The sequence below is a fragment of the Zea mays genome, chromosome 1 (genome assembly GCF_902167145.1).
Source record: "Zea mays cultivar B73 chromosome 1, Zm-B73-REFERENCE-NAM-5.0, whole genome shotgun sequence".
Classification (NCBI taxonomy): Eukaryota; Viridiplantae; Streptophyta; class Magnoliopsida; order Poales; family Poaceae; genus Zea; species Zea mays.
In genome coordinates this window covers 252,143,149-252,204,096 of record NC_050096.1, presented here as the reverse complement: position 1 = coordinate 252,204,096, position 60,948 = coordinate 252,143,149, and the positions used below count along the sequence as shown (strand labels likewise).

At 44.4% G+C, this 60,948-nt stretch overlaps 3 protein-coding genes and 1 long non-coding RNA gene across 6 annotated transcripts; 1 reads left to right on the top strand and 3 right to left on the bottom strand.

The window, feature by feature from the left end:
- Positions 1–235: 235 nt before the first annotated feature.
- On the top strand, positions 236–7,313 carry LOC100283558 (uncharacterized). Of its 3 annotated transcripts, none has more exons than XM_035967513.1 (7): positions 236–497; positions 1,731–3,586; positions 4,331–4,364; positions 4,465–4,634; positions 4,709–4,760; positions 6,571–6,638; positions 6,726–7,313. In XM_035967513.1, exons 2-7 carry the CDS (start codon positions 3,552–3,554, stop codon positions 6,793–6,795), a joined length of 429 nt encoding a protein of 142 aa, XP_035823406.1. In that variant the 5' UTR covers positions 236–497; positions 1,731–3,551; the 3' UTR covers positions 6,796–7,313. The 3 variants fall into 3 exon arrangements, with proteins under 3 accessions (XP_035823406.1, XP_035823408.1, NP_001149930.2); XM_035967515.1 differs by having other exon boundaries at positions 244–497; positions 1,728–3,586; NM_001156458.2 differs by lacking the exon at positions 236–497 and having other exon boundaries at positions 3,414–3,586.
- LOC100272863 (uncharacterized) lies at positions 7,276–8,842 on the bottom strand. The gene is made up of 6 exons (NM_001147316.1): positions 8,577–8,842; positions 8,368–8,452; positions 8,056–8,248; positions 7,859–7,971; positions 7,666–7,773; positions 7,276–7,573 (listed from the first exon to the last, which is right to left on the bottom strand). The coding sequence occupies exons 1-6, from the start codon at positions 8,759–8,761 to the stop codon at positions 7,454–7,456; spliced, it is 804 nt and encodes a 267-aa protein (NP_001140788.1). The 5' UTR covers positions 8,762–8,842; the 3' UTR covers positions 7,276–7,453.
- A 5,408-nt stretch (positions 8,843–14,250) lies between these two features.
- Positions 14,251–16,272, bottom strand: LOC103643632 (coatomer subunit beta-2). Its single transcript, XM_008666795.4, has one exon. The coding sequence runs from the start codon at positions 16,045–16,047 to the stop codon at positions 14,497–14,499; it is 1,551 nt and encodes a 516-aa protein (XP_008665017.1). The 5' UTR covers positions 16,048–16,272; the 3' UTR covers positions 14,251–14,496.
- A 15,512-nt stretch (positions 16,273–31,784) lies between these two features.
- On the bottom strand, positions 31,785–32,632 carry LOC103643631 (uncharacterized). Its single transcript, XR_002266452.2, has 2 exons — positions 32,519–32,632; positions 31,785–32,142 (listed from the first exon to the last, which is right to left on the bottom strand). It is a non-coding gene; the product is annotated as an uncharacterized lncRNA (long non-coding RNA).
- Between the last annotated feature and the right edge of the window lie 28,316 nt (positions 32,633–60,948).

The window sequence follows — 60,948 nt, the reverse complement described above, 5'->3', positions numbered from 1 at the left end:
TCCACTTTCCCATGCATGTATAACTCAAGCTGGTAGACTTCCCTGGTTAGCCGCGTTCTTAGCTTAGGTTAGTTGGAAGCTGCCGAGCGAATCACCGTAACCGCACCACGAGCTAAACGCGCGGCTACCATAACCATCCGCCCAATCTGCGGTCTATAGATTTAATGACGGCTGGTTGCATGCGCCCCTAGGTTGTTAGCCATCGCTAATAAATACTGGGCTGCTGTGATTCCTTCGTCACCTCGAATAGCCAGAAACTATCGCCAGCAAAGGGAGAACGCCGAGGTGAGAGAGATAATGCGGTGGTGGTGCTCATGGTCGGATGAATGGGGGTGTCGAGCTATGCGCGGTTGACGTCCTCATCGGAGCAAACCCCTTCACCGTTGGTTGCCTTGTACCGTGGCCTGGGAAGTCGGTGACTGCTCATCATGGTAGGAGGCCCCGACCGACCGTGCAACCGTGTGCCGACGCTGTGGCTGTGCGCCAATGAAATCACGGTATGAATCCTCGTAGCTGTTTTGCCTCAGTCCATAGGTTGCTTAGCGTGGGTAGGACTGCTGTCTGGATGTGAGGTTGCGTGTCGGTCTGCGCCGACCATGGCGCCGCCGCGAAGCCTGCTGCGCGCCACCGCATTGGATCGACGGGGGAGGAAGAATCGTAGGAGCCGTCCGATCGGTTTTGGGCGATCTGGATTAGATGTGGTGTACCCATTCGATAGGTTAAATCCGAGCCGTTGATTAGATATCAGATCAACTAGATCTGATCGCACCCTAATAAATCTAGATCATAGATCTTTGATCCAACGGCTTGAGTTGCGTACCGGTTCACAGTTATGAATATCTAATCTGATCCGTAGGTAGTCGATCCAACGGCCTAGATATCGCGATACCCCTTCGGCCGCCTATTTTGCATAAGAGCCCCCGGATTTTCCTAAAAACAACCCGCGGTCCAGTACTGGATTCACTGAGTCTGCGTAAACTTTATGCTTTAGCCCCTGAACTCTCTGCAATTCTTGCATGTAGTCCAGAATCATAGGAAATTCAGAAATTCAATTAGAAAATGATTTCTAGTGTTAAAATAATTCCAGAATCTTATTTAATTCATAGAAAATCCATCTCAAGTCCGAATTGACCCATTCCAATTTCTATAATTTTATTATATTATTGTTTATCATCTAATGTCTCTGTTTTGACATGAAAACAATAATAAAATTGATCTCCCAAATAATTTCATATCAAACACATAAAACCTTCAGAAATTCATAACTCACAATCTGTAACTCCGATTTGATCCGTTCAAGTTGCGTTAGTCTCGTATGAATATTTACTATGCAATAACAACATTTATTATACCATGTTTTATTCTTTTATATTAGATCTGTATTTAACTTATGTTGCTTAGTCTTGTTAATCTCCCTATCATTAGAATATACTAGAATATACTAGAATATAATCTATGGTCCATTTATAACTTAGATCAAAGTGAGTTAATTATTTATAAGATATTCTCTCATATGATTTATACTAATCAATTTATAATATAGTTGAATATTTTAATCACATATATCTTCTATAAAAGCATAACTTCTTAATCGTAACTCCGATCTTCGTAGTTCTCGATCCCGCGATCTCGTAGCTACGCGTAGATTATTATTATGTAGTATGTTCTTATGTTTGGTGTGATGTTAATTTTGTCTATACCATGTCTGTTTGTATTGCTACGACTAGCAGTGAGGTCGTGAGTCATCTGAGGATCATCCTGGTAACTGGAATCTCAAGTCCCAGGCAAGTTGTGCCCTTGATCACTTCTTTTACCCACTCATGTTCTGATTAATCATAATGATCTGCATAGGTTAATTTTGATGGGACCTAGTAGGTTACCCTAGTTTGTCTATCTTTATACCTTGTTTACCACTAAACTTTTTGGGTAGTACTTGCTAGTGCTTTATGTGGTTTTGGGTATGAAGATACATTATTCATGATCACACTTTTATTATCTGTTTATTATTACTATTCATGATAAGATCATTATGTTAATTGGAACATGGAGCGACCACCCGGGAAAACAGTGCTACCACAAGGGTTTATGGACGCCCTTGGCTGATTAATTAGGAAAGCTAGTGGAGGACTACCTTACCCGAAAGGGGCAAGGGCAGTAGGGGAGTGGTCAGTGTAGGGAGGTCCTTGGTTGATTTTGCTGCGATGGCGGTCAGGCAAGAACCCTGCATTGGAGCTTCCTATAAACTGTAGTGGGTTTTCTAAAGCTAGTGGAACTTTGTAAAGGCCTCGTAGTGTTACCCTGCCTCGCCTCCTCGGTAGAGGTGTATGGGAAGTCGCGATCCCTTGGCAGATGGGTAACATGACTTGTGGGTAAAGATGCGCAACCTCTGCAGAGTGTAAAACTGGTATATTAGCCGTGCTCACGGTCATGAGCAGCTCGGACCCTCACATGATTAATTTATGGAACTTAAATTCAATTTGTCATATGCATTGCATCGCAGGTGATGTTGTTACTTCTGTTCTACTATTTAATCGGGTTGGTATTTACTTATACTTAGTAATTGCTAATAAAATTTTGACCAACTTTAAAAGCAATGCTCAGCTCTAACTATCCTCTTTGGTAAGCCTTACACTTCACGTGAGCTCCCATCTTTGGCGAGTTCATGCATATTATTCCCCACAACTTGTTGAGCGATGAACGTATGTGAGCTCACTCTTGCTGTCTCACACCCTCCACAGGTCAAGAACAGGTACCGCAGGATGAGGCGCATGAAGGATGCTGTGATGTGTTCGTGAGAGATCTAGGTCGTCGTCTCCCAGTCAACTTTGGGTTGCTGGACCGTTGTCTCCTTATAATGTAATTATTTATTTATTTATTTTGTACAGAACTCCTATTATATAATAAAGATGTGACATTCGATCCTGTGCCATGATTCATCATATGTGTGAGACTTGGTCCTAGCACACCTGGTGATTATGTTCGCGCCCGGGCTTTGGACCCCTAAAACCCGGGTGTGACAACATATATTTTGTATATTATAATAATGTTTGTTGTTCTGTATCTATGTCTCATACAAGTTTTTTAATCTCGTGGCAATGGATGGATCTAGTAATACCAATAAAAACCTTTTTTGTATGGTTTATATGAAATTATACTGCGTTTGAGGCCTAGATTTTAGAATTGGAATAGGTAAAGTCGAATTCTAGCGTTTGGATGCTCACGAAATTCGGAACTAAAATGTATCCCAATTTCCCTGGTATTCAACTACACTTGCACCCCTCCCCTTCAATACCGAGCCCCCCACCTCGGTTTTGCTCAGAATTCAACTACACCCGCATCCAAACAATAACATTGGTATTGTAGATCAATTTCATTTCTCCTTAAATTTGGTATTTCTAGACCAATTCAATTTCACCACTTGTAACGGGAAAAAGGCACTTCCCCGTGACCCCGTTTCCTCCAGTTTCCTACCTTCCTCTCGTCCCAGCAGCCGCAAGCCAAAACCCTAGCAAGCAAACCACCGGAGCAGCGGCGCTCGCGCGGGCGGAGCCATGGCGGACGACGATTACAACGAAATCGACATGGGGTTCGACTCTCCCTCATCCTTCCCCCCTCTCTGGTGCCTGTGTCGCCTGGCCATGCAATGGTTATAGGAGCATCATTAGGTTTTATTTGTAGATATGTAGGCATAATCTCCGTCAACCCCCGCTCAGCCTCGACGGAGCGAACCTCTCTTGGTTTATGTGTAGCAATTGGGTCGATTGGGATTGATTTCTCGTTGCTCGTGAGAGTGGGGGGCGGGGGTGGGGAGGAGCGGGTTTAGGGTTGAAAGCTGGGCGGTCTTGTTGGAATTCATTCATATCAGTTTTCGTCAATAAAAGCTGCCTTTGTTGCTAGTTGATTGGCTGAGTTTATCCTTGAGTTACCGTAGCCGTTTCTCTCTGTGGTTTGGGTATCGCACAGCTCCCCTCCAGTGAAAGGTGATACATGTTATCTATTTCCGAAATTTAAGGGTGCCACTATTCTATATTTGTGTCACTTCGAACTGTGACAGCAATGCAAGGTAAGTTGGTTGGTTAGAACGTAGAGGTGATAAATTACTGGCTCAAATTCATTTCAGGTTGCTTTAATCACTTCGATTGGTGTTATATGTAGGTATTTAAATTAGACAAACTAAGGGATATTCATTAATATTGGTAGACATAAAAACAGTGAACACAATTTCTATGTGGTTCTTCTGATCACTCAAATGTCTATTTTTATGTATACACTAAGTTTCACATGGTTGTATCATTGGATTTATGATCTTACTGTTCCTTTTGTTATACAGCTATGAGGATGAGCCTCCAGAACCTGAGATTGAGGTGCAGACACATTACTATTGTTTTATACTTTTATTCAACTTTTATGCTTCATAGGAAGAGTTTATATGACCAATACAATCAATGTACTTCTGTTGAACAGGAAGGGGCCGAAGAAGAGCTTGAGAACAACGAAGATGCCCCTGATGATGTCATAGGTGGAGAGGGTGAAGATAAGGAACAGGAAAAGACCAAGCGTGAGCGCAAAACAACAAAATATATGACGAAGTATGAACGTGCGCGCATTCTTGGTACACGAGCCTTGCAGATAAGGTTAATAGTTAATACTAGTGTTGAGCATGTAAAAGCTATCTTGCAACCTAATACTAATCTTTAGTCTTTTGCAGCATGAATGCTCCAGTCATGGTTGAGCTTGAGGGAGAAACTGACCCTCTTGAGGTAAAGTTATATTTTTTGTTTTCTGTATATTTTAAATTGGAACTCTTCAGATTAACATTAGCGTTTTTCTTATTCTTCATTCTAACGAAAAATAGCCTTTTCAGAGTGCACCCTTGCTTTCTAAAATGAAGATTGGCTTCTGAATGTCATGTGTGATGATTAGCCATGGCAATTTCTTATTATTAATGTACATTAGAATATTAGATGTACAGGGCAACAGATATTTGTTCCTCACAAAAACATTTAATATTCAATAACATATATATGTTTGAGAATGTCCCATATTGTATAGATGAAGTTAATTATGCTGTATTAATGTACTAATGCATCATAAATCGAATCAGTCAACATAAATGAAACTAACTGAATTTTCCAGTTCTTTTTTCAACTAGAATATTGGGTAGCTTGCATTTCCTTTTATGTTGTTTGTTAGTTTGAGATGAATTGTCCTGTTTGTTATTTTTAGATGTTGTTGTGCCATTTACAAGTAATACCTTTTCTGAATAATGTGGTTATTGTTTTCACCTCTAGTTTAGACAAAAGAAAAAAATGGTTGATCAGTTTGATGGTATGATATAGCCAACCAAGCATACTTTGGATTTGCTGGATGGCTTATAAAAATGTCTACCTTCTTCTGTATCATTCCCAGCGATATCTCATACATATTGGTCCCAACGTACTTACTAATTTCTGAAAAGTTTCACTGCCTCAAGTTTAAACATAGGTAACATTTGCATATTGGGTGTGATTTGTTGCTTGTATCAGACCTTATGCAGCACAGCCCAAACCAGCATAAACATATGCAATGACTTGGTGTTTAGTTATCTTGCACTTGCACAAGCAAGCAGCGTTCGGTTGCTTATATTGTGTTGCATGTACCCATGTAGTTACCTCCATGTTCTCATGTTTCTAGTAGAGTACTAGAGGACTGAGTGATAACTACTGCACTGAAGCTTCAGTTAGCCAGATTGACAAGAAGAATATTAAGGTTGCTAGCTTAGAGAGATAGGTGTAGACTTGGATTTCAGAAGTAGAAAGGATTTGCTTAGAGATAGCAAACAGAGGGGATATATCTCTAGTTGAATAACTTAAGAACTAAAATCAGCGCGTTCTTGTTTGGAGCATTTCTTTCTATAGAAAAATAGATGGATGCCTTCTTGATATGGACTTCTGAACCTCAATACTTCTGAACACGCCTAAATAGATGGTTCTCCTAGTTTGCATGTTTTTCATGCGGGTGATCATTTGCTCAAGGTTTATAGCTTCAAGTTTTCACTTTCCTTCACATGTACAGTGAGCTGTGCTTGCTAATTTAATCCCTACAACAAGCCCTGCCCTGGACTTGATAAATAACTCAATATTTGGAATTAACCTTTATCACAGGTCCCATAAAATAAGAATCAACACTGAGGCCTAATTCATAGTGAGGATTTGGGGCTAATCTTTTCTCTGCTCTACATATAGCGACTTCAACCAATCTTTAAAGATGTGTGATTGTGAGTTTATACCTTAGTCCATCCATCTTATTTATATGCTTTCACTTTTTTAGCCTTCTGTGCCAGAGAATCATAGGTAGTACCATCTATACTGGGGTATTCTTGAAGCATGTTATTGTTGACTTTCTACCTCCATGTGGATTCAACTCATTTGAAGAAAAGGACTTTTATAGCTTTAAGTTAATCAAATAGAAGGCATGATAAACTGTAATGTGAATGAGATTCAACCTCAGTAATTACCTTTCAATGGTTACAATCACTTTAGTTTTTATACAGTGTACTCTAACAATCCATATTTACTTGCACAACTCTAGATTGCGATGAAGGAGCTTAGAGCGCGCAAGATACCCTTCACGATCAGACGGTACCTACCTGATGGAAGGTGAGTATTTTCTAATGAAAAGCCCTCACTTATTTTTATGAACAATTTTACTATATTTTCATTGTTAATTACTTCGTTGATAAACAGTTATGAAGACTGGGGAGTAGACGAGCTCATTGTGGAGGACTCCTGGAAACGCCAGGTTGGTGGAGACTGAAGATGCTGATCTACTTGGCATGGAAAGGATGTGTAGTTACAGGTCTTCGTTGCCTCTGAGTGGATGCTGAACAGTGAATGAACCAAGACGAAACGATGCTATGCTAGATGTTACCTTGACGTCTGTGGTTGCCTTGGAACTCTGGAACCGTGATGGCTGGTGGACGGTGGTTGAGTTATGCTTGTTCGTTTCAGTTTCAGACATGCTGTGCAGATGATTCGTAAACTGACTCGTCTTTCATTCATTTGGAAGGGTTTATCGTATCTTGCTATCTTTTGTAATGAGTTGTATGCTACATCCGGCATGAGACCATGTTGCTGTTGCTTGTTTCATTAAACTCCAACGGTTTCCATAGGAGAGGAGCAAATCCAGATGGGTAGTTCACAGCATAGCTGAGCGGAAAGTATGCAGACCAGAGCATGGCGTATTTGGTGTGTTCCATGCTACTGCTCTGTTTAAGACTGTTTTGTATCAGAGTTTGCAAAGATGGATACCATGTATCCAGATCATCTTGCTCATTGATGCGTTTTTACTGTGGTATTCTGGCTAAATACAGGTATGCTTCATGTATCACATGATGACAAACTTGACAGACATTTGTGTGGATCACGTTTGCTGCTGCTGCCTCCCTCCCTCGGATTGAGATGGAGCTCCTTCATCATTCCTCGGAATCAGACTCGAGGGGGCAGGAGCCGTCGTCGACGGTGGCCAGCGGGTCGAACATGTCGGAGCTGGGGTCCGTGCATCCGCTCACGATGTCCAGCTTGCACCGATCCCCCTGCAAGGGTCAGTTGTGTTGTGAAACTGAAACACGAATGGATGGCATATGAATGACGACTATAGAGCAGAGCAGCGGTGAGAAGAACCCACCCCCTCCTCGAGGTAGCCGTCCATGGCGCAGCTGGTGATGGCGATGTTCTCGTCCGGGTAGATGGCCAGGTCGCAGGCGCCCTCCCTGTTGAGTTCGTCCGCCAGGCCCTGCAACAGACCAGTACTCAGCTCGCTGCACGCCTGCACCACCGGTCAGTGGTCACCATCATCACCCAAGACGGTAGACACTCACCTCGTTGAAGAAGCTCAGCGGCTTGTTCTGCCATGGCTTGGGGACCCTGAACTTGAGCGTGTACGGCCCGTCCCACTCGGCCCCGTTGGTGAAGGAGAAGATCAAGCTTACGGCTGCACGCACGCACCGAGAGAAATCAGCGAGAGGTAACTAGTGAGATGAGATGAAAGAGATGGATGGGCTGTCTGTCTCTCCACCGTGCTGCGGCACGCGTATCCTGATGGTGTAGATGGGCGGGTCGGCTTTGCCCCGCTCCTGCAGCGTCATCTGCCTCGGCTCTCCGCCGCACATGATGGGCTGGTTGAAGCCGCCGTTGAACGCCACGCCGAACACCTCGTTCGGGGCCATCTTCGTCGCCGCCGGGTTGTAGAACAGGGTCAGCCCCTCGCCCTGCCAACCATCCCACGCACGCGCGTATCAGCCAGCGCTAGCTAGCAGAAGCAGGATCCGATCCAATCCGCATCATCCATGGACACGGACTCGACATTTCGACCGACCGACTGACTCACCGGCGAGGGCGGGAGGCCGCTGCTGGTCTTCCAGTAGACCGGCGCCCGCCCGAGCTCGAACTCCGCCCACGTCGGCAGCGACACCCTTTGCAGTTGCAAGTCGGTCGGAGGTCACGCACGCGCGTCCAGCAGCAGCAGCAGCAGCATCGATCAATTAGCTACAAGAGCAGCAGCCAGCTTATTTGTTACACCACTATATATACACTTACCCCTTGTTCTGCAGCTCTACGGCAGCCGGCGCCGCCGCCGTGGCAGCGGCTGCGGCGCGGACGGTCGCGGAGGAGCTCCGCCTGCAGGTGACGACGAGGACGGCTCCAGCACGGGCCGGCTGCCGGTGGATGGCCGCGGCGCCGGTGCCGCTACTCAGGCGGCTGCAGGAGGAGAGCGTGGCCATCGACCCGTTCGTCGTCCTTGGTCGGTTATTGCTTGCAACTTGTTGCGAAATTGGAGTAGCTGAGCTGAACGCGGACGAGCGAGATAGTTCTGGGCGGACGGGCGGTGCGAGTGGGAGCTGGCTGCTGGCGGTGTCTTAGGCCGCCGGCGTATATAAGGATCCAGTGGATGGGTATCTGGACTGGGTGCGGGGTTGGACGTGTGTGGTGGGGAGGTGGCAACGACAGGGAGGCTCTGGAGTCTGGACTGGATGATGCCATGCAACATGCTGCCACTGCCCACTGGTAGTGGTAGGTAAGGTGGGATGTTTGATTTTTTTCCCCACTTTTTGCGGCGGGAACGGGACAAAGCTATGGCTTTCACCCTCACAGGTAAAATATCATCTCCAGCCTCAAGGCTCAAGTGGTCATTGTTCAAAACTCACAACTCGAAAAAAAAAACATATCCTTGCTTTATCTCCCGCCTCTCACTGAATCTTCTCACTTGTTTTTCTACTTGGTGCATCTTTGGTAGTATCGTGGTTTAGATATACTCTCTCTCCATCCTATTAGTTGTCGTTTTGGATAAGATTTGAGGCTTATAAAATTTTAATTACAAATAACTATTTTATGATGTAGTTTTGAAACATAATGTTTATATGCACCGATGTGTCTTAACCAGTAATTTTATAAAAGTATTTTTTTTAAAAAAACATTGATCAAATTTATAATTTAAAGACCGTGTAGCTGTTTTAAACGACAACAACTAATAGTACACCGAGGGGGTAAATGACAGGGAAGTAAACAAACAGGAACGACGTCATCATCAATCCCGATATGGGGAATAAACAAGCGACGAGGCAGACCAGGAACATCAAAATGTCCAATTGATGGAATTTAGGCTCTCTCCAACGGCGCCGTCCGGACGCCATCCTGCTTCCCGGCAGCGTCCAACAACGCCCTCTCGAGGGCCCTCCGTCCTGGGAGAGAGACGCTTTTCCCTCCGTTAATGGAAGAGCTAATCTCCCCCATCTGTTAATTACTGTGTTTTAGTTGTAAAATTAATTAGATTTAAAGCTTTATAATCTAATATAATGTGTATTATAATAGTACAAATATGATAGTATTTTTTAAAATTCTAAAGCCGATGTAGAAAAGTCAAATAAGTCAGTTAAAAAGTAAAGATGAGGTGAATAGGAGGAATGTTTGGGGAGGAGATAAAATAGGGAGAAGAATAATTGAAGGGAAGGTATTTAAATATAAATAAAAGTATGAAATGAGAAATTTGGGAGGGAGAATTGTTGAAATACGAATCGAGAAAAAAAAACAAATATGAATGTTTATCTTTCTTCTACTTCGAAATTGTGCGGGCACCTTTGCGTGCGTCGGAAGGGACTGCTACTGTCCGTCCCTTTTGTGAAAATGGTGATGGGATTTTTTCTATTTTTTTTGAAAGGGGAAATTTTCTACTGTGTTGGTTGTAGGGGGAACAAGAGAAGTCTAATTTGAATTATGCAACTATTGTTCGAATTTCCTTTTACCAAAATATCTTGAAAACCAGGAACCTTTGACCATCCAGCTGTAAAAACCATTCACGTTTCTCTATCTAGCTTTTTTATGAGTGGTTTTACTGGCATGTAAGATAAGTGACAGTGGACCCAAACATCATCATTTCTTTTCTCTTTGTCCTTTATCCCTCCCTCGGTCCCTCCTGTGATCAAGTCCATGTAGTTCGCTCTATCATTCATTCATTGCACTGCGTCCATCCTTAAGTGCTAGGAATACGAAGTCGACAAGAGAAAGAATAGTCTTTTATAAATTCTAATCACCTCGATTAATCTATATGAATACAGAATTAAACTAATTAGTATGGCAAAAACTACACATTATTAGGACTAAAAAAAGCTCGGCTCGACGTGCTAGATCTGAACCAGCTCGCGAGCCCTTGTTGAGTCGAGCCGAGCCAGCTCGGTCGAGGTCGCGAACCGACCACCTAGGACACGTACACCGTACACACGGTCGAACCGCTGAATGAGCCAGGCCGGCCAGCCGCCAAGCCCAATTCGAAAGCCAGCCAGCCAGCCCAAGCCCAACCACCGAGGCCTAAAATGAATCCCGCTAAACCCTAATGGCCTAAGTGCCTAACGCCAGGTACAGAGCAGTGCGGTGGCACGCCCACCGCCGCCTTTCTTCAGTGCCACTGAGTGACCGGCGTCTCTCTCTCGTTCTTGCTTCCTGCTGCCGCCGAGCACCGACATCCGACTCCGAAGTCCGACTCCGCCGCCGCCAGCCCGCTACGGTCCTCCCTCGTCCCAGCCCTAAACCTGCTGTCGGCGGTCGCCCATCGCACCGCGCCCCCGACCCGTCTTCTGCTTCTGTCGATCGCTCTGCCACTGCCCAGGAGGGCACGAGGCCACCCCAGACGCTGCAGGGTGCAGGTGCAGCCTTGCCCTCATGTGGTGTTGGATTACTGGACGATGGATCCTTGGTGCCTAGGTGCAGTGCATACAAAATACGGGAGCTATTCTGTGCGTGGTCTTATGGATCAATGACACTATTTTGCATTTTTGCGTACTTCGTTGTTCTTTTGAATCAATGACACTGGTTGAACGATTGCATCTTGCGTACATGATACATACAGTGGTCCTATATGGCGTGGTTGTATCAACTATAGATTATCAACTATGCTTGTTTCCCTCTGATTTTGTTATGCAGTGTGGCGCCATTTGGTTCGTGACTGTGGTTGAGTGTAAAGGCTCGCGAGCCTCCGTTCCGTAATGTGGTTGAGCCGGCTCGTTATACCATCGAGCCGCACTGATCCGAGCCAGACTCGTTTCTAGCTCTACACATTATTATTTATCATAAGCACTTTACAAAGATTCTAAGCAAGTTAAGTCTAAGGTGTTGAGCTAGAGAGAGCTCATGTAACCAGTTCTATTTATCAAGGCCACATAAGCATATACAATTAGTAAGCAAGCACAAACAAACTCCTACACATAGTAGTGAGCCAAGCATAAAGCACAAGCTACACCAACACTACACACTAGTTACATTACACAAGCTAAAACTAGAGAGAAACTAATTAGATACACAAGCTAACTAGCACACAAGAGCAACAACAATGCATTAGGACGCAAGTGATTAAGAAAATAATACAAGTCAGTGTAGAAGATTGCAAACCAATGAGAAGTCAACATTCGCATGGTGATTTTTATACGGAGGTTTGGTAGTTCATCAACCACTCAATCCCCTTTGAGGCAAGTTCATGGTTTTCACCTAATCCTCTTGCTGGTGGCAAGCCAGCAAGCTTGCACTCACCCCTCATGGTGTGCTCTAATGTGATTTCTAGCACTTGATCTAGACAAACCACTTGGCGCTCTTCACACCTCATTTCTACTAAAGTTGCTGTCTGTGATCTCTCATGGGGCAAGTACAACACCCCTGCATCAAGCCCTTTTCTAGTGATTCAATGTCTCGATGGTCCATCACACTTGAGCATCTAGCTTGCCCTTCACAATTGCAACATGGTCCTTTATAGCCAAGTATCACCTCTTGATCTTCTCCACTTAACCACATGACACCATATCATGGCTCATATGAAATGAGCTCCTTCAACTCCACTAGTTGAGCACTTGCAACATGCATAGGCAACCTCTCCACCATGGCTCTATGTATTGTTCACATTAGTGTACATGTGGACTAAGCATATATGTAGCTCATATAACACATATTAGTCTAAGGTTGTTACTCAATTATCAGAACCAAACTAGGGTCTTTCAATGGGCCCATCATGGCAACAGGGAAGATGGTCACCTTTATGTGTGGCAGATAAGAACTTAAATGACTTGCCAATACCATGAACCCAAATATAATCAACAGAGGTGGAATCTTGGTAGGAATTTAGCCATGGATAGTAGGCATCATGCCCTCCTTTGATAGCCTTAATATGGACCGGCGCACGAGCAACATTGATCATGGCATGAAAGGGGCATAACAAGGCATATCATGCCATCTTGCTTAGGATAAGGTGGAGAAGGAGGCTTATCAATGGAGAACGACAAGAAGAGATTTGTTTCCTAATCGCCATGTTTTAGTTTCATAAGCATTTATGTCAGACCAATGTTATGAAGGCTTTTTATTAATTTATATTAAATTCACCCAAAGGTGTTGTGTTTTGAGTTTGTAATTAAGAAATTAATTTCTTGGCTAGTAATACCATTCTAGAATTGACATGTTATGACTGAACTAATTGAATATGAAATCCTCGTTCTTGAGTTTTTAGTAACTAGTTAGTTTCTATTTCTAGATAACCAAGTTTTACAAAAGATTGAAGAACCAATCATTATAGTTCGGTTAGACCGAATGCCCACCCCTATCACTAATCGGAAAAATGAGAGACAATAGAAAAGTTGAGTGAGTGAAGGAGGTTGGAGATGAGAGATGAGACCGTCTTCAAACATCCCCTCTATATTTCTCCCCCCATTTGTACTTTCTACTAAATTTGACTACATTTCACTAAAAGATACTCCCCCACATACATGATGTCTCCAACCATTCACCCAATTTAGCTTCCGTATACACTATATCTCAGTTATTTAACATTTTCATATATATTTGAAGTTGAAACAATTCATATACTATTTTTACTATCATAATACACATTATTATCAAGTTATAAAGCTTAAAAAGGAATTAATATCGCAAATAAAAATGAAGTAATTAAAGAATTTGAGAGATTAGAGAGCTCACCCATATATCGGGGAGTTGCCTCTTTCGCCCCATATGGGGGAATGGTGGGGGAACCGTTGGAGTGAAAACTCACCCTATAGCACCTGGAGGTGACCATTGATTGAGAGGGATTTTTTTCACTAGATAGATATAGATATAGATAGATACTCTTTAATATTAAGTATAGATGTAGATGTAGACTAGCGTATGAATACGATAAAGGTTGGGACGAGAAAGACGCACCTAGATAGATATTTTTGCTCTTTAACATTAGAATAGATAGAGAAAGAGATGCTCTTTAATTTAGAGAGATGGATAGATAGATATATAGACTAGCTAGAGGCGCATTAGCGAGCGTCACGAGGAGCTTCAATATGATTTTATCAACCTGAGAGGTATATTAGTGAGATTTGTATTATAATTTACATATAATTCTAGTTATTAGAATGTTTATCTGGTGTAACTCTTGAGAGCATGCCATATTTCATATTTTTGACGTAATACCCAATGGGCATGGAGCGAGGAAGGCATAAAAGTCTAAAATGAACTCAGCCTTACTTAAATGAATTATAACTTGATGAATATGAACCTACTACGCATAAAAGATCCTTGTTCCATTAAACATTTCATATTTTTCTAACACAAGCCGTTAAGAGTACAAAAATATTTGGATGTTCCCCCAAAACACTAAACACTATGACCAACACAAAGTGGCCTTTTGATCCCATGTATGTTGGGTCAGACCGTCAGACTATAGATGAAACCAACACAAATCAGACAAATAGATGGCAAAAAAGTTAAATAAAAAGTACTATTAATAGTAATAGAAGTAGAACATAGAACAAACATTTTTTTCCTTGCCTCTCTCTCTCTCAAAAAAGAAACATGATTCTGCATGCATATTGAGGTATGGATGTAGAACTACTACTCCGATCCATTCCTAATTTTAAGCACTACTAGCTGTAAGGAAGAAAAGTAGCCAACGAATCAGTACAGCCATTGTGCTTGAGACCTTCAAATCACCATCAGTTCAAACGGACTCACTGCAACTCTGGGCCTTCACTACAAGCTCGGACAGCATGTCCTGCACGAAATCCGCCAAGAGGGAATCTCCAGAATGCACAAGGAATGCTAGATTGTCTGTAAGCTCCAACGACGGCGGCCTATCTGCGTGACGAGCACTACTACTGCTCTGCTTGGAACTCGAGGCAATGTCGTAGCTCCCATCTGCCTGCCGTGTGAGCCCTATGCGCACAAACAGCAGTTCGTCCATCTCCACCAGCCATGGCCGCTGCTGGCGCTCTCCCTGCGCACCTCGTGCAGTAGTGACGCCATAATATTCAGTAGGGAGTACGTATTCGTCCTCCATTTCACTCCCAAGTATCTGTTTCTCGATTTTTCGCCGGTCCAGCAGGTCCTTGAAGAGGCACGAGAGTGCAGCGATGGCGTCGTCGACCTCTACCGGTGATTCAGAGAAGACGGAGATGATCCAGACAGCAGCGGCGCACACCGGCGGTGACCTGACATGGCGGAGCATCCTTAGAAGACCTTTCAGAAGCTGGACTCGCAGCAAGGGGTTGCTGTTCATGATATCCATGGTGTAGCGGATACAATCCGTGAACACGGCATACTTGGGATCTAGCGTGAATTCTAGGATACTCCCCGGATGAGCAGAATGGCACTCTCTAATCGCCTTCTCCAGCATCTGTCGGTACTCGATCTGGAGGTTGGCGGAGGCTGCCACGACCAGCTCACTGTTGAGGAGCCCTAGAACATCGCAGACGTTCCTTGGGGTGAGGAGGCTCGCCACCAGGTTCAGAGCCTTCTTCCGAACAGGAAGATTGCGATTTGCTAAAGCATCCCCTAGCACATCCATGGCCAGATCACCGAACCCTCGGTGGTCGCCCTCCACCGTGGCCATGCTAATCTGGTTCAGCCTGCCCAGAACCGCAGCCGCGCTACTTATCTCAGGCGATGACTCCGGTGGCATAGCTATGATAATATGGCAGTAGGCTCTTGCAATGGCAAATGCAAATCCTGGAATAGAGGGCAAAGAGAGCAAGGCGTCTTCACAAGCGCGCGCCACGGTGGTGTAGGGTGACAGCATCAGTGCGGCAAAGGTTGTGACACACCTTATGTTCTTGATGTTTACCGGCGAGCGACGGAAGGTGGCACATAGCGTTTTGACGGCAGCCAGTTGATCCTGGACTGTCCACATCCTCACCATACTTTCGTGCTGACGAAGACAGCGAAGGCCTTCGTCCATAAAACAGCACCAGATGGCATGGAGAGCCTCACCGCGAGCTGGGGACTCTATGTTCACGCGGTTGCTGGTGATGGCCTCCCTGATTGCCTCTAGAGTTAAGTGAACCTTCCTCTTGACGGCAGATTCATGGTCAGGCTTCTCCAGATTGGAAGCAAGACAAGAGATTAGGCGGCGCAGAAGCTGGGGTTCCGGGAGTTTACCTTCAGCAATCAACTCCGAGGCACGATTCATGGCAGCCACATTAGTAACCGGGTTCTCGGACTCCAGATCAGCCATGATCATCCCGAAGTCACTGCATGGCTTGGTGTTCTCCATGGCCGTGAGAGAAAGAGGGGAATTCTCGACCACTTAGCTAGTTCACCTTGTTTGGTATGTGTGTTGGGGACATGCTGATAGTGTGCGTCGCGCGTGTCTATATGGCAAGCATGGCGTTTGTCTTCTACCTAAAAGTAGAGTAGAGATGTAATGCGTAAATGATACGGATATTATACGTCCATCCGAGTACATGTACTCAGTATCCGATCTGTATTTGATCTTTATCCGTATCTGTATTCTCAAAGTTAGATATTTAAGATATCGATGTCCATTCAAACGTTATGCGACACAATTTGATAATATCCGATCCAAATTCGATGAGAAAAATATGAAAACAAATATGGAACTGATAATATTCGTCTATATCCGATCCGATTACACCCCTATGTAATCGAATCATATACGAATAGATATTAATCGTACCATATTTATTTTCATATTTTCTCATCGGGTTTGGATAGGATACTGATATTATCGTGTTACGTCGTATAAGATTTGAATGAATATCAGCATCTTAAATATCCAACTTTGAGTATACGGATTTAGATCGGATACGGATCAGATACTGAATACTCACATACAGATCAGATCTTAGCATGCTCAGACGAATTGAATTTGAATACGGAGAAATAATATTTGTACCATTTACATCGCTACCTAAAAGGTTATAGATAGTATTGAATTCTTTATACTTGCGGTGAGCTGAAGGAAACGGTGATGCTAAGAGAGGAGGGTGAATTAGGTCTTCTAAATTTTTTCTCTAAACTAGGCCACAATTAAATCCCTAGAGCAAAACATGTGCAATTAAACAATATAGAATGTGCAAACTAGGTTTTGTCTAAGTGTTGCTATTGAGAGCACCTAGAGGGGGGTGAATAGGTGATCCTGTAAAATTCAACACTAATAGCCACAAAACTTGATTATGAAGGTTAGAACGGCTAAGTGGCTTGAAGGTAGTTCTTGTGAACACAAATAATCAATTAGAAGGCACACAAGAGACACGTGATTTATCCCGTGGTTCGGCCAAGTAGCACTTGCCTACTTCCACGTTGTGGCGTCCTAATGGACGAGGGTTGCACTCAACCCCTTTCAAGTGATCCAATGATCAACTTGAATACCACGGTTTTTCTTCCTTATCTCTTTTTCCCGTTTGCGAGGAATATCCACAAGTTGGAGTCTCTCGCCCTTACAACAAAGATCACAATAAAAAGCATAAGAGTAAGGTTGGGGAGCAACACACACAAATCCGAAGCACACACACGCACACAAGCCAAGACTTGAGCTCAAAATGAAGCACAAAGAGTTTCACAACTAGAACGGAGCTTAAATCACTAACACAGTCGATCAAGTGCGCGGAGACGAAGTTTGTGAGACTTAGAATGCTTAGTGAATGCTTGGATTCCTTCTCCATGTGCCTAGGGGTCCCTTTTATAGCCCAAAGGCAGCTAGGAGCCGTTGGAGGCCAACAAGGAAGGCTATCCTTGCCTTCTGTCGGGTGGCGCACCGGACAGTCCGGTGCACCACTAGACAGTCACTGTTCATGTCCGGTGCGCGATCTCCTTCCTATTCTGATGCTGCCGACCGTTGCAGATTCGTGGCAGTTGGCGCGAGCCACGCGTCGCCCGCGGATTGCGCGGCTGACCATTGCGTTGGCGGTCGTTGGCTCACCGGACAGTCTGGTGCACCACCAGACAGTCCGGTGAATTATAGTCGTACGCCGCCAAACTTTCCCGAGAGTGGCCTGTTCACCGGAGTTCAGCCTGGCGCACCGGACACCGTCCGGTGCACCACCGGATAGTCCGGTGTGCCAAGCCGAGCTGGACTTTGGATGTACTAAGCCAAGTCTTTTGCATCTCTTTTCTTTTCTTCGTTTCTCTGTTTCTAGCACTTAGACAATATGTATTAGTACTCAAAACAATGTACTAAGTCTAGAAACGTACCTTGTTACATGATTTGCACCTTTTGCTTGTATGGCACAATAATATCTCACTTACTATGTGTTGGACACTTAATCACCAAAATATTGTAGAAATGGCCCAAGGGCACATTTCCCTTTCAGCTATCTCTACCGCAAAGGCAAGTTTCAATCTAAATAATCTAACCAACAAGACAAGATTGAAACTTACGATGTGATTGGTTTGGCTTTTGGCTTTGGCTTTTGCCCCCTAAAAACCAAAAGCCAAACCAAAGGGCTGGATCCAGAAAACATCTTTTTTCTAAAAGCCGACTTTCTCGCACTGCAAAACTGAAAGTACCCCTAGACCTGCTTTTAGTGGCTTTCGAATGGAACTGTGAAAACTTATATATCGAAAAACTTTTAACGGTTTTTAGTAGTTTTGACCAAAGGGTTTTTAGCTTTTTAACAACCCACAACAACTTTTTTCACAGCTCACAGGCTACAACAGCTTTTTTCACAGCCACGACCCAACCAAACATACCTTTAAATACTTAATGTAAATGCGGAAGGTAAAGAGCGACGTAGAGATGCAAACTCTCATAGATGACGCTGATATTTTTACCAAGGTATTCGGAACCACGCAAGGTCCAGACTAATTCTCGTTGGTGCCCCTATGCAAAGGGAAGCCCACGCGAGGGCCAAGCACCTCGGTTGAGTAACTCCGTAGAGAACCACATGCCTTCTCCACACGCAAGCGGTGCTCCGCTTCCGGCTCCTCTCGAACGCTCCCCACCGTCTCCACTATCGAGCTTCTCGCCGAAAACATTGCGAGCCTCGTTCCCTCTGGTACACGGTGGCGGCCGTGACACAAACGCGATTGTCACGGTCTCGTAAAACTCTCGCCGCACTCGGTACAGTTACAACGTAAGAGCCGAGGGGTTGTGTGGTTTGTCTAAACTCACCAAACTAACTAGGATTCCCCTAGAGCAAGCGCAAATACGGTCTAACTAACCTAAGCACTTCACAAAGCACCTACACTAATCACCGAGTGATTATATTAAGCACTTACGTGTTTGAACACTTGGAAATGTCTACAATATGTCTTGGTATGTTTCTTGGGCTCCCACTCCTCCAAATGATCGGTTGGGGGTATTTATAGCCTCCCCCACAATTATAGTCGTTGGACAGAAGCAACAACTTTCTGTTGACGGGCGCACCGGACAGTCCAGTGCACACCGGACATTCACTGTTCACTGTCCGGTGCCCTACCACGTGAGTCAACCGTTGGGTTCTGAAAGTCGCCTAGAGGGGGGGTGAATAGGGCGAAACTGAAATTTACAAAGTTAATCACAACTACAAGTCGGGTTAGCGTTAGAAATATAATCGAGTCCGCGAGAGAGGGTGAAAAACAAATCGCAAGCAAATAAGAAGTGTGACACGCGGATTTGTTTTACCGAGGTTCGGTTCTCGCAAACCTACTCCCCGTTGAGGAGGCCACAAAGGCCGGGTCTTTTTCAACCCCTTCCCTCTCTCAAACGGTCCCTCGGACCGAGTGAGCTTTCTCTTCTCAAATCAACCGGGAACAAAACTTCCCCGCAAGGACCACCATACAGTTGGTGTCTCTTGCCTCGGTTACAAGTGAGTATTGATCTCAAGAAAGAATGAGAAGGAAGAAAGCAATCCAAGCGCAAGAGCTCAAAAGAACACAACAAATCACTCTCACTAGTCACTAAAGCTTTTGTGGAATTGGGAGAGGATTTGATCACTTGGGTGTGTCTTGTATTGAATGTCTAGCTCTTGTAAGTGGTTGGAAGTGTGTAAACTTGGATGACTTGAATGTGGGGTGATTGGGGATATTTATAGCCCCAACCACCAAACTAGCCGTTTGGTGGAGGCTGCTGTAGTATGGTGCACCGGACAGTCCGGTGTACACCGGACAGTGTCCGGTGTGCCAGCCACGTCACCAAACCGTTGGGTTCCGACCGTTGGAGCTCTGACTGCTGGGCCCGCCTGGATGTCCGGTGGCACACCGGACATGTACTGTAGAGTGTCTGGTGTGCCAGCGCGCGCGTGCCTGACTTCTGCGCGCTCTGGCGCGCATTTAATGTTGCTGCAGGTGACCGTTGGCGCGAACTAGCCGTTGCTCTGCTGGTTCACCGGACAGTCCGGTGTACACCGGACAGTCCGGTGAATTATAGCGGAGCGAATTCCCGAGGCTGGCGAGTTCCAGAGCCGCTCTTCCCTGGAGCATCGGACAGTCCGGTGAATTATAGCGGAGCGCCTCTGGATTTTCCCGAAGGTGAGGAGTTCAACGTGAAGTCCCCTGGTGCACCGGACATTGTCCGGTGGTGCACCGGACATTGTCCGGTGGTGCACCGGACACTGTCCGGTGCGCCAAACCAGGGCACACTTCGGTTATCCCTTGCTCTCTTTGTTGAACCCATTTCTTGGTCTTTTTATTGGCTAAGTGTGAACCTTTGGCACCTGTATAACTTATAGACTAGAGCAAACTAGTCAGTCCAATTTATTTGTGTTGGGCAATTCAAGCACCAAAAACATTTAGGAAATAGGTGTAAGCCTAATTCCCTTTCAATCTCCCCCTTTTTGGTGATTGGTGCCAACACAAACCAAAGCAAATATGGAAGTGCATAATTTGAACTAGTTTGCATAATGTAAGTGCAAAGGTTGCTTGGAATTGAGCCAATATGAATACTTATAAGATATGCATGGATTGTTTCTTCATTTTAACATTTTGGACCACGCTTGCACCACATGTTTTGTTTTTGCAAATTCTTTTGTAAATCTTTTCAAAGTTCTTTTGCAAATAGTCAAAGGCAAATGAATAAGGTTTTGCGAAGCATTGTCAAGATTTGAAATTTTCTCCCTTGTTTCAAATGCTTTTCCTTTGACTACACAAAACTCCCCCTAAATGAAATCCTCCTCTTAGTGTTCAAGAGGGTTTTGATATATCAATTTTGAAATACTACTTTTCTCCCCCTTTTGAACACAATAAGATACCAATTTGAAATTTATCAATTGAGAGTCATACCAATTGAAAAACTCTTTTTAAAATTAGGTGGTGGTGCGGTCCTTTTGCTTTGGGCTATTACTCTCTCCCCCTTTGGCATGAATCGCCAAAAACGGAGTCATTAGAGCCCTTAGAAATACTCTCTCCCCCTTTGGTCATAAATAAATGAGTGAAGATTATACCAAAGACGAAGTCCTTTTCTCCCCCAAAGATGGAGAGTTGCTCGGAGTGACGGCGAAGGATGAGTTACGGAGTGGAAGCCTTTGTCTTCGCCGAAGACTCTAATTCCCTTTCAATACACTTATGACTTGATTTGAAATAGACTTGAAAATACATTAGTCATAGTATATAAAAGAGACATGATCAAAGGTATATGAATGAGCTATGTGTGCAAATTAACAAAAGAAGTTCCTAGAATCAAGAATATTTAGCTCATGCCTAAGTTTGTTAAAGGTTTGTTCATCAAGAGGCTTGGTAAAGATATCGGCTAATTGATCTTTAGTATATGTATGAAATCTCGATATCTCCCTTTTGTTGGTGATCCCTTAGAAAATGATACCGAATGGCTATGTGTTTAGTGCGGCTATGCTCAACGGGATTATCCGCCATGCGGATTGCACTCTCATTATCACATAGAAGAGGAACTTTGGTTAATTTGTAACCGTAGTCCCTAAGGGTTTGCCTCATCCAAAGTAGTTGCGCGCAACAATGGCCTGTGGCAATATACTCGGCTTCGGAGGTAGAAAGAGCTACGGAATTTTGCTTCTTTGAAGCCCAAGACACCAAGGATCTTCCCAAGAACTAGCAAGTCCACGATGTGCTCTTTCTATTAATCTTACACCCCGCCCAATCGGCATCGGAATAACCAATTAAATCAAATGTGGATCCCCTAGGATAGCAAAGCCCAAACTTAGGAGTATAAACTAAATATCTCAAGATTCGTTTTACGGCCGTAAGGTGAGCTTCCTTAGGGTCAGCTTGGAATCTTGCACACATGCATACAGAAAGCATAATATCCGGTCGAGATGCACATAAATATAGCAAAGATCCTATCATCGACCGGTATACCTTTTGATCGACGGATTTACCTTCTTCGTCGAGGTCGAGATGCCCATTGGTTCCCATGGGTGTCTTGGTGGGTTTGGCATCCTTCATCCCAAACTTGCTTAGAATATCTTGAGTATACTTCGTTTGGCTTAGGAAGGTGCCCTCTTGGAGTTGCTTCACTTGAAATCCTAAGAAGTACTTCAACTCCCCCATCATAGACATCTCGAATTTTTGTGTCATGATCCTACTAAATTCTTCACATGTAGACTCGTTAGTAGACCCAAATATAATATCATCAACATAAATTTGGCATACAAACAAGTCATTTTCAAGAGTTTTTTAGTGAAGAGTGTAGGATCGGCCTTTCCGACTTTGAATCCATTAGTGATAAGGAAATCTCTTAGTCATTCATACCATGCTCTTGGGGCTTGCTTGAGCCCATAAAGCGCCTTAGAGAGTTTATAAACATGGTTAGGGTAGTCACTATCTTCAAAGCCGGGAGGTTGCTCAACATAGACCTCTTCCTTGATTGGTCCATTTAGGAAGGCACTTTTCACATCCATTTGGTAAAGCTTAAAACCATGGTAAGTAGCATAGGCTAATAATATTCGAATTGACTCAAGCCTAGCTACGGGTGCATAGGTTTCACCGAAATCCAAACCTTCGACTTGGGAGTATCCTTTGGCCACAAGTCGAGCTTTGTTCCTTGTCACCACACCATGCTCATCTTGCTTGTTGCGGAAGACCCATTTGGTTCCTACAACATTTTGATTAGGACGTGGAACTAAATGCCATACCTCATTCCTAGTGAAGTTGTTGAGCTCCTCTTGCATCGCCACTACCCAATCCGAATCTTGAAGTGCTTCCTCTATCCTGTGTGGTTCAATAGAGGAAACAAACGAGTAATGTTCACAAAAATGTGCAACACGAGATCTAGTGGTTACCCCCTTATGAATGTCGCCAAGGATGGTGTCGACGGGGTGATCTCGTTGGATTGCTTGGTGGACTCTTGGGTGTGGCGGTCTTTGCTCTTCATCCTCCTTGTCTTTCTCATTTGCATCTCCCCCTTGATCATTGCCGTCATCTTGAGGTGGCTCATTTGCTTGATCTTCTCCTTCATCAACTTGAGCCTCATCCTCATTTTGAGTCGGTGGAGATGCTTGCGTGGAGGAGGATGGTTGATCTTGTGCATTTGGAGGCTCTTCGGATTCCTTAGGACACACATCCCCAATGGACATGTTCCTTAGCGCGATGCACAGAGCCTCTTCATCACCTATCTCATCAAGATCAACTTGCTCTACTTGAGAGCTGTTAGTCTCATCAAACACAACGTCACAAGAAACTTCAACTTGTCCAGAGGATTTGTTAAATACTCTATATGCCATTGTGTTTGAATCATATCCTAGTAAAAAGCCTTCTACAGTCTTAGGAGCAAATTTAGATTTTCTACCTCTTTTAACAAGAATAAAACATTTGCTACCAAAGACTCTAAAATATGAAATATTGGGCTTTTTACCGGTTAGGAGTTCGTATGATGTCTTCTTGAGGATTCGGTGTAGATATAACCGGTTGATGGCGTAGCAAGCGGTGTTGACCGCCTCGGCCCAAAACCGATCCGAAGTCTTGTACTCATCAAGCATGGTTCTTGCCATGTCCAATAGAGTTCTATTCTTCCTCTCCACTACACCATTTTGTTGTGGAGTGTAGGGAGAAGAGAACTCATGCTTGATGCCCTCCTCCTCAATGAAGCCTTCAATTTGAGAGTTTTTGAACTCTGTCCCGTTGTCGCTTCTAATTTTCTTGATCCTTAAGTCGAACTCATTTTGAGCCCGTCTCAAGAATCCCTTTAAGGTCTCTTGGGTATGAGATTTTTCCTGCAAGAAGAACACCCAAGTGAAGCGAGAATAATCATCCACAATAACTAGACAGTACTTACTCCCGCTGATGCTTATGTAAGCGATCGGGCCGAATAGGTCCACGTGTAGGAGCTCCAGTGGCCTGTCAGTCGTCATGATGTTCTTGTGTGGATGATGAACACCAACTTGCTTCCCTGCCTGGCATGCGCTACAAATCCTGTCTTTCTCAAAATGAACATTTGTTAATCCTAAAATGTGCTCTCCCTTTAGAAGCTTGTGAAGATTCTTCATCCCAACATGGGCTAGTCGGCGGTGCCAGAGCCAACCCATGTTAGTCTTAGCAATTAAGCAAGTGTCGAGTTCAGCTCTATCAAAATCTACCAAGTATAGCTGACCCTCTAACACTCCCTTAAATGCTACTAAATCATCACTTCTTCTAAAGACAGTGACACCTACATCAGTAAATAGACAGTTGTAGCCCATTTGACATAATTGCGAAACGGAAAGCAAATTGTAATCTAATGAATCAACAAGAAAAACATTGGAAATGGAATGGTCAGGAGATATAGCTATTTTACCCAAACCTTTGACCAAACCTTGGTTTCCATCCTCGAATGTGATAGCTCGTTGGGGATCTTGGTTTTTCTCATATGAGGAGAACATTTTCTTCTCCCCTATCATGTGGTTTGTGCATCCGCTGTCGATGATCCAACTTGAGCCCCCGGATGCATAAACCTACAAAACAAGTTTAGTTCTTGACTTTAGGTACCCAAACGGTTTTGGGTCCTTTGGCATTAGAAACAAGAACTTTGGGTACCCAAACACAAGTCTTGGAGCTCTTGTGTTTGCCCCCAACATACTTGGCAACTACCTTGCCGGATTTGTTAGTCAAAACATAAGATGCATCAAAAGTTTTAAATGAAATGTCATGATCATTTGATGCACTAGGAGTTTTCCTTTTAGGCAACTTAGCACGGGTTGGTTGCCTAGAACTAGATGTCTCACTCTTGTACATAAATGCATGGTTAGGGCCAGAGTGAGACTTCCTATAATGAATTCTCCTAATTTTGTCCTCGGGATAACCGGCAGGGTACAAAATGTAACCCTCGTTATCCTGAGGCATGGGAGCATTGCCCTTAACAAAGTTGGACAATTTCTTAGGAGGGGCATTAAGTTTGACATTGCCTCCCTGTTGGAAGCCAATGCCATCCTTAATGCCAGGGCGTCTCCCACTATAAAGCATACTACGAGCAAATTTAAATTTTTCATTTTCAATTTCATGCTCCGCAATTTTAGCATCTAGTTTTGCTATATGATCATTTTGTTGTTTAATTAAAGCCATGTGATCATGTATAGCCTTAACATCAACATCTCTACATCTAGTACAAATAGAAGTATGCTCAATAGTAGATGTAGAGAGTTTGCAAGATTTTAATTCTACAACCTTAGCATTCAATATATCATTTTTAGTTCTAAGGTCAGAAATTGTAACATTGCAAACATCTAATTCTTTAGCCTTAGCAAGCAATTTTTCATTTTAAAACCTAAGGCTAGCAAGAGTAATGTTTAATTCTTCAATCTTAGCAAGCAAATTATCATTATCATTTCTAAGATTGGGAATTGAAACATCACAAACATTTGAATCAACCTTAGCTAATAAATTAGTATTTTCATTTCTAAGGTTGTCGATTGTCTCATGGCAAGTGCTTAGCTCACTAGATAATTTTTCACATTTTTCAACTTCTAGAGCATAAGCATTTTTAACTTTAACATGCTTTTTGTTTTCCTTGATTAGGAAGTCCTCTTGGGAGTCCAAGAGATCATCCTTCTCATGGATGGCACTAATTAATTCATTTAGTTTCTCCTTTTGTTGCATGTTTAAGTTGGCAAAAAGAGTGTGCAAGTTATCTTCCTCATCACTAGCATTTTCATCACTAGAGGATTCATATCTAGTGGAGGATTTAGATTTAACCTTCTTCTTTTTGCCGTCCTTTGCCATGAGGCACTTGTGGCCGACGTTGGGGAAGAGAAGTCCCTTGGTGACGGCGATGTTGGCGGCGTCCTCGTCGTCAGAGGAGTCGCTAGAGCTTTCGTCGGAGTCCCACTCACGACAAACATGGGCATCGCCGCCCTTCTTCTTGTAGTACCTCTTCTTCTCCTTTCTTCTCCCCTTCTTGTCGTCACCCCTGTCACTGTCACTAGAAACAGGACATTTAGCTATAAAGTGACCGGGCTTACCACATTTGTAGCAAACCTTCTTGGAGCGGGGCTTGTAGTCTTTCCCCCTCCTTTGCTTGAGGATTTGGCGAAAGCTTTTGATGACAAGCGCCATTTCCTCGTTGTCGAGCTTGGAGGCGTCGATGGGTGTTCTACTTGGTGTGGACTCCTCCTTCTTTTCTTCCGTCGCTTTGAATGCGACCGGTTGAGCTTCGGACGTAGAAGGACCGTCAAGCTCGTTGATCTTCCGTGAGCCCTTGATCATAAATTCAAAGCTCACAAAATTTCCGATTACTTCCTTGGGAGTCATTAGTGTATATCTTGGATTACCATGAATTAATTGTACTTGAGTAGGGTTAAGGAATATAAGTGATCTTAAAATAACCTTTACCACCTCGTGGTCATCCCATTTCTTGCTCCCGAGGTTGCGCACTTGATTCACCAAGGTCTTGAGCCGGTTGTACATATCTTGTGGCTCCTCCCCTTGGCGAAGACGGAAGCGACCGAGCTCCCCCTCTATCGTTTCCCGCTTGGTGATCTTGGTGAGTTCATCACCCTCGTGCGCCGTCTTGAGCACGTCCCAAACTTCCTTGGCGCTTTTTAGTCCTTGCACCTTGTTGTACTCCTCCCTACTTAGAGAGGCAAGGAGTATGGTTGTGGCTTGGGAGTTGAAGTGCTCGATTTGGGCCACCTCGTTCTCATCATAATCCTCATCCCCTACGGATGGTACCTGTGCTCCAAACTCAACAACATTCCATATACTTTTGTGGAGTGAGGTTAGATGAAATTTCATTAAATCACTCCATCTAGCATAATCTTCACCGTCAAAGGTTGGCGGTTTGCCTAATGGAACAGAAAGTAATGGAGTATGTCTAGAAGTACGAGGATAATGTAAGGGGATCTTACTAAACTTCTTGCGCTCATGGCGCTTAGAAGTTATGGAGGGCGCGTCGGAGCCGGAGGTAGAAGGTGATGAAGTGTCGGTCTCGTAGTAGACCACCTTCCTCATCTTCTTTATTTTGTCGCCACTCCGATGCGATTTATGAGAAGAAGCCTTCTTCTCCTTCTTCTTCTCCTTCTTCTTCTCCTTGTTGCGGGACTCTCCCGATAGAGCTTTCTCGTTGCTTGTAGTGGGCTTTTCGCCGGTCTCCATCTCTTTCTTGGCGTGATCTCCCGACATCACTTCGAGCGGTTAGGCTCTAATGAAGCACCAGGCTCCGATACCAATTGAAAGTCGCCTAGAGGGGGGTGAATAGGGCGAAACTGAAATTTACAAAGTTAATCACAACTACAAGTCGGGTTAGCGTTAGAAATATAATCGAGTCCGCGAGCGAGGGTGAAAAACAAATCGCAAGCAAATAAGAAGTGTGACACGCGGATTTGTTTTACCGAGGTTCAGTTCTCGCAAACCTACTCCCCGTTGAGGAGGCCACAAAGGCCGGGTCTTTTTCAACCCCTTCCCTCTCTCAAACGGTCCCTTGGACCGAGTGAGCTTTCTCTTCTCAAATCAACCGGGAACAAGACTTCCCCGCAAGGACCACCACACAATTGGTGTCTCTTGCCTCGGTTACAAGTGAGTATTGATCTCAAGAAAGAATGAGAAGGAAGAAAGCAATCCAAGCGCAAGAGCTCAAAAGAACACAACAAATCACTCTCACTAGTCACTAAAGCTTTTGTGGAATTGGGAGAGGATTTGATCACTTGGGTGTGTCTTGTATTGAATGCCTAGATCTTGTAAGTGGTTGGAAGTGTGTAAAATTGGATGACTTGAATGTGGGGTGGTTGGGGGTATTTATAGCCCCAACCACCAAACTAGCTGTTTGGTGGAGGCTGCTGTAGTATGGTGCACCGGACAGTACGGTGTACACCGGACAGTGTCCGGTGCGCCAGCCACGTCACCAAACCGTTGGGTTCCGACCGTTGGAGCTCTGACTGCTGGGCCCGCCTGGATGTCCGGTGGCACACCGGACATGTACTGTAGAGTGTCCGGTGTGCCAGCGCGCGCGTGCCTGACTTCTGCGCGCTCTGGCGCGCATTTAATGCTGCTGCAGGTGACCGTTGGCGCGAACTAGCCGTTGCTCTGCTGGTTCACCGGACAGTTCGGTGTACACCGAACAGTCCGGTGAATTATAGCGGAGCGAATTCCCGAGGCTGGCGAGTTCCAGAGCCGCTCTTCCCTGGGGCACCGGACAGTCCGGTGAATTATAGCGGAGCGCCTCTGGATTTTCCCGAAGGTGAGGAGTTCAGCGTGAAGTCCCCTGGTGCACCGGACATTGTCCGGTGGTGCACCGGACAATGTCCGGTGCGCCAAACCAGGGCACACTTCGGTTATCCCTTGCTCTCTTCGTTGAACCCATTTCTTGGTCTTTTTATTGGCTAAGTGTGAGCCTTTGGCACCTGTATAACTTATAGACTAGAGCAAACTAGTCAGTCCAATTTATTTGTGTTGGGCAATTCAACCACCAAAAACATTTAGGAAATAGGTGTAAGCCTAATTCCCTTTCAGGTTCTGTATCAGTCGATCGTTGGATCCGACCGTTACCCAGACTGTTTGGTGCACACCAGACAGTCCGGTGCTACAGCCCGAGAGCGTTCGTTGTGGGCATCTCTGCGCAGAGTGCCCGATGTCCCATCGGGCAGTCTGGTGCATACCAGACAGGTTACTGTTCACTGTCCGGTGTACCAACAGTGTGCTGGCTGACTGTCCACTTCATGCATTTGTTCGTTGTTTTCTTGGGCTTCTTTTGTTCTTGAGTCTTGGACTTCTATGCTTCTTTTATGTCTTCTTTTGAGGTGTTACATCCTCAGTGTCTTAGTCCAATCCTCTTCGCATCCTGTGAACTATAAACACAACCACTAGCAAACATATTGGTCCATAGGTTCTGTTGATCATCAAACACCAAAATCCCTTTAGCCAAATGGCCTGAGATCCATTTTCCTTACAATCTCCCCCTTTTTGGTGATTGATGACAACACAACCAAAGCAGGCAATTATAACAAATATCTTAATGAAAATATGCAATCTACTTGTTAGGATGCATGAAAGTCCCTATAAGGTGAGATTATGGACTTAAACCTCCCCCTAACTCCATAATTCACCTGCTTCCTATTTTAGACCAAAGATACTTGATGAACCAAAACCACATGTAAGATAAAAATTGCATTTGGTGGTATTTGGTGTTTGATATATTTTTCATTGCTTTGGACCCTAAAACTTCTCCCCTTTGGCATCAACCACCGAAAAGGAAGACATTAAAAACATATAGGAAGAAAATAAGACTTGCCCTCTAAAAGATTTGTCAATTAAAGTTCTAAAAGATTACTCCCCTTAAAGAGTATTCTCCCCTTTGAAAGAATATTCTCCCCCTTTGTCATAGACAAAGAAATACTCCCCCTGACGGAGATCCTCTACTTAGGAAAAGCATATGAGAAACAGAGGTGCAAGCTATGGTTTGATTAGACTAACTCCCCCTATGCATAGGTAAAAGGTATATTTTGATATCATATGCATTTATAGCAATGTGGTAAGCATAAGATATGAAATTCAGTTTAATCAAAGTCTGGAGAAGACATATAAAAGATACCAATTGTTGGATGGAACCACTTGTGGAACCAAATGAAAATTCTTGTAGATTTGTAGCGGAAGCTTACTGTCTTTCTCCGAGGACTCCATTTTCCTTCAATGAGACTACTACATAGTGGACTTTGAAAACAAGTATTAGTCTCAAAGACTTAGATTATAGAGTAACCTCCCCCTGAAGGAGTGCATACAAGTTTCGAATACTTGTAGGAGACATGCACTTTGATTTTGAGATCAAGAGGGGCATATTATCTATAATCCGAACCTTGGCACATATAAGTTAAATGATACCAATTGAAGCAAATCAATTTTAGGATATGTCATATGAAAATACCAATTGAAGTATCATTTTCTTAGAAATGTTGAATAAGCTATGTGACGTGCTTAACTAAACATTTTAAACCATGTAGGCTTGCTCAAGAATATGAATTGAAACGAGCATTCCTACCATATGATTGTCCTAGTATGCATGCAGTTAATATCAAAAGTAAATATCACATGTAAAACTAGGCATGTAAGGTAAAAACTAGATACAAGAAAATAGATACGCATATCTAAAAAGTAAATACAATAATCTAGTTACCTTAGTCATGGGTGGGGAATTTGGGTCCAAAGTATTCACTAACTCACTTGGCAATAAACTTGATCCAATATGATGCATCCCATGATATACATCCCAATTTTGCCAAGTCTCCAAATTCCCCGCAGTCCTTCAGACTTTTTCACTTCCCTCTTGGGATCCAAACCTTCTTGGTGCTTTTCATGGTTGAAATAATTTCCTTTGGCACCCAGATGCATTTGGCCTATTTTCCTTTGTTGGCTTGCTTGTTGACCTTGATTGCTATCACCTTTCCATTCTTTTTCTTCTTGATGAAATATGGTGTAGCAGTCTTTTTATCCACCTTTTTAATGTAGGTGTTGGAGATTTTGCTTGTTAGCTTTTGCTTTTGCTTATCCCTGGTCTTCGTCTTGCATTGGTAAGACTTGTGGCCTTCATTGTGGCATAGCCTACAAATCACAGTTTTGCCCTCCACAGACTTGTTCATTCCCGCAGTGGTGTTATCCCGAGGAGGTTGGATTTGTTTGGATTTGTCTTTCTTGTCATACAAAGTCTTGCCAAGGCAAGCCACTTCTTTCCTTAATTGCTCATTCTCCTTTGCAACCTCATTCGAACATGTTTCTACAACAATATTCTCAACAAGAACTTGGTTGCAGGGGTTAGAATCACCAATTATATCAAAGAAAGAAATAGAAGCATATTTCTTAATAATTTTAGGAATTTCAACTAAAGATGACCCTGAGGTGCTACCAATGTTTTCCAGTTTTGTAGTTAGCTCATTGTTGTGTATGCTAAGAATTTCCATTTTCTCTAGCAAATTTTCAATTGCTTCTTGAGAGCTAGCTAACTTAGCCTTATGTTTTTCATTATTTTTAATAAGGCTATTATCGGTAGCTGAGGATGTAGCATTAGACTCTAATTGTTCAATTTTAGTTGATAGCTAACAATTTAAATTTGCAAATGTTTCAAATTTTTCTAGCAGACATTTATAATCATCTTGAGAGCTAATCAACTTATTTTTCAAAGTTTTAAGTTGAGCTTTTTGTTTAGTGCATACATCCTCAAAAATTTTAGGGTTTTTAAAATTGGTGTCCTCAGTTTTGGTGAGCACAGCTGAGCAAAAAACACGACTAAGGGTATAGGTGAGCACACCACCAAAACTGAGGGTACCAATTTAAAAAACCCAAAAATTTAACGGCTTCCACAAGCTCATCTAAGTAGGGCTTTCCCTCACCTTAATCACTACTATCAAAATCTCTTCTTCTGAGTAAATTCAGATGATGGATTTGAGATAGCTGAAATTAGAGATTTTGATCTGTATTCTGTCTTCAATTGTTGATGCTATATAATCAATCATTTGCACATATTACTTGAGTTAAATATTGTCTTAGAGCTCAACATATTTCATTTAGGATATTGCCATCAGTTGTTTACTCAAGCATTTCCGTATAGCACTACTACTTCATTTTCATATAGTCCCTTAAGAGGCACTTCAGTTTGATTCCACTTTCCACTATACAAAAAATTTAACATCAGCACATCGCTGTAAAATTAAATTCTAGACTCACAGTTGTTATGCTTTTTTTATATATGTAGGTAGCTTTGACCTTGCTGAAACGGCCATAGGAGCTGCCAAAAAAGAGATGGAACTACTAGGGCTCGAGATCTAGCAATGGTGCGTGTATTAGCTTTGTGCTACAATGCTATTGGGCATGCAAACTAAGTGACACAGTAATGATAAATCTTGAAATATCCCTGTACGAGAATGTTGTTTGAAGTAACCATCTAAGTCTCTTTCATAGTGCAAAGCTTGGAACCCTTGGTTATTGCAGTATATTACTATCTGATGTACATCAAGGTGATACCCCAAGGTTGTTGTTCATTTACCAGAGATGGATAAATTCCATGTACCTGCGTTGAAAAGGTATGCTAGTTAGGGTGAAATATTATCAGTCATATTTCATTTTGATCTGGCACAGGTGCTACATATCTAACTGTATACCCTGTATGTTTCCAAACACTGAAAACTAGACAGATAAAATCTTATTAGTTAATACAGCAATATGCCAATGTGTTGAATCAGAACATTTCTCTTTCCTATTGAGGAGAAAGTGCTTGTGATGCTGGGAAAAATCTACTTTGTTATTTTTTTATCGTCCTAAATATATCATATGTAATGTTATGCATATAGAGGCAAGAAAGTGTGCAACGCCAAACCTCCAGCCACAAGATCGTGAAGATAGGGTTGTTTGGATGGAAGATTGCAAGCTAATTGGTAATGCTTTACCTTTGCGATTGGAAGGTGAATCTGATCCGTTGCTGCTGGATGAGGTTAGTAGATATTACATTGTCACAAATACACATCATGATTTGAGCTCCATGTTTACCTCTGAACTCACCCCCTCCCCCCCCCCCCCCCCCCCCAAGTTCTCAATACTGTATTTCCAGAACTGCTCAGATCCAGAAATACCATTTAGTCCCTAACTTTCAGCAATATAAAACCTTTGCAGTCATGTGACTGTGTGTTTACCTAAGTAGGCTGATGTCATCTCCATTTTGCATTTTAGGACAAAGTGGACTTAATTATCAGTGACCTATCTTCATCGTAACAGACATTTCCAAACTCATTTCTAGATTCTCAAGTGGTCAACCTTGCACTTTAGTCCATTAACTCGTCAAGTTATTCATTGATGGAAATATGGAATCACTGATGGCTTTTGGTCTGTTTCAGCTGTCTTTATGTTTTCGCTTGCTGGTTCGCTAGGTGGGCAACTAAATGTACATGAATTTACTGAAGATCACACATCAGCATTCCCATTATTATTCTTGTATGAAAAAATCTTCACTTTTCTGTGACCATTCCCTTCCTGTACCAAGCCTGAAATGCAGAAATAGGCGAAATTAGAAGAGTGGCTTCCATGCTTTTGCTTGAATTCTCCAAAATAGAGACATCATCACCTCAGTATAATTATGTAAACTAGAAACAAAGTTGTTTTCGATGGAGTAAACCCTTCCCTGAGCTCTGTTAAAAGTTTGTTTCTGAATGAGTTAAGTTGCAGGGATAGGGTTGGGGTTAAGCAGCTAGCAAGTTTTGGTCTTCATGCTATTATGAGTAGGGTCTAGATTGTGGTCAAGTGTTCGGATTGCCCTATGGACATTGTACTTTGGTCCTCTTATACCTTTTCCTCTCTTAATATAATGACGTGCAGTCCTCCTGCGCGTTCGAGAAAAAACAATGTCATGCCTTAGAATAATTAGGTGAAATGGTTATGGCCCTATCACAGTCCCTTGGAGATTATTCGAACAAACCTAATCTCTGCATAGTTGAGAAAAACATTAGAATACATAAACTCTTCAGCCAAAAGGACAAATTAATATTATTTCAGTGATAGAAATAAAGGAATGTATCAATAGTAGCAGAAAACACATTTGGTACATCAATTCCAATATTTTCAATTTTTTTTTGAAAAATCTTGACCAACTGTCTTTAAAGCTTTCTGGAACTGTGGGTATAGACTTGTTCAAGTAGGTGCTGACACTTGCTATTGACCCTCACCCCTTCCTGTTTTGTTCTGCTTGCGGAGCTATTGGTTTTTGTAAGTGTGCAACTAAAGATTGGTGACTGTATTTTGGTTTTAGGCCCATCGAATCCGTTTCGAGTTCCACAAGGGAGCAGCCAAGCACATGTTCTCTGCCCAAGAAGGGCGACATCGTGGTCGTGGAGATCTCCAACCTCCGTCAGGTGGCTATGCTGGTCAATGATCTGTGTAGGTCAAAGAGTGTGAACGACCTATTCTCCCCCATCGTGCCACAACCACGAGTACAACGACAACAATAGCCTAGAGGACGAGGACGAGTGAGAGGACAGGAGGAAGAAGTTCGGTGTGGTGGCCACCTTCAAGATCCCTGGCGAGGTCGACATCACTCATCTTAGTTAGAGTTTAGAAACCTGGTCGGCTGCTTCTGTGTTGGTGGTGCTGAGTTCGTGCATTTCAGCTAGCTACTGTTAAGGGGTGTTTGGTTTTTAGTGACTAATTTTTAGTCCCTTTATTTTAGTATTTTTTTTTAGTTTCTAATTTACCAAACACGTGGACTTGAATAAAGATAATACCTCTTTTAGTCGTTGTGTTTCATCGTTTTGGAGACTAAAAGAGACTAAAATAGAGGGACTAAAAATTAGTCTCTAAAAACCAAACACCCCTTTAGTGATACTCTCCCCCTTTTTTGGTTGTTGTCACGAGCGCAGATTTCATAAGCTAACCACTGTTGTTAGAACCTGACACTTGCAACTATGTTCTCCTTGTTCTATGGTGTATGGAAGCACGTCTTCAACAAGACGAAGTTCCATGTGCCTCTTCATAAGGCTAGCAAGATGGTAATTTTTCTGAAGCTTATCTACAGTTTTCCTCTACAATTCCTTGTAGTTCATGGGTGTTGGGATTAGGTTGAGTCCATCTCGTATTTAACTGAACCAGGTCTGTGTTAAAATTTAATGTTGAAACATTACCATGTAGACCTTGCTAGAAAAGTTGAAGTCGGTCTACTTGAAGAGAGAAGGGCTTCCACATGATCGCATTGTTCCAACAGTTGGCCTTAATATTGGGTGTATTGAATACGCAAAAGTAAAGCTTGTTTTCTGGGATCTGGGAGCCCAAGTACGATTTTTCCTAGAGAGTTACAGATCAAAAGTCCCTCAATTGCAATCTCTTCATTGAGGCCTCACCATTTAACATTTTCTTGTTATTAATTCTTTGGTCAATAGACTGTCGGTTGATTTAAGTTTGGATCATGTATGTTCATTCCACATGTCATTGTTATAATATCTGGTGATAGAAGTATAAAGCTCGTTTCAATTTTAATTTGCAAACAGAAATGCTTGGATTAGGTACTTAGCAACTTAGTTACTGAAATCCAGTTTTTACACATAATCAGCATGCTTATGTGGTTACATGAGGCCCAGTTTTGAAAGTTCCAGACCTTCAGTGGTATGCCATTGGACCAAAGAATTATATATTATAAGTTCGTCGAGTTGTTTTTTTTCTAAGAATACTTACATGTATTATTTCTTCATGCGTGCAGTGTGGGTAAAGTTGCTTGAGAACCCCAATTTGTCTGAATGGACTGAAAGAGCCAGCATAGTGTTGTTTATTTATGCTTGTCTTATTACAATGTCTATTTTCCTAGGACTTTATTTGTATATTTGTATCATCACAGTTATTCATTACCCACCTCGATTACAAGTGCTAGATCTTAGATCGGACGAACCAGATTGGTGCAGCCGAATCGGTACGGGTGGACTAATCCTAGCCGTCAGTCACAAGATCAACGGCCAACCCTCTTCTTCCCCACCAACGCGCCCAGGCGGTGGCGCTGGCCAGTGATCACGGCGGAGGCTTGCCGGCGCGCGCACGATTCAACGCCCAAGCGTCCCCAAATCTAAAATTGATTGGTGCTACGCGACGAGGAGGACGAGGTGAGCTCAGAGGAAGACTTCTTACCTGTGATGTGGGCGCAAACTGCCCCGGCCACGGAGAATGGTGGCCCCGCCGCGGTGTTAGATCTCCGATGAGAAATCCGGCCAGCAGCAGAGGTCCCCGAACCCCGAAACCACCCCAAACACGCTCCGTGGAACAAGGCGAATCAGGCGACCTTCCCCCCTTCCCGGTTCGCGACGTCGAGCACGCAGACCATGCAGCCCTGCGGCTGGGCGGCGGCGCACGCAATTTCCCTCCCCCTTCTCTCTGTTTCCCTCGCGGTGGCTTAGAAATCCTTAGACGAGGAGGAAAGAGGGTCGTAGCGCGGTCGCCATTCGCCGAGCTAAACAGTGAATTTTGTGGCTCATTATATATTGCTAGAAATCTTTATTACCATTAATCGTGAAGGTATATCATATTAGCAATTGCAATATACCTAACGTGATGATTGAGTTATAGTAGGTAGTAGCTAATGCAATATTCGTGGCAAATAGTGTGTGTAGTGTCACCTATTTGGTCCACATCGGGATCCGATCTTGAGACTCACGGTAGCTCCGCAGCGCTCTCCAGTCTAGGTGGTCGTGGTGCTGGGGCAAGTAGGTGCAAGGTGTGGACCTGCTGCGGCGGTGCCACTGGGCGTTGCATCTCGACTTATGGTCCTTCCTCATGCTCTATCTATTTGATTGGTTATCCGTACCATTCCATCATGAATCATCACGTGCATTGACTTTTGCTGAGCGTCTGTTTGGTTGCCTGTATACGAGGAACGGTGGCTGCACGAGTGGATGCAAAATAAGTCATTCTGATGTCATTTACCTGCATCTGCATATACGTCAGAAATGGTCGTACCAAGCCGGCCAGGCTCGCGTGGGACTAAATGTGCGGGCACAGTAAACCAATCATGCGCTATGTTCTGGCTGGTGCTTGGTTCATCATATTTTTGATTCTACAATATTCTAATGATATTAAGCTATTTGTCCTCCATTTGGAGATATGTTTTTGGTCACTTGCATCCAGATAGCGATAGCTGTCAAATTAAACAAGTTGGTCGAATTACATTACAAATATGATGGGTATTGGTTAGCCTTGAGTTTTGTTTGACTCAATTCAGGCTGGCACAACTTGAGCTAGCCAACGCTTTGAACCACCCTTTGTTCCCCTTTTTTGGACAAATCAACAAATGGCATTATGTATATGGTGGTACTTACAAAAAAACAATCTCATATTACAATTTTTGAGAATATATAATTATGTAGAACCTTCGGAACATTTCCAATATGCATCTGAAGTATGTACATAACATTGCACTCTAAAATCTGAATACACCAACATATGTGTATGCAACACTACTTGCATACTATTTGATTAATACCACTGCCACTAGATATTGAATTCCAGCAACGTGTTTAACTTGTACGTAGAGTTGTTTGAAGCAGTATGAAAACGAAACAGCCAACTATGTTATTGCATAAACTTATGAAGTTGTATCTAAGTGAATCTTACCCTACTCTTGTGTAATTGTTGTGTGGCTTTTACATCTGATACAATCGATACCTTTGAAGTGGCGTGGAACAAATGTTCCTTAGGCCTTATTCGTTTGTGTCGGATTGGTGGGTCGGAACGATTCCGAGTCGGATTGCTTCTCTAATTTATATAAACTTTGATTAGCCGGGATGATTCCGGATACAATCCGATGTAAACGAACAAGGCCTTATGGTTTTTTCTTTTGACCTTAAACTGATACTTCATGTTTTTCAGCTATCATCGAGTACCACCATGATCATGACACTTCATTTAATTCCTAAGTTATACCAAACAACATTGTAGTTCTTAACTAATCTACAAGTGCCATGGTAGCTTTGATATTTGGATGACTTACCGAGTGAGATAGATATACAAAATGCTTATGTGAAGCATTTTTACTATCTTCCTTTTTTTACTTTCAACGACCATATAGCTATTTGATTTCTTTTAATTAATCATTGTTATAGGCTATATGTTAACTCCAACTCTCTATATCTCTACTCCTATAATGCAGAATATATAAATGTTGAAATCTTATACCTATTTTACCATTCATATTTATATCTGACTGCTGATGAAAATTTTCTTTTACTCGTCTTCGGATATGGTTTTACAGGATTTATTTTTATGCTGAAATTAATGCCAAACCTTTTGAACGTTAATTCATTTACCAAGAGCTACCTGTATTTTAGTTTTTAATGAAGGATACTATGGAGATAAATCTTCATCTCATTTCATTGCAATCAGGTTCTATTCTCTTATTATGTGTTTGGTTGCAATGACAGTACATGACGGGATGGGACGATCCCTCAAATAAGATTATTTGGTTCAGGGTCAAGGTTGGGACAGAACTATCTCAGTGTTGTCCCCAGTTGTCCCTCAAAATTGGAGGGACGAGAGAGGACGCCAGGGGACGTCCCTGTCCTGCCTGTCCCGCAATCAAACACACCCTTAAAGAATGCTCAGTAAGACCCCACAGTTGATAGCACCAATAATGGATCAAGAGCGGGGTTTTTTGTCCTGGATTTGTACCCATCCCTAGGTATTTCTTGTCAGTGATCTAACCTATGATATAGACCTTATAAATTCTGTTGAGAGTTCATACAGAGCTAATCGGTGGTTGCACTTGTCACATACGAGATTGAGGAGTCAACTTCCACCTGCTATTATTGTAAGCATTTCTGTAAAATGAAGTTGGCAAACACAAACTATCTCAACAAATTGGTTGCCATTTATATCTACTTGATGGGCATTCATGACCCGATCCTAATGATGGCTAAATGTGCTTAATGGTCTGTTTCACGCAATGACCAATGTTCTCTTTTAAAACACATTTGGTGTGCATTGGTAATTTTACTTGATGTGGTGTGCATTGATAAATATGTGCCTAATAATATTTCTATGAATAATCAGATTGAGAACGACCAAGGTAGGCCATAATTAGTTCTCTTTCAGAATACATATGAATTTGGTTCTCTACTGTGTTGTCGAGCGTCATGTTTTTGTGTTTCATATTCTATACTCAACCACAATATAGAACAAGAAAAAAACTCAGACCATGCTGAGCCTAGCTCGTCTTGCCACATCTAAGGCCTAGGCACGACACGGTGATCAGGTCAGACTGGTAGATGCAACACGTTGATTAGGTCGAACCGGTATGGTCTCGTGCGCAATGGGTCAGGCCGTGTACATAATTTATATATGGCTAGGATCATAATGGATTACGAAACATTTTCTTATAACAGTGTAACATACATTTATACAACTTATCATAATGGATTATGAAACATTTTCTCATAACAATGTAACATAAATTTATACATAAGTTGTTGTGGTATTATATATTCCTGTTGCAACGCACAGGCACTTACCTAGTCACCAATATATATTTCTATCAAATTCATTAACACTTAGAACTAGTTGATTGTTAACCTTTTTCTCATACTTTAAAATTTGATAATTGACTTCCATCAATAGGGGCATTAAAACTATGTGCATATTTGGTATAACTTTTTTGTGAATCTGGCTTCCTAAATAATATAGTTGTTGCGAGAATCTAGATATCACGAGACTTATGTGCGAAGGAAAATGAAGAGGTCCATTGGGTTTTGGGAAGAGGAAGCGACAGATTCTTCCCATCGTGGTAGCTCGACAGATTCTACATCCATATTGATTTAGGTGATTTTCATAAAAGCGATTCTCACATAAGCAACTCGAGAACGAGAAGCGAAGCGTTTGGGAGAGAGAAGCCGATTCTAACACCCAGAAGTCAGCGAGAAGGCAAAACAAAAAGACCCTATATAATTCCAATCTATAATTAATATTGTAACATAACTTAATTTGCCTTATAAAATACACATTAGTCACAATAATCTAGTATTGTTATTAACCACAAAAACGCAACTAGTTGTATAAACTTGTATGAACTTATGAGTTTGTATGAACTTATGAGTTTGAAAGTCTAAGTGAGCTTGAGCCTAAGTTGGGTTTGAGTGAGCTTGAGCCTAAGTTGGGTCTGCCTTGTAACATCGTGTGATCTCCCTTTTATAGCTCAAGGGGGGCACGTACAAGGGTGCTGAGCCCTGACATGTAGGCCCAGGGGCAAAATGGAGGGAATACATATGGAAGTATCCAATGCCAGTGTCGCCCAGAAGATCTCCGAGCGCCATAATGTCCGTAGTCCATATAGTATTAATATCTCGCGGATGCTTCCTCGGTAATGCGCGAGCCATGATGAGCACAGTGTATGCCGCAGCACGGGCGTACTGCCTGCCATCGGAATGGACAGGCATGCCGCCTGCAGGATGGCCTGGTCACCGCCCGTCAGCAGAGTGGATAGGGCACATTAAATGCTGAGGCGGCACATCGCCTGCCACACAGAGGGGTCCGGGACCCAACCCAGGGGTCCGGTTCGTGCTCGTGGAGGTCCTGGACCTTACCCGGAGGTCCGATCCGTATATACTGAGAGCACCTAGAGGGGGGTGAATAGGTGATCCTGTAAAAACTTGAAACTTAAAGCCACAAACTTGATTAAGTGTTAGCACAATGAAATCAAGTGGCTAAAGAAAGCTCTTGTGAACCACAATTGACACGGTGAGAACAAGCACAAGAGACACAAGGATTTATCCCGTGGTTCGGCCAAGTACAATACTTGCCTAGTCCACGTTGTGGCGTCCCAATGGACGAGAGTTGCACTCAACTCCTTTCAAGTGATCCAATGATCAACTTGAATACCACGTTGTTCTTCTTTCTTTACTCTTTCCCGTTTGCGAGGAATCTCCACAACTTGGAGCCTCTCGCCCTTACAATGAGATGATCACAAAGAAGCACAGATGTAAGAGTGGGAAGAGCAACACACACAAGCCTCAAAGCACGAGCACAAACACGCACACAAGTCACAACTTGAGCTCTAAGATCACACACGGAGTTCTCAACTCAAGATGAGCTCAAATTGCTATCACAACGAATCAAATGCGCTAGAGGGATGTCTTGGTGCTAAGAGATGATCAAAGAATGCTTGGTGTACTCCTTCATGCGCCTAGGGGTCCCTTTTATAGCCCCAAGGCAGCTAGGAGCCGTTGAGAGCAATCCAGGAAGGCAATTCTTGCCTTCTGTCGACTGGTGCACCGGATAGTCCGGTGCACCACCGGACACTGTCCGGTGCAGATTTCTTTCCTATTCAGGCGCAGCCGACCGTTGACGATTTGAAGCCGTTGGCGCACCGGACACTGTCCGGTGCCCCCATCAGACGTTGGCCCGGCCACGCGTCACGCGCTAATTGCGCGGCCGACCGTTGGCTCACCGGATACTCCAGTGCACCACCGGACAGTCCGGTGATTTAAAGTCGTACGTCACCGTCGAGACCCGAGAGCAGGCAGTTCACCAGACGCCAGCCTGGCGCACCGGACACTGTCTGGTGCACCACCGGACAGTTCGTTGCACCCAGATTGAGCAGAGTCTTGGCTGCTCGAGCCAAGTCTTTTCCATTTGTCTTTTCTCTGATTCTAGCACTTAGACAAATATGTTAGTACACAAAAACCACTGTACTAAGTCTAGAATCATACCTTTGTATTGATTTGCACTTTGTCCACCATTTGGCATAGTTTAACACATAACCATTTGTGTTGGACACTTAATCACCAAAATACTTAGAAATGGCCCAAGGGCAAATTTCCCTTTCAATCTCCCCCCTTTTGGTGATTTATGCCAACACAACAAAAAGCAACATATAGAAGTGCAACATCAATGCAAATGAGAACAAGAATTTGTTTTGATTCAAATTTGGCATATTTGGATCATCCTTTGCCACACTTGGTTTGTTTTTGCAAATCAAACTCAATTTCCTATCTCTAAGTCAAATTCACTTGTTGAGGCATAGAGAGAGGTATTCCAAGAGAAATTGATCAAAGATTTAAAAACTCCCCCTTTTCCCATAATCAAACATTCTCCCCACAAGTGACCAGTTTTTGACAATAAGAGACCATAAGAGTATTTTGACAAGCCAAAAGCTCTAACTCTATTATTTTCAAAAATCTCAAGTGGTAGCTGATCCATTTCTTGCTTTGGCCTTAATTTCTCCTCCTTTGGCATCAAGCACCAAAACGGAATCATTTTTGGCCCTTAAACCCCATTGCCTCACCAAAATCTTCAAAAGAATAAAAGGCAATAAGAGTATAGAGATGAACTTGGAGTAAGTTACCCTCTCATCGGAGTGCAGTTGAAGTCTTTCATGGTCCAAGTTCACATTTTCCTTTCAATCCCCTTTGAGACTAAATCAAGTAAACTCAAGCACATGGTTAGTCTCAAAGGGTCAAGTTGTAGCACATCTCCCCCTAAATATATGCATCACTCACACATGGACTTTTGAGGTCCGGGGAGTGCTTGTACAACTTGAACACCATAAATAAACAACAATATGCATAAAGGAACATGATCAAAGGCATAAGACACATGTATGCTATAGATCAATCCACGTTCCGCGAATCTAAGACATTTAGTTCACTACGCAGCCTGCAAAAGGTCTTCTCATCTAGAGGCTTGGTAAAGATATCGGCTAGCTGGTTCTCGGTGCTAACATAAAACACTTCGATATCTCCCTTTTGCTGGTGGTCTCTCAAAAAGTGATGACGGATGTCTATGTGCTTAGTGCGGCTGTGTTCAACAGGATTATCCGCCATGCGGATAGCACTCTCATTATCACATAGGAGTGGGACTTTGCTTATATTGTAGCCAAAGTCCCAGAGGGTTTGCCTCATCCAAAGTAGTTGCGCGCAACACTGTCCTGCGGCAACATACTCGGCCTCAACGGTGGATAGGGCAACAAAAGTTTGTTTCTTAGAACTCCAAGACACCAGGGACCTTCCTAAGAATTGGCACGTCCCTGATGTACCCTTCCTATCAACCTTACATCCAGCATAATCGGAGTCTGAGTATCCAATCAAGTCAAAGGTAGACCCCTTTGGATACCAGATCCTAAAGCAAGGCGTAGCAACTAAATATCTAAGTATCCGCTTAACGACCACAAGGTGACACTCCCTTGGATCGGATGGAAATCTAGCACACATGCATACACTAAGCATAATATCCGGTCTACTAGCACATAAGTAAAGCAAGGAACCTATCATAGACCGGTATGCTTTTTGATCAACGGACTTACCTCCTTTGTTGAGGTCGACGTGTCCGTCAGTTCCCATTGTAGTCTTTGCGGGCTTGGCGTCCTTCATCCCAAACCGCTTCATCAAGTCTTGCGTGTACTTCGTTTGGGAGATGAAAGTGCCGTCCTTGAGTTGCTTCACTTGGAACCCAAGGAAATAGTTCAACTCGCCCATCATCGACATTTCAAACTTTTGAGTCATCACCCTGCTAAACTATTTCACAAGACTTTTGGTTAGTAGAACCAAATATTATGTCATCAACATAAATTTGGCACACAAATAAGTCACCATCACAAGTCTTAGTGAATAAGGTTGGATCGGCTTTCCCAACCTTGAAAGCATTAGCAATTAAAAAGTCTCTAAGGCATTCATACCATGCTATTGGGGCTTGCTTAAGTCCATAGAGCGCCTTAGAGAGCTTACACACGTGGTCGGGTACCGTTCATCCTCAAAGCCAGGGGGTTGCTCTACGCACACCTCCTCCTTGATTGGCCCATTGAGGAAAGCGCTCTTTACATCCATTTGGAACAACCTGAAAGAATGGTGAGCGGCATAGGCTAACAATATGCGAATTGACTCTAGACTAGCCACAGGAGCAAAAGTCTCCTCAAAGTCCAAACCTGCGACTTGGGCATAACCTTTTGCCACAAGTCGTGCCTTGTTCCTTGTCACCACCCCGTGCTCGTCCTGTTTGTTGCGGAACACCCACTTGGTTCCCACAACATTTTGCTTAGGACATGGCACCAGTGTCCAAACTTCATTTCTCTTGAAATTGTTGAGCTCCTCTTGCATGGCTAACACCCAGTCCGGATCTAGCAAGGCCTCTTCTACCCTGAAAGGCTCAATAGAAGAGACAAATGAGTAATGCTCACAAAAATTAACTAATCTAGAGCGAGTAGTTACTCCCTTGCTAATATCACTCAATATCTGGTCAACGGGATGATTCCTTTGAATCGTCGCTCGAACTTGAGTTGGAGGGGCATGTTGTGATTCTTCCTCCATAACATGATCATCTTGTGCTCCCCCTTGATCACACGCCTCTTCTTGATGAACATGTTCATCATCTTGAGTTGGGGGTTGCACCATTGTTGAGGAAGAAGGTTGATCTTGCTCCTTTTGTTCCTGTGGCCGCACATCTCCAATTGCCATGGTGCGTATTGCGGTCGTTGGAACGTCTTCTTCATCTACATCATCAAGATCAACAACTTGCTCTCTTGGAGAGCCATTAGTCTCATCAAATACAATGTCGCTAGAGACTTCAACCAAACCCGATGATTTGTTGAAGACCCTATACGCATTTGTATTTGAGTCATAACCTAACAAAAACCCTTCTACAACTTTGGGAGCAAACTTAGAATTTATACCTTTCTTCACTAGAATATAACATTTGCTCCCAAAAACACGAAAGTATGATACATTGGGTTTGTTACCGGTTAGGAGTTCGTACGACGTCTTCTTGAGGAGGCGATGAAGGTAGACCCGGTTTATGGCGTGGCAAGCCGTGTTCACGGCTTCCGACCAAAACCGCTCGGGGTCTTGAACTCTCCAAACATCGTCCTCGCCATGTCAATGAGCGTCCTGTTCTTCCTCTCTACCACACCATTTTGCTGTGGTGTGTAGGGAGCGGAGAACTCGTGCTTGATTCCTTCCTCCTCAAGGTACTCCTCTACTTGAAGGTTCTTGAACTCGGACCCGTTGTCGCTTCTTATCTTCTTCACCTTGAGCTCAAACTCATTTTGAGCTCTCCTTAAGAAGCGCTTGAGGGTCCCTTGGGTTTCTGTTTTATCCTGCAAAAAGAATACACAAGTGAAGCGGGAAAAATCATCAACTATAACAAGACCATACTTACTTCCTCCTATGCTTAGGTAGGCGATGGGTCCGAAGAGGTCCATATGAAGTAACTCTAGAGGTCTTGATGTGGTCATTACATTTTTGCTGTGATGAGCACTTCCCACCTGTTTACCTGCTTGACAAGCTGCACAAGGTCTATCTTTTTCGAAAGTTACATTTGTTAGTCCTAACACATGTTCTCCCTTTAGAAGTTTGTGAAGGTTCTTCATCCCCACATGTGCTAGACGGCGATGCCACAGCCAGCCCATGCTAGTCTTAGCAATTAAACATGCATCTAGACTGGCCTCCTCCTTTGCAAAATCAACTAAATAGAGTTTGCCGTCTAGTACACCCTTAAAAGCTAATGAACCATCACTCCTTCTAAAGATAGACACATCTACATTTGTAAATAAGCAATTATACCCCATATTACATAATTGACTAACAGACAACAAGTTATATCCGAGCGATTCTACTAAAAACACATTAGAAATGGAGTGCTCGGATGAAATTGCTATTTTTCCTAGTCCTTTAACCTTGCCTTGGTTCCCATCACCGAATATGATTGAATCTTGGGAGTCCTTGTTCTTGACGTAGGAGGTGAACATCTTCTTCTCCCCCGTCATGTGGTTTGTGCATCCGCTGTCGATAATCCAGCTTGAGCCCCCGGATGCATAAACCTGCAAGGCAAATTTAGGCTTGGGTCTTAGGTACCCAACTTTTGTTGGGTCCTACAAGGTTAGTGACAATAGCCTTAGGGATCCAAATGCAAGTTTTATCTCCCTTGCATTTTGCCCCTAATTTCCTAGCAATTACTTTCTTATCCTTTCTACAAATTTCAAAGGAAGCATTGCAAGCATGATAAATTGTAGAAGGTTCATTACTTGCTTTCCTAGGTACATGAACAATATTTCTCCTAGGCATATGATGAATAACATTTTTCTTAGGCATATCATGCACAATAGAAGAACTAGAAGCAGGCATGGCATATGAATCATAAGAATAATTCCTATAAGCATTTCTAGTAAATTTTCTATCACTATAAATGAAAACATGATTCTTTTGAACACTATTAGCCATAGGGGCCTTGAAAGGGAATTAGGCTTACACCTAGTTCCTAAATAATTTTGGTGGTTGAATTGCCCGACACAAATAATTGGACTAACTAGTTTGCTCTAGTGTATAAGTTATACAGGTGCCAAATGTTCACACTTAGCCAATAAAAAGATCAAGTATTGGGTTCAACAAAAGAACAAAAGGGGCAACCGAAGGCACCTCTGATCTGGCGCACCGGACTGTCCGGTGCACCACCGGACAGTGTCCGGTGCACCAGAGGACTTCAACTCAAACTCGTCGCCTTCGGGAATTTCCAGAGGCGCTCCGCTATAATTCACCGGACTGTCCAGTGTACACCGGACAGTGTCCGGTGCTCCAAGGAAGAGCCGCCTCAGGAACTCGCCAGCTTCGGGAAACCACGACGGCTGCTCCACTATAATTCACCGGACTGTCCGGTGTAACTGCAGGGCAACGGCTACTTCGGCGCCAACGGCTACCTGCAAGTGCATTAAATGCGCGCCAGCACGCGCAGAAGTCAGGCACGCCCATGCTGGCGCACCGGACACTCTACAGTACATGTCCGGTGCGCCACCGGACATCTAGGCGGGCCCAGAAGACAGAGCTCCAACGGTCGGAACCCAACGGCTTTGGTGACATGGCTGGCGCACCGGACATGTCCGGTGTACACCGGACTGTCCGGTGCACCATACGACAGTCAGCCCCACCAAACGGCTAGTTTGGTGGTTGGGGCTATAAATACCCCCAACCACCCACCATTCATTGTATCCAGGTTTTCCACTTCTCAACCACTTACAAGAGCTAGGCATTCAATTCTAGACACACCAAAGAGATCAAATCCTCTCCAATTCCACACAAGGCTTTAGTGATTAGCGAGAGAGATTTGACGTGTTCTTTTGAGCTCTTGCACTTGGATTGCTTCTTTTCTTTCTCACTTGTTCTTGTGATCAAAACTCCATTGTAATCAAGGCAAGAGGCACCAATTGTGTGGTGGCCCTTGCGGGGAAGTTTTGTTCCCGGTGTTGATTTGAGAAGACAAGCTCACTCGGTCGGAGGGACCGTTTGAGAGAGGGAAAGGGTTGAAAGAGACCCGGTCTTTGTGACCACCTCAACGAGGAGTAGGTTTGCGAGAACCGAACCTCAATAAAACAAATCCTTGTGTCACACACCTTATTTGCTTGAGATTTGTTTTGCACCCTCTCTCGCGGACTCGTTTTTATTTCTAACGCTAACCCGGCTTGTAGTTGTGTTTATATTTGTAAATTTCAGTTTTGCCCTATTCACCCCCCCCCTCTAGGCAACTATCAATTAGTATCAAAGCCCGGTGCTTCATTAGAGCTTAACCGCTCGAAGTGATGTCGGGAGATCACGCCAAGAAGGAGATGGAGACCGGCGAAAAGCCCACTACAAGCCACGGGAGCACTTCATCGGAAGAGTCCCGCACCAAGAGGAAGGAGAAGAAGAAGGACTCCTCCAAAGGGAAGGAGAAAAGATCTTCTTCACACCACAAAGAGAAGAAGGAGAAATCCTCTTCCCACAAGCCGCATCGGAGTGGGGACAAGAAAAAGAGGATGAGGAAAGTGGTCTACTACGAGACCGATTCTTCATCGGCATCCACCTCCGGCTCCGACACGGCGTCCGTCACTTCTAAGCGCCAAGAGCGTAAGAAGTATAGTAAGATTTCCCTACGCTACCCTCGCATTTCTAAACATACACCTTTACTTTCCGTCCCATTAGGCAAACCACCAACTTTTGATGGTGAAGATTACGCTAGGTGGAGTGATTTAATGCGATTTCATCTAACCTCACTCCACAAAAGTATATGGGATGTTGTTGAGTTTGGTGCACAGGTACCATCCGTAGGGGATGAAAATTATGATGAGGATGAAGTAGCCCAAATCGAGCACTTCAACTCCCAAGCCACAACCATACTCCTCGCCTCTCTAAGTAGAGAGGAATATAACAAGGTGCAAGGGTTGAAGAATGTGAAGGAGATTTGGGATCTACTCAAGACCGCGCACGAGGGTGATGAACTCACCAAGATCACCAAGCGGGAAACGATCGAGGGGGAGCTCGGTCGCTTCCGTCTTCGCCAAGGGGAGGAGCCACAAGACATGTACAACCGGCTCAAAACCTTGGTGAACCAAGTGCGCAACCTCGAGAGCAAAAAGTGGGATGATCATGAGGTGGTTAAGGTTATTCTAAGATCTCTTATTTTCCTTAACCCTACTCAAGTTCAATTAATTCGTGGTAATCCTAGATACACACTATAGACTCCCGAGGAAGTTATCGGGAATTTTGTGAGCTTTGAATGTATGATCAAGGGCTCAAAGAAGATCAACGAGCTTGATGATCCCTCCACATCCGAAGCACAACCGGTGGCATTCAAGGCGACGGAGGAGAAGAAGGAGGAGTCTACACCAAGTAGACAACCAATCGACGCTTCAAAGCTCGACAACGAGGAGATGGCTTTAATCATCAAAAGCTTTTGCCAAATCCTCAAGCAACGGAAGGGGAAGGATTACAAATCCCATTCCAAGAAGGTTTGCTACAAGTGTGGTAAGCCCGGTCACTTTATTGCTAAATGTCCATTATCAAGTGATAGTGACAGGGATAACGACAAGAAGGGCAAGAGGAGAGAAAAGAAGAGGTACCACAAGAAGAGGGGCGGCGATGCCCACGTGTGCCGCGAGTGGGACTCCGATGAGAGCTCCACCGACTCCTCCGACGACGAGGACACCGCCAACATCGCCGTCACCAAGGGACTCCTCTTCCCCAACGTCGTCCACAAGTGCCTCATGGCAAAGGACGGCAAGAGGAAGAAGGTTAAATCCAAATCATCCACTAAATATGAGTCTTCTAGTGATGATAATGCTAGTGATGAGGAGGATAACTTGCGTACCCTTTTTGCCAACCTTAACATGGAACAAAAAGAAAAACTTAATGAATTGATTAGTGCTATTCATGAGAAGGATGATCTCTTGGACACCCAAGAGGACTTCCTTATTAAAGAAAATAAGAAGCATGTTAAGGTCAAAAATGCTTACGCTCTAGAAGTAGAAAAATGTGAAAAACTTTCTAGTGAACTAAGTTCTTGCCATGAAACTATTGACACCCTTATAAATGAAAATGCTAATTTGTTAGCTAAGGTTGATTCTCATGTTTGTAATGTTTCAATTCCCAATCTTAGAAATAATAATGATGATCTACTTGCTAAAATTGAAGAATTGAACATTACCATTGCTAGCCTTAAAATTGAAAATGAGAAATTGCTTGCTAAGGCTAAAGATTTTGATGTTTGCAATGTTACTATTTCTAACCTTAGAAGTGAAAATGACATATTACATGCTAAGATTATAGAATTAAAATCTTGCAAACCCTCTACATCTATCGTTGAGCATGTATCTATTTGTACTAGATGCAGGGATGTTGATATTAATGCTATTCATGATCACATGTCTTTAATTAAACAACAAAATGATCATATAGCAAAATTAGATGCTAAAATTGCTGAGCATAACTTAGAGAATGAAAAATTTAAATTTGCTCGTAGCATGCTTTATAATGGGAGACACCCTGGCATCAAGGATGGCATTGGCTTCCAAAGGGGAGACAATATCAAACTTAATGCCCCTCCTAAAAGATTGTCTAATTTTGTAAAGGGCAAGTCTCCCATGCCTCAGGATAACGAGGGTTACATTTTGTACCCTGCCGGTTATCCCGAGAGCAAAATTAGGAGGATTCACTCTAGGAAGTCTCACTCTGGCCCTAACCCTGCTTTCATGTATAAGGGTGAGACATCTAGCTCTAGGCAACCAACCCATGTTAAGTTGCCTAATAAGAAAACTCCTAGTGCATCAAATGAGCATGACATTTCTTTTAAAACCTTTGATGCATCATATGTTTTGACTAACAAATTCGGCAAGGTCGTTGCCAAGTATGTTGGGGGCAAACACAAGAGCTCCAAAACTTGTGTTTGGGTTCCCAAAGTTCTTGTTTCTAATGCCAAAGGACCCAAAACCGTTTGGGTACCTAAAGTCGAGAACTAAACTTGTTTTGTAGGTTTATGCATCCGGGGGCTCAAGTTGGATCATCGATAGCGGGTGCACAAACCACATGACAGGGGAGAAGAAGATGTTCTCCTCCTATGAGAAAAATCAAGATCCTCAACGAGCTATCACATTCGGGGATGGAAACCAAGGTTTGGTCAAAGGATTGGGGTTTGTAGCGCATGCCAAGCGGGAAAGCAAGTTGGTGCCCATCATCCACACAAGAACATCATGACGACCGACAGGCCACTTGAGTTACTCCACATGGACCTATTCGGCCCGATTGCCTACATAAGCATCGGCGGGAGTAAGTATTGTCTTGTAATAGTGGATGATTATTCTCGCTTCACTTGGGTATTCTTTTTGCAGGAAAAATCTCAAACCCAAGAGACCTTAAAGGGATTCTTGAGACGGGCTCAAAATGAGTTCGGCTTAAGGATCAAGAAAATTAGAAGCGACAACGGAACGGAGTTCAAGAACTCTCAAATTGAAGGCTTCCTTGAGGAGGAGGGCATCAAGCATGAGTTCTCGTCTCCCTACACCCCACAACAAAATGGTGTAGTGGAGAGGAAGAATCGAACTCTATTGGACATGGCAAGGACCATGCTTGATGAGTACAAGACTTCGGATCGGTTTTGGGCCGAAGCGGTCAACACCGCTTGTTATGCCATCAGCCGGTTATATCTACACCGAATCCTCAAGAAGACATCATACGAACTCCTAACCGGTAAAAAGCCCAATATTTCATATTTTAGAGTCTTTGGTAGCAAATGCTTTATACTTGTTAAAAGAGGTAGAAAATCTAAATTTGCTCCTAAGACTGTAGAAGGCTTTTTACTAGGGTATGACTCAAACACAAGGGCATATAGAGTCTTTGACAAGTCCTCGGGACTAGTTGAAGTTTCTTGTGACGTTGTGTTTGATGAAACTAACGGCTCTCAAGTAGAGCAAGTTGATCTTGATGAGATAGGTATTGAAGAAGCTCCGTGCATCGCGCTAAGGAACATGTCCATTGGGGATGTGTGTCCTAAGGAATCCGAAGAGCCTCCAAATGCACAAGATCAACCATCCTCCTCCACGCAAGCATCTCCACCGACTCAAAATGAGGATGAGGCTCAAATTGATGAAGGAGAAGATCAAGCAAATGAGCCACCTCAAGACAACGGCAATGAACAAGGGGGAGATGCAAATGATCAAGACAAGGAGGATGAAGAACAAAGACCGCCACACCCAAGAGTCCACCAAGCAATCCAACGAGATCACCCCGTCGACACCATCCTCGGCGACATTCATAAGGGGGTAACCACTAGATCTCGTGTTGCACATTTTTGTGAGCATTACTCTTTTGTTTCCTCTATTGAGCCACACAGGGTAGAGGAAGCACTTCAAGATTCGGATTGGGTAGTGGCGATGCAAGAGGAGCTCAACAACTTCACTAGGAATGAGGTATGGCATTTAGTTCCACGTCCTAATCAAAATGTTGTAGGAACCAAATGGGTCTTCCGCAACAAGCAAGATGAGCATGGTGTGGTGACAAGGAACAAAGCTCGACTTGTGGCCAAGGGATACTCCCAAGTCGAAGGTTTGGATTTCGGTGAAACCTATGCACCCGTAGCTAGGCTTGAGTCAATTTGCATATTATTGGCCTATGCTACTTACCATGGCTTTAAGCTTTATCAAATGGACGTGAAAAGCGCCTTCCTCAATGGACCAATCAAGGAAGAGGTCTATGTTGAGCAACCTCCCGGCTTTGAGGATAGTGAGTACCCTAACCATGTGTATAAACTCTCTAAGGCGCTTTATGGGCTCAAGCAAGCCCCAAGAGCATGGTATGAATGCCTTAGAGATTTCCTTATCACTAATGGCTTCAAAGTCGGAAAGGACGATCCTACTCTATTCACTAAAACTCTTGAAAATGACTTGTTTGTATGCCAAATTTATGTTGATGATATTATATTTGCGTCTACTAACGAGTCTACTTGTGAAGAATTTAGTAGGATCATGACACAAAAGTTCGAGATGTCTATGATGGGGGAGTTGAAGTATTTTTTAGGATTTCAAGTGAAGCAACTCCAAGAAGGCACCTTCCTAAGCCAAACAAAGTACACACAAGATATTCTAAGCAAGTTTGGAATGAAGGATGCCAAACCCATCAAGACACACATGGGAACCAATGGGCATCTCGACCTCGACGAGGGAGGTAAATCCGTCGATCAAAAGGTATAACAGTCGATGATAGGTTCTTTGCTATATTTATGTGCATCTCGACCGGATATTATGCTTTTCGTATGCATGTGTGCAAGATTCCAAGCCGACCCTAAGGAAGCTCACCTTACGGCCGTAAAACGAATCTTGAGATATTTAGTTTATACTCCTAAGTTTGGGCTTTGGTATCCTAGGGGATCCACTTTTGATTTGATTGGTTATTCGGATGCCGATTGGGCAGGGTGTAAAATCAATAGAAAGAGCACATCAGGGACTTGCCAGTTCTTGGGAAGATCCTTGGTGTCTTGGGCTTCAAAGAAGCAAAATTCGGTTGCTCTTTCTACCGCCGAAGCCGAGTATATTGCCGCAGGCCATTGTTGCGCGCAACTACTTTGGATGAGGCAAACCCTTAGGGACTATGGTTACCAATTAACCAAGGTTCCTTTGCTATGTGATAATGAGAGTGCAATCAAAATGGCGGATAATCCCGTCGAGCATAGCCGCACTAAACACATAGCCATTCGGTATCATTTTCTTAGGGATCACCAACAAAAGGGAGATATCGAGATTTCTTACATTAACACTAAAGATCAATTAGCTGATATCTTTACCAAGCCTCTTGATGAACAAACTTTTAACAAACTTAGGCATGAGCTCAATATTCTTGATTCGCGCAATTTCTTTTGCTAAATTGCACACATAGCTCATTTGTATACCTTTGATCATGTCTCTTTCATGTGCTATGACTAATGTGTTTTCAAGTCTATTTCAAACCAAGTCATAGGTATATTGAAAGGGAATTGAAGTCTTCGGCGAAGACAAAGGCTTCCACTCCGTAACTCATCCTTCGCCGTCGCTCCGCGCATCTCTCCATCTTTTTGGGGAGAGGTCAAAGAAAAAGGACTTCGTCTTTGGTACAATCTTCACTCATTTATTTATGACCAAAGGGGAAGAAAGCACTTCAAGGGCTCTAATGACTCCATTTTTGGCGATTCATGCCAAAGGGGGAGAAAATATTTGCCCAAAGCAAAAGGACCGCACCACCACCTAATTTTAAAATTGGAGATTTTCAATTGGTAAATTTCAAATTGGTATCTTATTGTGTTCAAAAGGGGGGAGAAAGTAGTATTTCAAAAATGATATATCTAAACCCTCTTGAACACTAAGAGGAGGATCTCATTTAGGGGGAGATTTGTTTAGTCAAAGGAAAAGCATTTGAAACAGGGGGAGAAAATTTCAAATCTTGAAAATGCTTCGTAAAATCTTATTCATTTGCCTTTGACTAATTTGCTAAAGAACTTTGAAAAGGATTTACAAAAGAATTTGCAAAAACAAAATCTATGGTGCAAGCGTGGTCCAAAATGTTAAAAATGAAGAAACAATCCATGCATATCTTGTAAGTATTTATATTGGCTCAATTCCAAGCAACCTTTGCACTTACATTATGCAAACTAGTTCAATTATGCACTTCTATATTTGCTTTGGTTTGTGTTGGCATCAATCACCAAAAAGGGGGAGATTGAAAGGGAATTAGGCTTACACCTAGTTCCTAAATAATTTTGGTGGTTGAATTGCCCAACACAAATAATTGGACTAACTAGTTTGCTCTAGTGTATAAGTTATACAAGTGTCAAAGGTTCACACTTAGCCAATAAAAAGATCAAGTATTGGGTTCAACAAAAGAACAAAAGGGGCAACCGAAGGCACCTCTGATCTGGCGCACCGGACAGTGTCCGGTGTGCCAGAGGACTTCAACTCAAACTCGTCGCCTTCGGGAATTTCCAGAGGCGCTCCGCTATAATTCACCGGACTGTCCGGTGTACACCGGACAGTGTCCGGTGCTCCAAGGAAGAGCCGCCTCAGGAACTCGCCAGCTTCGGGAAACCACGACGGCTGCTCCACTATAATTCACCGGACATGTCCGGTGTACACCGGACTGTCCGGTGTAACTGCAGGGCAACGGCTACTTCGGCGCCAACGGCTACCTGCAAGTGCATTAAATGCGCGCCAGCGCGCGCAGAAGTCAGGCACGCCCATGCTGGCGCACCGGACACTCTACAGTACATGTCCGGTGCGCCACCGGACATCTAGGCGGGCCCAGAAGACAGAGCTCCAACGGTCGGAACCCAACGACTTTGGTGACGTGGCTGGCGCACCGGACATGTCCGGTGTACATCGGACTGTCCGGTGCACCATACGACAGTCAGCCCCACCAAACGGCTAGTTTGGTGGTTGGGGCTATAAATACCCCCAACCACCCACCATTCATTGTATCCAGGTTTTCCACTTCTCAACCACTTACAAGAGCTAGGCATTCAATTCTAGACACACCAAAGAGATCAAATCCTCTCCAATTCCACACAAGGCTTTAGTGATTAGCGAGAGAGATTTGACGTGTTCTTTTGAGCTCTTGCGCTTGGATTGCTTCTTTTCTTTCTCACTTGTTCTTGTGATCAAAACTCCATTGTAATCAAGGCAAGAGGCACCAATTGTGTGGTGGCCCTTGCGGGGAAGTTTTGTTCCCGGTTTTGATTTGAGAAGAGAAGCTCACTCGGTCGGAGGGACCGTTTGAGAGAGGGAAAGGGTTGAAAGAGACCCGGTCTTTGTGACCACCTCAACGGGGAGTAGGTTTGCGAGAACCGAACCTCGGTAAAACAAATCCTTGTGTCACACGCCTTATTTGCTTGAGATTTGTTTTGCACCCTCTCTCGCGGACTCGTTTTTATTTCTAACGCTAACCCGGCTTGTAGTTGTGTTTATATTTGTAAATTTCAGTGTCGCCCTATTCACCCCCCCTCTAGGCAACTATCAGGCCTTCCCTTTCTCCTTGGCGGAGATGGGAGGTTTATGACTTGTTAAGTTCTTGGCTTCCCTCTTAAAGCCAAGCCCATTCTTAATTGAGGGGTGTCTACCAACAGTGTAGGCATCCCTTGCAAATTTTAGTTTATCAAATTCATTTTTGCTAGTCTTAAGTTGGGCATTAAGACTAGCCACTTCACCATTTAGCTTTGCAATAGAAGTAAGGTGCTCAACACATGCATCAACATTAAAGTCCTTACACTTGTTGCGAATTGCTACATGTTCTACACAAGAACTAGATCTATTTGCTACTTCTAGCTTAGCATTTAAATCATTATTAACACTTTTTAAACTAGAAATAGTCTCATGGCAAGTAGATAATTCACAAGAAAGCATTTCATTCCTTTTAACTTCTAAAGCAAGAGATTTTTGGACATCTACAACTTTATCATGCTCTTCATACAAAAGATCCTCTTGCTTTTCTAACAATCTATTCTTGTCATTCAAAGCATCAATCAATTCATTGATTTTATCAATTTTAGTTCTATCTAAACCTTTGAATAAACTTGCATAGTCTATTTCATCATCGCTAGATTCACCATCACTTGAAGAAGCATATGTAATAGCATTCCTAGTGCATACCTTCTTTTCCTTTGCCATGAGGCAGGTGTGATGCTCGTTGGAGAAAAGGGATGATTTGTTGAAGGCCGAGGCGGCAAGTCCTTCATCGTCGGATGAAGAGCAATACGAGTCCCACTCTTTGCTAAGGTGCGCCTCGCCCTTTGCTTTCTTGTAAGTCTTCTTCTTTTCTTGATCCTGGTCACTTTCATTATCAGGACAGTTAGCAATAAAGTGACCAACCTTACCACACTTGAAGCAGGAGCGCTTCCCCTTCGTCTTGCTCTTGTTGGGATGCTCCTTGCGACCTTTGAGCGCCGTCTTGAAGCGCTTGATGATGAGGGTCATTTCATCTTCATTTAGCCCGGCCGCCTCAACTTGCGCCACCTTGCTAGGTAGCGCCTCCCTGCTACTTGTTGCTTTTAAAGCAATGGTTTGAGGCTCGTGGATTGGGCCATTTAACGCCTCATCAACATATCTCGCCTCCTTGATCATCATTCGCCCGCTTACGAACTTTCCAAGTATCTCCTCGGGCGTCATCTTGTTGTACCTAGGATTTTCACGAATAGAGTTTACAAGATGTGGATCAAGGATGGTGAAGGACCTTAGCATAAGCCTGACGACGTCGTGGTCTGTCCATCTCGTGCTTCCATAGCTCCTTATTTTGTTGACCAGGGTCTTGAGCCTGTTGTAAGTTTGAGTTGGCTCCTCCCCCCTGATCATCGTGAACCTTCCTAGTTCGCCTTCCACTAACTCCATCTTGGTGAGCATGGTGACGTCGTTCCCCTCATGCGAGATCTTGAGGGTGTCCCAGATCAGCTTGGCGTTATCCAAGCCGCTCACCTTATGATATTCTTCCCTGCACAATGATGCTAACAAAACAGTAGTAGCTTGTGCATTTTTGTGAATTTGTTCATTGATAAATGTGGGACTATCTGTACTATCAAATTGCATTCCATTTTCTACTATCTCCCATATACTTGGATGGAGAGAGAACAAGTGACTACGCATTTTTTGACTCCAAAATATGTAGTCCTCTCCATCAAAGTGAGGAGGTTTACCAAGTGGAATGGAAAGTAAATAAGCATTGGAACTTTGCGGAATACGAGAATAATCGAAAGAAAAGTTCGAGTTAACCGTTTTCTTTTTCTCCTCGTATTCGTCGTCCTTTTGGGAAGAGGAAGACTCGTCGCTGTCGTAGTAGACTATCTTCTTGATCCGCCTATTCTTCTTCCCGTCCTTCTTCTTTTGACTCGAGCTGGAGTCAGTGGCTTTGTCGTCCCTCGGCTCATTGAAGATGGACTCCTTCTCCTTATCGTTGACCACCATCCCCTTTCCCTTAGGATCCATCTCTTCGGGCGATTAGTCCCTTTCGTGAAGAGAACGACTTTGATACCAATTGAGAGCACCTAGAGGGGGGTGAATAGGTGACTCTGTAAAAACTTGAAACTTAAAGCCACAAACTTGATTAAGTGTTAGCACAATGAAATCAAGTGGCTAAATAGAGCTCTTGTGAACCACAATTGACACAGTGAGAACAAGCACAAGAGACACAAGGATTTATCCTGTGGTTCGGCCAAGTACAATACTTGCCTAGTCCACGTTGTGGCGTCCCAATGGACGAGAGTTGCACTCAACTCCTTTCAAGTGATCCAATGATCAACTTGAATACCACGGTGTTCTTCTTTCTTTACTCTTTCCCGTTTGCGAGGAATCTCCACAACTTGGAGCCTCTCGCCCTTACAATGAGATGATCACAAAGAAGCACAAATGTAAGAGTGGGAAGAGCAACACACACAAGCCTCAAAGCACGAGCACAAACACGCACACAAGTCACAACTTGAGCTATAAGATCACACACGGAGTTCTCAACTCAAGAGGAGCTCAAATTGCTATCACAACAAATCAAATGCGCTAGAGGGATGTCTTGGTGCTAAGAGATGATCAAAGAATGCTTGGTGTACTCCTTCATGTGCCTAGGGGTCCCTTTTATAGCCCCAAGGCAGCTAAGAGCCGTTGAGAGCAATCCAGGAAGGCAATTATTGCCTTCTGTCGACTGGTGCACCGGACTGTCCGGTGCAGATTTCTTTCCTATTCAGGCGCAGCCGGCCGTTGACGATTTGAAGCCGTTGGCGCACCGGACACTGTCCGGTGCACACCGGACAGTCCGGTGCCCCCATCAGACATTGGCCCGGCCACGCGTCACGCGCGGATTGCGCGGCCGACCGTTGGCTCACCGGACAGTCCGGTGCACCACCGGACAGTCCGGTGATTTATAGCCGTACGCCGCCGTCGAGACCCGAGAGCAGGCAGTTCACCAGACGCCAGCCTGGCGCACCGGACACTGTCCGGTGCACCCAGCCTGAGCAGAGTCTTGGCTGCTCGAGCCAAGTCTTTTCCATTTGTCTTTTCTCTGATTCTAGCACTTAGACAAATATGTTAGTACACAAAAACCACTGTACTAAGTCTAGAATCATACCTTTGTATTGATTTGCACTTTGTCCACCATTTGGCATAGTTTAACACAACCATTTGTGTTGGACACTTAATCACCAAAATACTTAAAAATGGCCCAAGGGCACATTTCCCTTTCATATACAGGGGTCCAGCACTTCCCCATGGAGGTCCGGACCTACTGTTGATGCCTTGGAGCATATCGTCTTCTCTGGTCACGTGGCGGCCCCAGAGCCGTCCACGTGGTGGGGTCGGGTGCTGTTTGCCACGCGACTAGAGATAGCCGCGTGGGCACTGTGCCTTCATACTGTAGTAAGGGGTACCCCTGTTTCAGGGTACCGACAGTGCCCCCGAGCCCACCTCATGGGAGGATACGAGCCTGCAGGTGGGGCCAAAGCTTGATTGGCAATTGGCGCGTCGCTTTCGTGCGCTTGCTGACATAATCACTGCCAGTCCGCCTTTGGTCACGCCAACTGCCACGTCTGTCCCTGCGGCTGACTGACCTATGGCCCCCACGCTTGATGGTTTCGCTGGGCCATGCGCGGGGTGCCTCGATACCGCTGCATTGGTTTTGAAAATTCACCTTCTCTGTCTTCTGCGGCAGTCCCGAGGAGGCGCGGTACTGGCGCGAGCGGTGGTCCACTCTTTCTATACTCAGAAACCGACGCCCAAGGAGTATGACTCATGGGCCCGGGCCCCATGTCAGAGATTGGGCCGTTGTTTCCGGCGGAGATGGAGAGGTGCACTACCGCGAGTGGCAGTTCGCTCCTCGCATGGCGGTTCGCCTTCTCAGCACTTGGAGACCCGCACACTAGTTGTATGACTTGTGGGCCTTTGCCCCCGTGTCAGAGGCTGGGTTGCTTTGGTGCGCGTCAGGCGAGATGGGCGCGAGCGGGAGAGTCTTCCTTGAAAAGGGATTCACCCCGCGTGCAGCAGTTACGCTTTCACATTCTCTTCACTCGTTGTTCCCTTTCGCCTTCGAGCTCTATGCGCCCCTTTGCGTTCGCGCTCTCCTGCTCCACACCTGCGTCGTCGCCGCCGCCATGACTTCGCTTGGCCAACCCGACCGCTTCCAGACCGAGGCGACGCTCGATGTGGTGCGCCACCTACTTGGATGGAGTGCGCCGGTGCTCGCCGGGAGGATCCGCGCTGGCGCCGTCCCCCTCGGTGACCTCGCCACCGGGGAGTTCGTTTTGTTCACCTCCTACATCTCCTGTGGGTTGGCGTTGCCGATCTCGCCTTTCTTCCTGCTGTTGTTGGAGGAGTTTGGCCTCCAGCTTCAGCACCTCACCCCCACTCCATCCTTCAGGCGGCCATCTTTGCCTACCTGTACGAGATGTTCGTGGGGGTGGCGCCCTGTACCTCCCTCTTCCGCCATTTCATTGTGCTGGTGAAGTCGGGGAAGGCGAAGGACCACCTCGGCGCCTACTACTTCCAGACAAGGCCGGATTCGGCCGGCGCCTACATCCCCTCCCTTGGCGGCGCAAGGTGGGAGAACTGGCGCAACGATTGGGTGATCGCTAGCGCGGAGGCCAACGACTGCCTCGCCCTGCCGAGCGATGGGCCAAGACTCGACCGGAAGCAGTGGAGGGCCAAGCCATCCCTGGCGCCGGAGTTCCAGTTCATACTGGACAGGATCAAGAGCTTGGCAGCGGACGGCCTGACGTCGATCCACGTGGTCGGAGACTTCCTGAAGCGCCGGATCGCGCCGCTGCAGCAGAGGGCGCGTCTATGTTGCTGGTTCACCGGCTCAAACGACATCGGCCGGATCCAGCGCGGGCCGAGGACCGACCTGTCCTGGGAGGAGTTGGAGGTTCTGGTGAAGGGGATTACTGGTGAGTCCTTCGTCCCTGAGTCTCTAATCCTCCCCGAGGGCATCCCTGCGCTCTGCGACGACGCAGGGTTGAAGACGGTGATTTTGGCCACGCTACCGACCCTCGACGAGCGCGGCATCATGGTTCGCCAGACCAGCGGCCGGGACCCCCATCGCGAAGTCGTAGTCGAGGTTGCGACCCTCGACATTTTGTCGGCGCTCACGCGCCCTCTCTAGAGAGACGCGGGCATCCTCGCCCGCACGCCTGCGGTTGAGCTCTGCCCGCAGGTCATTAGACCTCTCCAGGGAGACTGGGGCGTCCTCTCCCGCACGCCTACGGTTGAGCTCTGCCTGGAGGTCCTCAGTCGGTGCGTCCCTCACTGAGGGGGAGCGCACTGACGCTGACGCCTCATGTTGACGTAGGGATGACCGAGGCTTGGGCCTGGCTGAGCCAGAGTGCGCCATGCCGAGTAGACGGTCGACGTCGTCACACCACTGCTTCATGGCCCCCAGCGAGGCTGTGGAGCTAGGAGGGTGGCGCAGCAATTCCCTAGCCACAAACAGCGCCCCAGGCGCAGCCCTAGACGCCCTGGACCTTTGCGCGGGAGTGTGCTGCCGCGCAGAGTGCACAGCGGCGGCAGCACCAGGCGCAGAGAGGTTGGTGGCCCGCGGTGTGTAAGAGGCAGCCGCCTCCTCCACCATGAAGTCCTCGAGCATGAAATCATGGTGCTCGACGATGTGGACCATGATGTCGAGCAGGAAAACAAGCAAAAACCTAATGCATAAGCCCCTACCCGGCGCGCCAAATGTCGGAGAGGAAATTATCCGGCCGAGTGGCGGAACGTACCCGCCCTAAATCCTAAGATGAGGAGGGGCCTAAGTGTTTTGCTTGCTAGATGGAATCGGGAAGAACACAAGAACACACAAGGGTTTAGAGTGGTTCGGGCCGCCAGAGCGTAATACACTACTCCACTGTGTGATGTATTGAGCTTGAGAGCTTGTATGAACTTGTGAGTCTGAGAGTCCAAGTGAGCTTGAGCCTAAGTTGGGTCTGAGTGAGCTTGAGCCTAAGTTGGGTCTGAGTGAGCTTGAGCCTAAGTTGGTTCTGCCTTGTAACGTCGTGTGCTCTCCCTTTTATAGCTCAAGGGGGGCACGTACAAGGGTGCTGAGCCCCGACATGTGGGCCCAGGGGCAAAACGGAGGGAATACATATGGAAGTATCC

Excerpts from the sequence above, each read along its gene's own strand:
- LOC103643632 (XM_008666795.4), bottom strand. The coding sequence starts at position 16,047 with ATGGAGAACACCAAGCCATGCAGTGACTTCGGGATGATCATGGCTGAT.
- LOC100283558 (XM_035967513.1), top strand. The coding sequence starts at position 3,552 with ATGGCGGACGACGATTACAACGAAATCGACATGGG. Across the intron at positions 3,587-4,330 it reads TACAACGAAATCGACATGGG|CTATGAGGATGAGCCTCCAG; the intron begins GTTCGACTCTCC and ends TTTGTTATACAG. Across the intron at positions 6,639-6,725 it reads CGGTACCTACCTGATGGAAG|TTATGAAGACTGGGGAGTAG; the intron begins GTGAGTATTTTC and ends GTTGATAAACAG.
- LOC100272863 (NM_001147316.1), bottom strand. The coding sequence starts at position 8,761 with ATGGCCACGCTCTCCTCCTGCAGCCGCCTGAGTAGCGGCACCGGCGCC. Across the intron at positions 8,249-8,367 it reads GCGGCCTCCCGCCCTCGCCG|GGCGAGGGGCTGACCCTGTT; the intron begins GTGAGTCAGTCG and ends GATGGTTGGCAG. Across the intron at positions 7,574-7,665 it reads ACGGCTACCTCGAGGAGGGG|GGGGATCGGTGCAAGCTGGA; the intron begins GTGGGTTCTTCT and ends TGACCCTTGCAG.